The sequence below is a fragment of the Malania oleifera genome, chromosome 1, assembly GCF_029873635.1.
Source record: "Malania oleifera isolate guangnan ecotype guangnan chromosome 1, ASM2987363v1, whole genome shotgun sequence".
Taxonomy (NCBI): domain Eukaryota; kingdom Viridiplantae; phylum Streptophyta; class Magnoliopsida; order Santalales; family Ximeniaceae; genus Malania; species Malania oleifera.
In genome coordinates, this window is record NC_080417.1 from 152165016 (window position 1) to 152237104 (window position 72089).

A 72089-nucleotide genomic window follows, 5' to 3' on the forward strand; every position below is an offset into this window, starting at 1 on the left:
TTTCCTTCGTTATTGCTTTTTGAGTTCAGTTTTCTCTTTACCCCCTCCTTCTACTGTTGTGCAGTTGTGCAGCGTCAACATTTGCACAACTCCCTTCCAACGCCGAGGAGGTAAGAAGGTGCGCAACAACAGTGGAGAGTAATTCCTCTGGCTGTGAAGTGCGCAACTAGAGTACAGTGTTTTTCTTCCTTTCTTAAAAAGATCAAAACCAGTTGGCTTGGCTGTGTTATTCCTCTGGCCTTGTTCAGCGGCTCTTGATTTGGCTCTAAACTAAGGCTTTCTGGTTCACCTAGGACCTTTTTCTTCCCTTTCTCTAAGATCAGAACCAGTTGATCCTTCTCAATATCAGCTAGATTTCAACCCCCCATTCATCACTTATGCTCCGGACCCCAAAACCCTGCAATTGTTTATTTATTTATTTTTTTGGCTTAGTAAGTTAAGGTTCCAGTTTATGGGCAAGCTTCAATTTCCCGCTGAGGTGCGACAGCAGATGACTTGCTAGGGAAGTTTAGAGTGATGTAGTATTAGTATTCATCATTTTCATACGGGTCAAGGTTGATGTTCTGCAGGTTTATACTGATGTTGGGGGGGGGGGGGGGGGGGTGGGGGGGGGTGTGTTGGTTCGGTTTGAGCTGAATTTGGAAGCTATTGTTCAAGCGATGAAACAGTCATTGCGCCATGCAGTTTATGCTCATTGAATTTGATCTTTTACAACTTTATGCTCATTGTAGTTTCAAATTGATTATATTTACTGTATGCTCTTCTTGTGGTTTTTATCTTCTTGTTTAAAACTCGGATGATTTATAAGCAAAAATACTCAATCTTGGCCCAAACCCACCCCCCTTTAAAAAAAAAGGCCAATGCTATGTTCAGCCAATCCATCTTTCACAACCCTACCTGCAGATTTGGAATGCAATTCATATTGGGTTGGTGAAATGAGGAATCAAACCCAATTCCGTTTTGTGCTATACCACAACTACACATCCATTTCAAAGTTGGTACCTCAAATTGTGTTATGGTGTTGTGGCAAATGGTACAATTCTATAATTAATAATGTTTATTAAAATAGTTTTTAACTGTTTGCATACTCAATTATTTTTCCGGCGGTGGATCCAAGTTCAGTCCAGCCCATCATTGAATTTCGAAATACATTAGAATTAAGACCATAGTTCAACATTGTCCAAATTAGAAGCATGGACATTTCCTTATTGAGATTTTAAAATAACAAAATACTATGGAGTTGTTGATGGGGAGTGGGTAAGGTTTGATTAAACCAATAAAACTTTTTATTGAACTTGTAATTATAAAAAAGATTTACTCAGAATGTCTCCGAGGATGAAATAGTTGCCTTACGGGTTTCAAGTTAGTACTTTCACCTTAAATGCATTGAGCTTAATTAATTCTTTTGATCAAATCATGAAATTTTATATGTTTTCTGTAATAATTTTGGGAAATTATGCTTTACATATGTGCCTATGCTTCTTCTCTTTCCCTTAGGTGCGTGAGTGTGTAATTATTTGTTGGTCTATCAATTGTAACCAGCCATAACTAATGATTTCAGGCATTGATTGTCAATAAACTCAAAATCCATCGGGCTTCAACCTTAGGTTATTATGATAAGAGGCTGATTTGGCTTCCACATTGAAGCTTTAATTAAAATAGGTATATTTATTTTTTCAGCTATACTTCCTAGTTTTACCCTAACAAATTAGAATACTCTAAAGTATGGCTTGTAGCTACCAATTATATTTGCATTAGCCCAAGTAGTACAACAGTTAACAATAATATAAGCATTTTTTTTTATTCAGCTATAGAAGAAGTCATAACCTAAGATAGGCTGACTCGAACTTGTGGCCTTATAGAGTACCGAAAGAAATTAATAATGGGTCAACTTCTATCCTTATTATTTATGCTAAATTTGTTGAAAAAAATCCGTGAGTCTTTAATTTAATATGCCTATTTCCATACTTAATATGTACATTCCTTGTTACATATTCTTTTTCTTGCGACATAACAGGACATTGTATTATTTTTTCAATGCAAATTTTAAAATATATTCGGTTGAAGGATTCTTAAAAAATATTTTGAAGTTATTATATATATATAGTCATTCTATTTTTTGACTTTGGTGAACTTTTTATTAATTAATAATTAGGTAAATTTTCATTGACATTGTTGTCGCATAAGAAAAGAGTCAAGAGCACCAATCTCTTTTAACTTCCAAAATGAGCCTTGTGAGAGTCATTCTAATTGCCAAATAAAGTGTACCTCTCAATTCGACTTGGTACTGTTTGGAATGTAATAATTTGTAAAAATTACATTATTTTTTTTTAGAGTTTGTGTTTTTTTTAATTAAATTTTTGTTTGAAATGTAAATAAAATCTAAAAATTGCTGCAAAATTTATGTATATATATGTAATTTGTGACTCGCAAATTTGAGAAAAGGTTGAATTGAATTTGTTGAGGTAATAAAACACAGTTATTATCTCTAACAAATATAATTTTTTATTAAATAGGATTAGCTGAGTAGACTTTAGGCATGTACAAGTATTGCATATCATTTAAAATTTCAAAATTTATTAATTTTAGGTAATTATGAATGGTTTTAAATAGCTGGAACAACATATTTAAATATTGATTTGTTTTTCAAAAAAAAAATCATGCAACCTTCTTTTAAATATTTGTATTTGAATGTCAACATATGAAAGAGTTCCTTTAAATAAAGGTACAATAGAAAAATGACTAATTACTTTTTTTTTTCTTTAATCTCCATGCCTACTAAGAGAATTTAATAGAATTTATAGAAAATGTAGGACTTTTTCATTGATGTAAAGATGTCCTATAAGAACCCGATTAGAGAATTTTGGATTAAATAAATAAGAAAAGGGGAAGGGAAATTAAAAATGTGAAAATAGCAGGGCTCGTCGACAAGGCTCCTTCTCTCATTTATGAGGTCTCTTCTACAGCTTGGTGACAAAATTCAGAGGTTCGTCGACGAGTGAATATTGAAAGATTTTGGGAATTCTGAAATCTCAGGCTTGTCGACGAGGCCACTCCGTCATCGACAAATGTCCTTCTTCTACTCGTTGACGAGCGTTCCAATTCGTCGATGAGGCTGGCCAGGTTAGAGCTCTATAAGTTGAATTTCATTTGCTTAATGGTTAAGAAACATAAAAATCTTCTCTCTCTCTCTCTCTCTCTCTCTCTCTCACCACTCTCTCTCTCTTTAGGATTTTGGGTCATCTGTTACCCGAATCAACGATCCGACGTTGCTATATGGAGCAGGAGGAGAATCTCTACAATTATAGCGGATCAGATCTTGGTTTTGAGGATTTTCAGCTTTTGATCCAAAATCAAGGTAAGGGTCTGATTTCGTTTTCGGTTCGGTAGATTTGTAGTGGTTTGGATTATATTGAAGTATCGTTCTTCGGTTTTTAGGTTTTGGGGATCCCGTGGCGTTGTTTTGGACCGATTAAGTTCATGTTTCGATTTTTGGAATAAGGTAAGGGGTTTCTGTTTATATCAGTTATTTTTGTAATCTAAATCGATAAAACTATAGTTTACGATTCTACAGATGTTTTGGTTGCTTATTTAGGAAAATCTATCGAGTGAAATTATGGGATTTTCGGGATTATGATTTTTGGGAAAAATGGGAGTTTCGGGTAATATCTCTGTTTTTTGTTGGAAAATTTTATATTTGGTTAAACTGTAATATAGAGATTACCGTACATTTGATTATTTCAAACTGTATTTTCGGAATATCTGATATGAGATTATTTATTTACCCAAATAAGTGTGGAATGAGCTGATATATTGAATAATGTGTTTTGTGAAAAAGTGTGCCGATTAACTATCGTAGGTTGTGAGTTGTTGAAATGAGATATAGGAACATGAGTTCCAAATTGTTCCAGGTTTTGTGAAAATGCTGAGTCGGGATAATACCAAAGGCTTAGGACAATCTAAGTGTGCCGGTTAACTACCGAAGGCTGAGATATGAGGCATGCCGGAATAATACCGTAGGCGGCCAAGTCGGTTAACTATTGTAGGCTCAGATATCCGGCTTGAGGCTAAGGGTGTGAAATACCACCTATGATTATGGTTGGTCATTGAAGGGTGTGAGTTTCGCCATGTTTGCATCGATTGAACGTTGTCGGGCTTAGGCTACGCCAGGTTACCGGTAGCGCCGTATCGTGCAGCCAGCTTAGGCCAAAGAGTGTGATGACACTAGACCGAGGTGTTTTGTGAAATATACTGGAACTGTATTGTGAAAATACTAGAATTGTGAAATGTTTATGTTTTACTGTTGAAATAACATTCATGTGTTCACGCACTGATATAATCTGTTTCTCTCTTACTGAGAAGTGTTTCAACCCAATCATACAAATGTTTTTAGGTCCTTCAGGTAGCTGAAACTAGTGTTCTAGCGTTTTGGGAGCATGGTTGTTGGTTAGCATTATAGAAGTACTTGTGTAAGTACTGAACTGTAATCGGGTTGTCATTTTGGGTTATGTAGACACCTGGGGTTATGTTTTGGTATTTTGGAACTCATATTTTAGGTATTGGATAGACTCTGGTATGGTATGGTGGTATGGAATTGTAAATGCATAGGTTGAATTATTTTGCTGCGTATATGATGTATATTGTGTATGTGATTGTGTATAGGGTATACGTGAACCTTGCAAGATTGGACCCTTATATTGTGTAGTATCATGGATGGTTGTATGATACAGGGACATGTCAGGTTACTAAATCACACCCTAGGGTCCATTTTCGGGTTTGGGGCGTGACATGTTCTATATATAGGACTTGTACAAGATATATTTATTACACATTCAAAAATATTTAAATGCTCAATCAAAGAGATCATATGCTATCAAATACAAACAATTATTCAAGTAATACAACTGAAGAATCCCAGATCGCCGCAGACAATTGGATAGTAGCAAATCTTCAACTATTAGGATTCTTGGTAATTCAGCAACATGCATAATCGTCGGCGGTTTGCTCACAGAAAACATACTGTCTTAATTCGTCAAAGCAATCATCGAATGGTATATGGAAATCGTCGATGGTTTGCTAGAAAACTAAACAATTTCCTTAATATGCCCCCTCAAGATAGGCGTGCTGTGATGCCCCGATTTTCGTACAATTTTTTTTTTAAAAAATGATAAATAAATATTCACTTATCATCAACAACATTCATAAATCATCAACCACATCCATAAATCGGCCACATCAACAATCCTACTATTACTCATACGACCCGACCCACATTGGGTGTTGAGTAAAAAGTTATTTTATTTATATAACCTAACAGCGGAAGTTAATACATTTTTAACAACCAGAATACAATACCCATATCAACATACTTACAAATATATACACTATCATCACAACCTCAAAAACAACACGACACTAGGGAAACTACACCTCCCCTAGTCCAAAAACTCACATTGTGTGTTAGGGTCCCAGCTCCCTACTATCACTGAGTTCTATCACCCGGTCGGTCTTTATTCCCTGAAAAATTTAAATAATTTGGGTGAGACACATCTCAGTAAGAAGGAATAAATTATTTATAATGTATGGCCATATGAGTTCAGTTATAAGATGCTTTATTTTTTCAAAACAACATTTCATCTAAGAAAATACACCAATATTCACATTCTCATAATCATATAGATATACAACACAAGCGTTTATAAGCTTTAAAACTATTTCTCAAGTTTATTCATTTCCAACACATATAATTACCCGCGAAGTTCCTGAGAATAGGGAAGATTGTCCGCCCATAGAAGTAGCTTCCCTATGCCCTAACACGTTATGCTACCAGGAATGGCCACATTTGATACCTATCAGGGCACTCATCTTACTCACTAAACCCTCAGGCGGAGAGTTTCACTTCGCCTTAATTATTTATTTTATAAAACACACGCTCTTTTATTTCCCATTTTAACTCATTACATATCTATGTATACATAAATTCACATTTATGTACTTCACATAATATAATAGATCACATAATTCCAATTCTCAATACATTCACGACTTCCATACTAAGCATACCTCCCCAACGACATCAATAGGAACTTCACCACACAATTTCTATACTGAGCATACCTCCCCAACGGCATCAGTAGGAACTTTATACACACAATCTCCCTACTGAGCATACCTCCCCAACGACATTAGTAGGAACTTCACACACACACAATCTCCATACTGAGCATACCTCCCCAACGACATCAGTAGGAAAGGAATACCACCTACCCGCAATTATTGTTTGGTATTGGCATATCATCAATCATATTTTAGTATATCTTAATTCAATTCAATATAAATATTCTCATCATTTTCTTTACACTTTCCATCATCTCATAATAGTACATATCATATTTCATGTATTTCCACATTTCCCAAAATACTCATATCAGTAATTCGTATAATCTCATTTTTCATGCATATAATTTCTACTTGTATAAATATCACATTTTATTCTCATTTCAATATTTTCTCAGAAAATACACATCGTTGTATTTCACATTTTTCAACACATGTCATGTGCCACACAATTTTCATCTAATATTCATAATATGTTAATTTCACACTGCAAAGCATCACAATTTAATATTACTCAAATGCCACACAATTTATCTAATATTTATATCATAATAACTTTCAGGAAAAATATCATATGTTTATTTTCACATATTAATTCACACAATAATTCTAAAAATATTTTTATAATTTATTTCTCTTACCTGACTTACTAAAAGTCTCATTAACACCCAAATCCTACGCCCTTGGCGCCCGAAACTCAACTCCTGCAATTTACATTTTCCCCGGATTAATTAACTTATTTCCCCAAAATAATACCCATCTAACCTTCCCTATGCTCCATATACCTCAAATTAACATTTAAACCAATATTTGACACCCCCACTTAATTTTCTAAATTATGCTTGTGAGTCCCAAAATTACACCCACAGCGCTCACCTGGGTCATAAATTCCAAAAGTTTTACTTCAACTCTAGATGCTCAACATTTTAGCATTTCTAAATTAATCCTAATTAATTAAAAATAAGTCTCTTAATAATTTTCGTACCCTAAATTTGGGGCTTTGCCCACAACGACCCCACGAGAATTTCGTCCTGCTAGACTTGTAGAGAATCATCCCTAGATTCTCATGGTGGTGTCCGTTCGTCAATCGGACTTATAATTTACAAGAAATTAAAGAAAAATGGAAAATTGGCTTACCCTAGGAAATACACCTACACCGCTCCTACCACCAATTCGCTCCGGTAGAAATGATGGCAGCGAAAAATGGAGTCCAGCGGTATCTTCCAATTTTAGATCAAGCGAACATCCGCCACGAAACTGAGGAGAAAGGGAGAGAAAATGAGAGAGAGAGAGAGAGAGAGAGAGAGAGAGAGAGAGAGAGAGAGAGAGAGAGAGAGAGAGAGAGAGAGAGAGAGAGTTTAGAGAACCTGGGGGGCTCTGTTGCGTAGATGCCTCTTGAAATTTTTTTTTCTCTGATCCTTCCTTTAGGAAGGATCCTGAAGATGTATAATAATAATAATAATAATAAATAATATATTTTATTAATAAAAATAAAAATAAATTTTAATAATTATTTTTTTCTCTTTTTAAAAATAAATTTAACTTAATTAATTAATTAATTAATTTTTATTTTTTATTATTTTTTGGAAATCACTCAACTAATCTTGTATAACCATTTTGTTTTCGTTATTACACGTGCCATCAGTTAAGCCAATCTAGGAGCACAAAGAGTGAAATTTGTGACAGGATAGAGCCTTAGTTAAGAGGTTGGCAAGTTGATTTTGTGTGCTAACATGAGTGATTTGCAGCAACCCTTTGGTAACCATATCACAAACGAAATGAAGATCAATAACAGTATGCTTCATCTGTAAATGCATGGTGGATTAAGACTCAACTGGATAGCACCAATATTATCACAAAACATATGTGGGGGCTTAGTAATCGGAATAGCGAGTTCCTGAATAAAGAGAGAATCCAAACAAACTTGAACGTAGCTGAAGCAAGAGGCCGATATTCCGCCTCAGTGGAGGAACGAGCCACAACACGATGTTTGTGCATGCTCCATGAAATGGGACAATAACCTAGAAAAATAAGAAAGGTAGAGGTGGAGGATCTGGTATCCCTATCACCGGCCTAATCAACATCAGAAAACTCTTGAAAAGTGAGATTCCCAGTGCGTTTGAGGATGATGTCATGATGAAGAGTGCCCTTCAAGTACTGCAAAACACGTTTGGCAGCGGTCCAATGGAGCTGATATGGTTTATGCATGATCTAAACTAACTTATTGACTGAGAAGGCAATGTCGGGCTGATTTAGAGAGAGATATTGGAGAGATCCTATAATGCGACGGTATTCAGTCAGATCAGCAAGAAAAAAGTCATCTTGAAGCTGAAGAAGATCCTTTGTGGCTAGTGGAGTCATTATTGCCTTAGCACCATCCATCTTAGTGCGAGAAAGAAGATCTCGAATATACTTTTGTTGGGAGAGTAAGAGCCCACGAGTAACTGAAATCACCTCAACATCAAGAAAATAATGTAAGGGACCAAGATCCTTCAGAGAAAACTGATGACCGAGTTGCTGAACAACCTTAGAAATAACAGCAGAGTTACTCCCAGTGAGTAAGAGATTATCCACATATACCAAAAAATAGAGAGTAACATCAGCACTAGTGTAAATAAATAGAGAAGAATCAGATTTAGACTGTTGAAAACCGAGTTGAAGAAGACAAGCACTCAGTTTTTGATACTAACCACAAGGTGCTTGTTTCAAGTCATACAAAGATCACTTTAACCTGCAAACATGAAAAGACAGATTAGGATCGACAAAACCCGAAGATTGAACCATGAATGCATCCTACTGAAAGCGGCCATGGAGAAAAGCATTATTAACATCCAGCTGGCGAAGGGGCCAATTTTTTTGAATAGTAATGGAAAGGACGGGCCGAATAGCTATCGACTTCACAACAGGGTTGGATGTCTCATTATACTCAAAACCAAGCCATTGATGAAAACCTTTGGCCACTAATTAGGCTTTATAATGAAAAATACTACCATCAAGATTCCATTTGATACGAAAAACCCATTTGCAACCAATGGGTTTGATTGTAGAGTGCAGTGGAACCAGCTCCCATGTACCATGTTTAACCAACGTAGTGAACTCTTCGGACATAGCATGCCACCATTTAGGTTCTTTCAAGGCCTGAGACACACATGTGGGCTTAACATGTAACAACCCGAATAATAATGGAATTTAAATAATAAGAGGAAGGGAAATGGAAACGGTAACAGAAGGAGGAAGTCGACTTCGTCGACGAACACGAAGCATTCATCGACAACATTGCATTTTGGAAGGAAAAACCAAAGGGAGTCATCAAGACTACGTCGACAAATGCAGGAGATTCGTCGACGAGGGCTTAAGAGAATTCGTCGACGAAGAAATACTAAGAGAGTTTGAGTCGACTGAATTTCGTCAACGAAATTATTGAAGGATTCGTCGATGAATGACGTGGCTCGTCGACGAATCCAGTTCTATAAATAGAAAAATCTGGATTTTCTTTACTTCACAACTAAGCAAACCCCTCTCTCTCTCCTTCCTTCGGTGCTCTCTCTCTCTCTTACATCAATTTTGGGCCAGTTTTACGTTGGATCGACAATCCGAAGTCACCACGACGCTCCTGGGGAAGTTCTCTCCAAATCTGCCGGAGCGGATCATTGGTGAAAGCAAGTTGGAAATCATCCCTAAGTTGAGGTAAGGCTTTTTAAGCCAAATTTGGTCTTACGGTAGTTATAAGAAACGATGTACACATAGAACTACTAAAGTTTAGTACTATGAATTTTCAGTTTCAGGGTATTAATCAGGAAATCCTACGGGGGTTAGGCTAGGATATTTTAGGGGCTTTCTCAGTAGTCAGGTAAGGGAATAAACTAAAGCAGTTACTTTTCACGCAAATTATTATTATTTATGAGCAAATTGATTTCCTAAAAATACGTACGATGTTTGAATATTATGGAATTAATGCATATTTGAGAAAAATATTATTATTATGTTGAAACGTGTATATATGTATGAAATGCTTTTATACAGCAAATGTGTGGCATGAATATTATTTTACGTAGATAAATATTATGAAATGATAATGATATGAATGCAGTATTATTTGAGAAATTATGGAAGTGAACAGTATATTATGATTTTGATAAATGAATGATAAAATGACTATTTTCAGAATGACGTATTTATGTATGATCGGCACGAGGCCGTATTTATGTATGATCGGCACGAGACCGTATTTATGAAATGTTCGGCACGAGGCCGTATTTATGAAATTATGAAAGATGTTATATTATCATGTACTATATATTATCAGAACCCAGATGTTAGTTTAGTTCAGTTCAAGAGCTCGGTACCATAGCTATATAGATTAGATATCTATGTTCAGATTAGTGCTACCCACCCCACAAGGGGGTGGGAGATGGATAGTCGATGTGGCTTTCAATAGAGTGTGGACGTCCACCTGGTAGTCCAGACTAGGGTGTGGCGGGCTCATCGTACCTACAGACATATTTGATTCGGAAGTGGTCGGCCAGCCATTGTCGATTCCCGCCTTCGGACTGCACAACCCGTAATGGGGGATAATATATGACATTAGCTAGCTATTCATCCTGGGTATGTTTTAAGTATTATCATTTATAACAGATGTTTTATGTACGTTATGATTTATTAATAAATATGAAAGTGTATAAGAATTTAGTATGATATGATGAATGTTTACCGATATATGAAATATACTGTATATCTATAATTGCAATAAATATTCATGTTGCCACACAATTGTATTCAATTTATTTTCCCTTACTGAGATGTGTCTCACCCACAACATTAATTAATTTTTCAAGAGACCCTGAGTGACCAGCAGGTTGTGGCCGCCGTTGAGTCAGCAATATTACCCCGTTAAGAGGGTAAGATTTTGTACTAGGATCAGGAGTATTTTGTGTTTGATCCTAGAATTATTTTGATGTTTATGAGGATGTATATAAATACAGTATTATGATGTTGTAGTAAACTCTGGTATTATGCTTTATGAATGGATGACTTAGATTTTATGCTTGCTGCTGCTTAGGTTTCCACTGTGATTGATAGGTGTTCCCGTTACCCACGGGTTCAAGTCGACTTTTCCGTATATTATGTTACATTTTGTATTAAGAATTTGAGGTCGCTCCATTTGGTATCAGAGCAAAGGGGTAGTTACCCCCGATCCTCGAGAACTTTTACTTATGAATGATTGTGGTAAAATAAGACTCTCCGCCCAGGGGCTTACTGAATTGAGGGACGGTGATACGTAACGCCTCAATCTTAGTGAGTGCTCTGATAGGTACCCGTTGTTGCCACGAGCGCAAGGCCCATAAGGAAAATGACAATGCCCGAAAGAAGGATGCTACATTTGGTATCAAAGCCTACAATACTAGGTTCTGTAGACTCTAGAGTGGAGCAGTAATAATACCAGAGTATAGGATAAGGGGATTTGAGGTCTGGTTTTGTAGTTTAAATACATGACTTCCGTGGTGGTTTGTATGATTTTCCTGGGGTGACAATTTCAGGAAAGTCATTGTAAACTATCGTCGGGTTGGATATCTAGGTTGCAAGATTGAGCCTTGAATTGTGATCAGGAGTGACAAGTTAATTAGGAGAATGTACTATATGAGTTGAGTGATATGTGTAGTGAAGGGGTTTTGAGTCAAGTTACATGTTTTTCAGGGTGGACCTTGGTGGCAATAGTGCCCACGCCAGTAGGAGTGAGGGTGCTGGCCCCTCAAGCGATGCGGGTAGTGATTCAGATGCTGTTTTATGCAGCGTGACATGATAGGTTATGGCAGAAATTGCCAGGAGTTCAAGGGAACTGAGTGGTCCATCAGCAGGCCTTGATAGTTCGATTGAGAAGTTTATTAAGATGAGTCCTCCAGCTTTCTCAAGAGGGACAGATCCTGTAGTTGCTAAAAATTGGGTGTAGGAGACAAAGAAAATATTTGTAGTGCTGTAGTGTTCAGAGGAGCAGAAGGTGCTATTTGCCACCTATATACTGACTGGAGAGACCGAGAGATGGTGGTCAGCAGTGAGACTTTTAGAGCAGCAGAGGACTATACCTGTGGAGATGACGTGGGAGCGGTTTAAGGAAATATTCTTTGACAGGTATTTTCTAGCCTCTTCGAGGGAGGCTAAGATTGAGGAGTTCCTGAATCTGAAATAGGAACAGCTGTCAGTACAGCAGTACACGGCGAGATTCATCGAGTTATCCCGCTTCGCCTCGTAGATCATTTCAGATGAGGTAAAAAAGGTACGACAGTTTAAGAGAGGCCTGAGGAGAGAAATATACAACCAAGTAACGATTCTGAAGTTGCAAGATTTTGCGGAGTTGGTTGATAAGGCCACTATAGTAGAGATTTGTGAGCGGTTGGAAGTTGAGGAACAGAGACAGAAGAAGAGACTCGCACCTTTCGGTTCCTAGCAGGGAGTCGGTCGTGCTACGTGGAAGAGAGGTGGCTATTATAGAAACCAGAGATAGGAGACCAGGAATTGCAGTTTCCAGGGTGTGTAACCATCTCTAGCTTGCCCATCTTGTGGGAATAGACACCTGGGGGAGTGTCGTGCCGGGCGAGGTGTTTGCTACAAGTGCAGGGATCCAAGACATATGATGAGGGAGTGCCCGACACAGATTGGAGCTGCTCCTGCTCCTAGACCTGCACGAGGAGATTACTAGGGGCCACGAGGAGGCTAGTAGAGGAATATGGCCCCAGCTAGGGTTTTCACTTTGACGTCGGGCGATGCTGAGGCGGCCGGCGACGTGGTGACAGGTACTATTAATATGTTTTCATTTAAAGTTATTGCACTTTTTGATTCTGGCGTCATACACTTGTTTGTGTTCTTGAGATGTGTTAAATTATGTGGGGCGAAAACGTAATCATTAAATGTCGAATTATTAGTAATGACACCGACTGGGTCAGCGGTGAGATGTAGTAGAGTACTTCGTGGTTGTCCAGTTGATGTTCAGGGTAAGATTTTATTTGCTGATTTGGTAGTACTGGATATGCACGAGTTTGACGTTATCTTTGGCATGGATTGGCTAGCATCTAATTTTTCTTTTATAGACTGTTGTGCAAGGGAAGTGATATTCAAACCTCTAGGGAAACCATAATTTAGATTTACAGGGTCACGAGTGCAATCCATACCTTAGATGGTCTCAGCTGTTTAGACGAGGAGACTGATTCAGAATGGCTATCTGGGATTCGTGGCTTTTGTGAAAGAAATGTCAGAAAATGAATTGAATCTTATTAATATGCCTGTGGTGAAAGAATTTACAAACGTGTTCCCAGATGAATTACCAGGTTTGCCGCCTGATCGTGAAGTAGATTTTTCCATTGATCTACTTCCAAGTACAACGCCTATTTCTAAAGCACCATATAGAATGGCGCCTGCAAAATTGGCAGAATTGAAAGACTAGTTGTAGAATTTGCTTGATAAGGGCTTTATACGACTTAGTGTGTCACTGTGGAGAGCTCCAGTGCGGTTTGTGAGGAAGAAGGACGGGTCTATGAGGATGTGTATAGATTGCAGAGAAATTAATAAAGTGACCATCAAGAACAAGTATCCTCTATCCCGTATCGATGATTTATTTGACCAGCTCCAGGGTACACGAGTATACTCTAAGATCGATCTCAGGTCATACTATCATCAGGTAAAGGTGAGAGCAGGGGACGTATTGAAGACGGCTTTCAAGACCAGGTATGGGCATTATGAGTTTCTTGTTATGCCATTTGGCCTGACGAATGCTCCTGTGATATTTATGGACTTAATGAGTCGGATCTTCCATCCATATTTAGACCAATTTGTGGTTGTCTTTATTGATGACGTACTACTCTATTTGAGGAGCTATGAGGAGCACGAGATACATTTTAGGCAGGTTTTGCAAATGCTTAGGTAGAAGAAGTTGTATGTAAAGTTCAGCAAATGTGACTTTTGGCTCGAGGAAGTTGTGTTTCTAGGGCATGTAATCTCAGGAGTGAGAATTTCTGTAGATCCCAGTAAGATTGAGGCGGTGGTGAATTGGGCTAGACCAAGGGACGTACATGAGATTATGATTTTCTTGGGATTAGCCGGTTATTATCGTCGTTTTGTCAAGGGGTTCTCAGCTTTATCAGGGCCTCTAACACACCGACGAAGAAGAATGCTAGATTTGAATAGAACGACAGCTATGAGCAGAGTTTTCAGGAGTTGAAACAGAGGTTAGTCATAGCACCGGTATTGATAATCCCATCTAGGGGTGAGGGGTACACTATTTACAGTGATGCGTCCTTGAAGGGACTTGGTTGTGTGTTGATGCAGCATGGCAGGGTAGTGGTGTATGCGTCTAGGCAGTTGAAAGAGTACAAAAAGAACTACCCTACCCATGATCTTGAATTAGCTATAGTGATGCACGCATTGAAAATTTGGAGGCATTATCTGTACGGCGAGCAATGTGAGATTTTCTCTGACCACAAGAGCTTAAAGTATTTCTTCATCTAGAAGGAATTGAATATGAGACAGAGAAGGTGGTTAGAGTTGATTAAGGATTTTGATTGTACTATCAGTTACCACCTAGGGAAAGCAAACGTGGTAGCTGATGCGCTGATCAGGAAATCTAGGGTATCAGCGTTGGCAGTTATGGAGATCCAGCATCCGATTATGATGGATCTAAAGAGGCTTGGCATTGAATTGATAGAGAGTAAAACCCCAGTATGTATTGCCAGCCTAATGGTACAGCCTACTCTGCAGAAAATAATTAAAGTTGCCTAGAAAGAAGATCTAGAATTGGTAGAGGTGATGGACAGAGTGCAGAGTGGTTAGGGGGAGGAATTCTACATTTCAGATGACGGAGCTTTACGATTCCATTCCAGATTATGTGTTCCTACTGAGATTGACATCAGGAAGACTATTTTAGATGAAGCTCACAGATCTTTGTATATAATTCATCCCGACAATATGAAAATGTACAGGGATCTACGAAAGTTTTACTGGTGGAGTGGAATGAAGAGAGACATTGTCGAGTATGTAACCCAGTGCTTGACGTGCCAGCAAGTAAAAGCTGAGCACAAGAGGCTGGCAAGTCAGTTGCAGCCGCTATTTATCCCAGAGTGGAAGTGGGATCATATTTCCATGGATTTCGTTTTAGGGCTGCCATCGACATCGCATAGTCAGAATACGATTTGGGTGATAATAGATTGGTTGACTAAGTCTACCCATTTTCTTCCTATCAAGATTAGTTATTCCCTCAACCGATTGGCAGAGATTTACGTTCAGGAGATAGTTCGTTCTCATTGGGTGCCTGTATCTATTATATCAGATCGAGACCCTCGATTCACGTCATGATTTTGGAGGTGTTTTTAGGAGGCTCTAGGGTCTCAGTTATCGTTTAGTACGACATTCCATCCTCAATCGGATAGACAGACTGAGAGGACGATACAGACACTAGAAGATATGCTTCGTGCATGTGTATTAGATCTTGGGGGTAGCTGGACTTAGTTCATGCCGCTGATAGAGTTAGCATATAATAACAGTTACCAGTCCAGTATTGGCATGACACCATTCGAGGCACTGTACAATAGGAGATGTCGATCTCCTTTATATTGGGACGAGATAGGTAAGCGGCGAGTTGTGGGGCCAGAGTTGGTACAGCAGGCATACGATAAGGTACGACTCATCAGGGAAAGAATCGGCGTAGCTCAGAGCCTACAGAAGAGTTATGCTGACAATCACAGCAGGAATTTAGAGTTCGATGTGGGTGATTGCGTATTTTTGAATATAGCTCCATTGAAAGTAGTTATGAGGTTTGGTAGAAAGGGTCAACTTAGCCCTAGGTTTATCAGTCCATTTGAGATTTTAGAGAAAGTGGGACCGGTAGCTTACAGGCTAGTTATGCCACCCACACTATCCAGAATACATGATGTATTTCACGTGCCTATGTTGAGAAAATACGTCCCAGATCCTTCTCATATTATCAGTTATGGTGAGTTAGAGGTTAGTGATATGCTAGTGTATGAGGAGATACCAGTGTAGATTCTAGACAGGAAGGAACATGAACTACGTAGTAAGAGAATTCCTTTGGTAAAAGTTCTATGGAGGAATCATGCAATAAAAGAGGCTTCTTGGGAACTCAAGGAACATATCAGACAGAAATATCCGTAATTATTCCAAGAAGTTTAAATGTAATTAGAAAATGTGAGTAAATATGTAGTTTTCTTATGCAGGTACATGTAATGTTTTAGGTAGTATGAGATATTTAGTTGGAAGAATTTTTTTTTTAGTATATGTAATGTCCAAGAATTTGAGATATAACCACGATATTCCTCCGCCATAAGTGAAGGTAAGTAATAAAATAAGTAGACCATTTTGCCTAATAAGAGATGATGAATTATGTAAATAGTAAATTTCGAGAACAAAATTTTATAAGGGGGGAAGAATGTAACAACCCGAATAATAATGGAATTTAAATAATAATAGGAAGGTAAATGGAAACAGTAATAGAAGGAGGAAGTCGACTTCGTCGACGACATTGCATTTTGGAAGGAAAAACCAAAGGAGTCATCAGGACTTTGTTGACGAATACAGGGGATTCGTCGATGAGGGCTTAAGAGAATTCGTTGACGAAGAAATACCAAGAGAGTTTGAGCTGACTGAATTTCGTCGACGAAATTATTGAAGGATTCGTCGATGAATGATGTGGCTCGTCGACGAATCCAGTTCTATAAATAGAAAAATCCAGATTTTCTTTACTCCACAACTAAGTAAACCTCTCTCTCTCTCTCTCTCTCTCTCTCTCTCCTTCCTTCGGTGCTCTCTCTCTTTCTCTCTCATCAATTTTGGGTCAGTTTTATGCTGGATCGACAATCTGAAGTCACCACGACACTTGTGGGGAAGTTCTCTCCAAATCTGCCAGAGCGGATCATTGGTGAAAGTAAGTTGGAAATCATCCCTGAGTTGAGGTAAGGCTTTTTAAGCCAAATTTGGTCTTACGGTAGTTATAAGAAATGATGTACACATAAAACTACTGAAGTTTAGTACTATAAATTTTCAATTTCAGGGTATAAATCAGGAAATCCTACGGGGGTTAGGCTAGGATATTTTAGGGGCTTTCTCAGTAGTTAGGTAAGGAAATAAACTAAAGCAGTTACTTTTCACGCAAATTATTATTATTTATGAGCAAATTGATTTCCTAAAAATATGTACGATATTTGAATATTATGGAATTAATGCATGTTTGAGAAAAATATTATTATTATTATGTTGAAACGTGTATATATGTATGAGATGCCATAAATCATGATTTTCAGAATACGATGTATAGTTTTATACAGCAAATGTGTGGCATGAATATTATTTTACGTAGATAAATATTATGAAATGATAATGATAATGATATGAATGCAGTATGATTTGAGAAATTATGGAAGTGTACAGTACATTATGATTTTGATAAATGCATGATAAAATGATTATTTTTAGAATGACGTATTTATGTATGATCGGCACGAGGCCGTATTTATGAAATTATAAAAGATGCTATATTATCATGTACTGTATATTATCAAAACCTGTATGTTAGTTTAGTTCAGTTCAGGAGCTCGGTACCGTAGGTATATAGATGAGATATCTATGTTCTGATTAGTGCTAACCACCCCATGAGGGGGTGGGAGATGGATAGTCGATGTGGCTTTCAGTAGAGTGTGGACGTCCACCTGGCAGTCCGGACCAGGGTGTGGCGGGCTCATCGTACTTATAAACATATTTGATTCGGTAGTGGTCGGCCAACCATTGTCGGGTCTCGCCTTCGGGCTACACAACCCGTCATGGGAGGTAATACATGACATTAGTTAGTTATTCATCGTGGGTATGTTTTCAGTATTATCAGTTATAATAGATGTTTTATGTACGTTATGATTTATTAATAAATATGAAAGTATATGAGAATTTGGTATGATATGATGAATGTTTACTGATATATGAAATGTACTGTATATCTATAATTGTATTAAATGTTCATGTTGCCACACAGTTGTATTTAGTTTATTTTCCCTTACTGAGATGTGTCTCACCTCCAACATTAATTAATTTTTCAGGAGAACCTGAGTGACCGGCGGGTTGTGGCCGCCATTGAGTCAACAATATTTACCCCGTTAGGAGGGTAAGATTTTTTACTAGGATCAGGAGTATTTTGTGTTTGATCCTAGAATTATTTTGATGTTTATGAGGATGTATATAAATACAGTATTATGATGTTGTAGTAAACTCTAGTATTATGCTTTATGGATGGATGACTTAGATTTTATGCTTGCTGCTGCTTAGGTTTCCGCTATGATTGACAGGTGTCTCCGTTACCCACGGGTTCGAGTCGACTTTTCCATATATTATGTTACATTTTGTATTAAGAATTTGAGGTCGCTACATTTGGTATCAGAGCAAACGGGTAGTTACCCTTGATCCCCAGGAACTCTCGCTTATGAATGATTGTGGCGAAGTAAGACTTTCCGCACGGGGGCTCACTGAATTGAGGGACGGCGATACCTAACGCCTCAATCTCAGTGAGTGCTCTGATAGGTACCCGTTGTTGCAATGGGCACAAGGCCCATAAGGAAAGTGACAACGCTCGAAAGGGGGACACTACAGAACAGGTTGAGGAAGAGGGTGTCTAGTGGCAAGATAAAGTTGTTTGGGTTTATGGTCATTATTCATAGGCCAGGTAGTCATACCATGAGTACGGTTGGACCAGGCCAAAGATGCATGTATGGTGGATTAAGGGATTACCTTTGGCGGAGAATGTGCAAGGGAGGGTGAAAGAAGGATTTATAAATGAAACAATTTTTTTATGCATTTTTATTAAAAAATCAGAATCTGGATTTGTTATAATTGTTGTTTATATTGATGATTTGAATTTAGTTAGGACTCCTGAAGAGTTCACTAAAGCCACTAATTATTTAATGGTAGATTTTAAGATGAAAGATTTAGGAAAGATAAAATATGGTTTTAGTCTTCATATTGAACATGTAAATGGTGGAACACTTGTTCATCAATTTAAATATATCGAATAGATATTAAGGCAATTCTATATGGATTAAGTTTATCCTTTGGGATCTCCAATGACGGTGCGATTACTTGATGTTAAGAATAATTCATTTCAAGTTCATGATGAAGGGGAGGAATTACTTGGTTCTGAAGTATCATATTTAAGTGCTATTAGCTCTTTGATGTATTTGTCCAATTGTACAAGATCTGACATTGCATTTGCTGTAAATCTACTAGTAAGATATAACTTTACCCCTATTCGGCAACACTTGAAGGGAATTAAGCACATTCTACACTATTTGAGAGGTACATCCGATTTGGGTCTATTCTAATCATTTGATTCCAAGTTTCAACTAGTAGGATATGCAGATGCTGGATATCTATCTGATCCTCATAATGCTAAATCTCAAACTAGGTATGTATTTCTTTATAGAAAAATTGTTATTTCTTGGAAATCAATAAAGCAGACAATTCCAGCAACATCCTCCAATTATTCTGAAATACTAACTATCCATGAAACTAGTAGAGAATGTGTGTGGCTTAAATCAATGATTTCTCATATCCAAGAAAATTGTAGTCTTTAATCAATCAAGGGTATTCAAACAGTTTTATATGAAGACAATATTGCATGTGTAGTTCAACTAAGAGGATGATATATAAAAGATGATAGAACGAAGCATATCTACCCGAAATTCTTCTATGCACATGAATTCCAAAAAAATGGTGATACATATGTTCTGCAGATCCGATCAAATGATAATCTAGTAGATTTGTTTACCAAAACTTTGTCTACTATAACATTCAATGAATTGGTTAATCTCATTAAAATGAAACATCTTAAAAATCTTAGCAGAATGAGTTATTATATGGGTGACATCTAAATGGGAGTGTCATGAAAACAATAGAAATCAATGACTGTCACCCCTTCATTTGCCACCTGCATAAATTATGCCCATTCATTTTCCACTTCCATAAATTATCTCCATTCGTTTTCCACCACCATAAATTATGTGTTATCCTTATTGTCTTATAAATAGGCTCTCTCTCTCTCTCTCTCTCTCTCTCTCTCTCTCTCTCTCTCTCTCTCTCTCTCTCTCTCATTTTTGACATACACACATAAAGCTTAAAGTAAACATACGAATAGAAAGGATGAGTGAAGAGGAGAGATAGAAATAAGAGAAATAATTTGTATAAGGTCAGTTTCAAATCATCTTTTAATTCCTCTCGAGATATTGAATTTTTTTATTCCATCCATCCGTGAAGTTAAACCACGTAAAATTTCTATCTTGTCGTTATTTATTTTTTTGCATCTTTTACAACAATTCATAATATTTTTTTTAGCTAATCTATACAAAAAATAATAATGTGAAGAGACTTATATGCCCCATCACCTGAATTTTTCTCCTATTCTAACCCTGCTCATAGCCGTTCTCCTGGAGTTCTTTCCTGTTTTATTTTTATTTTTAAATAATATATTAAATAATACCGTATTTATAAAAATATTTTTTCAGAATAAATTTGACGTAATCACCGAGCTACGAGATTTATAAGGTTAGGACAGTTGAGATGCCAACACGTGGCAAGCAAATGTCGTTGTACCCTCCGCGAGATTTGCCTGAAAATAGAACTCCATCTGTCCACTTGCTCGCGGCAGCGCTGCTTCCTTCGTCCCCGCCCCCACTACTCCCATCGAATCCCAACGCAATACATCCCCTCCGAAGCTCACGTACGAGTGTTATAGCCATAAGGCCTTCGCCTCCTACCAGGCTCTCGGCGGACACAAGGCCAGCCACCGTAAACTAGCTGCCCTCGACGAACAATCCACCTCCACTGCCACCACCACCACCGCTAACTCCGCCAGCTCCCTCAGGACCCTCGAGTGCTCCATCTACCACAAGTCCTTCCCCACCGGTCAAGCCCTCGGTGGTCACAAGCGATGCCACTACAAAGGCATCGTTGGCGGCGGAACCACAGCCACGACCACCACCAGGTCCGACGTCACCTCCTCCGAAGACGTTGGCTCCTCCAACAGCCACCGAAAATTCGACCTCAACCTCCCCACCTTCCCAGACTTCTGGCTGAGAACCCACTTCTCTAGTGACGATGAAGTCGAGAGCCCCCTGCCCACTTCCCATTCCTTAATGGAGTATTCGGTTTTGCAGTCCTTGGTAGTTGTACCAAGTGCAATTTTAAATGAAGACAACACGTATCTACCCTAGATGCATGTAAATATATAATGAGAGTGCCCTGCAGTTTGTGCTTGCACTTTCCTTTGCAAGTTTGAAAACAAAACGAATGCAATGTAGGCAGTGTGTACGGAAAAAGCTGGCATAAATGATTATTTATACAAATGCAAACCATATCCAAATTGGGATATGGTTTTGGTTCTGTACAACCTTTGCTCAATGGTTGAAATTGTAAAAAATTTGTCTTTTGTATTCTCTTCCTTCTTTTTTTTTTTTTTTTTTTTTTTTCAGCTGTCTATCCTTTCTTATATATAAAAAACTTAACTTTACTATACAGTTTTTCATCTCCTAAACTCAAGCTAACCACACTGATTTATGGGATGTTACACATTTCAAATGCCTCAAATCTCTCTTGGTTGTATACAATGACAGCTCACGTCAACACTCCCCCTCAAGTTGATGCATAGAGGTCTCGTGATCTTTGGATTTCACAAACGAAAACCTAATTGTTTTTGCTTCAAGATTCTCTTTGATGAAGTGTCGATCTACCTCCACATGTTTAGTACGATCATGTTGAATGGGATTGTGAGAAATGGCAATTGCAGCTTTAATGTCACACAAGAGATCCATCTCAAAAGTGGGGGCAAACCTGATTTCAGTGAGTAGCTTTCTTAGCCAAAGGAGTTCACAAAGACCTTTAGCCATTCCCCTAAACTCAGTTTCAGCACTTGACAAAGCTACCACTTTTTGTTTCCTGCTTCTCCAGGTTACAAGATTTCCTCTAACAAATGTAAAATATCCTGATGTGGACTTTCTATCAGTGATATTACCTGCCCAATCCACATCCATATACCCATAAACCATCGGCTGACTGTTATGTTTTGAGAACATAAGTCCCTTGCCCGAGGATGACTTCAAGTATCAAAGTATTTGAATCACTGCTTCCATATGAATCGTACTTAGATTATGCATAAATTGACTTATGACACTTACAACATAGGCAATATTTGGGCGAGTATGGGATAGATAAATGAGTTTACTAACTAACCTTTGGTATCTTCCCTTATCTGTTGGTACTTGGTCTAGGTATTCTCCAAGCTTGTGATTCTAAACCATGGGGGTGTTTGCAGGCCTACACTCCAACATCCCTACTTCGGTTAGCAAATCTAATATGTATTTCCTTTGGGAGAGAAATATGCCTTTCTTAGACCTGGCAACTTCAATTCCCAAGAAGTACTTGAGTCCTCCCAGATTTTTCATCTCAAATTTAGTTGCTAATTGCTTTTGAAGCAAAGAGATTTCGTCTTCATCATCTCCTGTAATAATAATGTCATCTACATAGACTATCAAAGCAGTTACCTTACCTAACTGATGCTTTAAGAACAAAGAATGGTCAGAGTTACTTTGTTGGAAGCCATATTTCTTCATTGTCAAGCTAAACCTTCCAAACCACACTCGTGGTGATTGCTTCAGTCTATACAATGCTCGTTGCAATTTGCACACCACTCCATTCTTTGAAGATGCTGTATAACCAGGAGGAACATCCATATAAACCTCTTCTTGGAGATCACCGTTGAGAAAAGCATTCTTTACATCAAATTGATGCAAAGGTCAATCAAAATTTGCAGTAAGAGACAATAATACCCTAACTGTATTTAGCTTGGCTACAAGTGAGAAAGTCTCTTGATAATTGACACCATATGTCTGCGTATATCCCTTCACTACCAGTCGTGCTTTGTACCATTCAATAGATCCATCTGCTTTGTGTTTAATGGAGAACACCCATTTGCACCCCACAGTTCATTTTCCTTTAGGTAATGGAACAAGAGTCCATGTATCATTTTTTAGTAGTGCCTCTATTTCTTCCTCAATAGCTTGGGTCCATCTTGGATTTGCCAATGCCTCATGAACACTGGTAGGAATTTGACATATGGAGAATTCTTGTGCAAATTTCTTAAGAGGTTCAGAGAGTTCCTTAGTGGATACATAGTTAGCAATAGGATACCTCAACCTTCGTTCCTCAACATCTAAAGAGTATCTATTAGGTGACTTGCCACGATTGTACCTGTGAAGTAAAAATATAACCCACAGAAGCATCTATATCATCGGTATGTAAGGGTGTAATAACATTACCTACCTCAGGAGTATTCTCAGGAGATGATTCGACTGGCACTTCAGAGGGAGGGGATATAGGTTCAGTCTTAGATGTTGCATGCTCTGCAGTAGGGTATATCTCAGCTTCACAGTTTACAATGCCTAAGTTATCATTCGGTCCATCCTGCCCCTTATGTTCACGTGGGCCCTCATTTGGCGCCTCATATTGGAACCAATTCAACTCTTCATTATGTATCTCCCCCTGAAGAGGATAAGTAGGTGCCGAAGAGGAGAAAAACAAATCAGTCTCCAAGAATTGGACATCCATAGTCACATAGAGTCTACGGGTGGTAGGATCATAGCACCGGTACCCTTTCTTATGGACGCCATAGCCCAAAAACAAACACCGACATGCACACGGATCAAGTTTAGTGCACTGGTTCTTGTGGAGATACACATAGACAACACACCCAAAGACGCGAGGAGGAAGCATTAGTGCAGTAGGTAGTGACACATAAGTAGAAAGACATTGGAGTGGTGTCTTAAAGGATAAAACCTTGGAAGGCATTTGGTTAAGAAGATGGACAACAGTTGAGACGGCATCGGTCCAAAAACGTTTGGGCATATGAGTACCGAGAAGCAAAGCATGGGCAGTCTCAAGAACATGTCTATTCTTCCTCTCGGCAACACCGTTCTGTTGAGGTGTTTGTGAGCATGAAGTTTCATGAATTAAACCATGTTGAGTAAAGTATGCTTTAAGGTACTTATTAACATATTCACCACCATTATTAGAGCGAAGAACCTTCATGGTGGCACCGTACTGAGTACCAACCATAGCATGGAAAGTTTCAAACACACTAAGAACCTCATCTTTGTGTTTCATCAAGTAAAGTCATGTCATATGAGTACAGTCACCCACAAAAATCACAAACCAACGAAAGCTGGACATATTAGTAACAGGTGAGGGCCCCCATACATCAGAGTGAATTAACGTAAATGGTGTGTCACTTTTATTCATGCTTAAAGGATAAGTAGTGCAATGACTCTTAGCCAAAATACAAGTGTCACATTTCAAATCAGGAGTCTGTAAATGCTTAAACAAATCAAGAAAAACATGCTTCAAATAAGGAAAAGATGGGTGTCCCAAGCGTCGATGCCACAACCAAAGTAGTGTCTCTTTATCGGCATGCAGATGGTTCATGTGATTGGCCTGGCCGATACTGATGTCTTCCACATAATATAATCCCTCCCTTTTAGTACCACGTTCAATTATCTCCTTGGTGAGAATATCCTGAATAAGACATAAATTGGGATAAATAAGCACAACACACCCAAGGTCTACAGTAAGCTGACTTATAGACAACAATTTATGGGATAAAGACGGAACAAGTAAAGTATTAGACAAATGCAGGGATGGAGAAAAGTCACAGAACCGGCGCCAGTGACTGGTGAGATAACACCATTTGCATTGGCTATGCTGGTGCGTCACGGAAGAGAGGTATGAGAGAAGTCCGAGGCAGCAAAAGTCATATGGTCAGTGGCCCCTGAGTCAAGAAGCCATGCACTATAGTTTGCATCTCGGTGGGAGGTAGGAAGAGCAAGACCAGGGATACCTGAGTTCAAATTAGGAGGAGCATCCGTGGACATTACAGCTGGTTGTATTAAGGAGAGATGAGGCTCTGTAGTAGCAACAACAGCTGTGCCTGAATTTCCATTCTTTCCGATTCCAATAGGATGTTTACGGGCTTGAAGGTCATGCAACCAATCAGGGCACCCATGCAATTTGAAACAGGTTTCACATGTGTGCTTCTGGTTTCCATAATGAGAACATTTTTTCAAATCAGTGGAATTTCGAGGCTTGGAAGATTTACCAAGGGCAGAGGTGCTTAAAGTAAGTGATTTTGAGGCCAAGACAGCCCCTTGGAGCCCATCGGGGTCATGGGTAGTCATAACCTGTTGTCGAATAGCCTCCCGTCTAACACGTGCATACGCTTGTTCGATAGTAGGAAATTGTTTCATCTGCAAAACATTAGCCCGTATTTTGTCTAGCTAATCATCAAGACCATCCAAAAACACATAAACACGGTCTTCTTGGATGATCCGATTATAGTGCTGAATATCAACAGAGCATTCCATATGATTTGGCTGGCGGAAATCAATTTCACGCCATAAACCCTGCAACTCAGTATAATGTTTTTCCAGCGGGCCAGCGGCTTGCTTTAGCCGTGTCACACTGTGTCAAAGATCATACACTTGTGATGTATCACTACCATCAAAGAAGGTAGTGGCAATGGAATCCCAAACCGCCTTTACCGTAGGAAATCGAATAAAATTGCCAATCAAGGATGAATCCATGGAAGAAATTAACCAACCTTTAACAATGGCGTTATTAGTGCGCCACTTGCGAAAGGAGGGATCAATGGATAACCGCTGGGGAAAGTCGCCATTAATGTACCCCAATTTATCCTTGCCAGAGATATATATCTCAACAAACTGGGACCATAGTGCATAGTTGGAACCATCCAAATTAATGCTGATCGGAGTAGCGGATGTTTCAATGGTGATGGTCAGGGTCCGAGTGTTGTTCAAAACCTTGATCATCCTTGTAGTCAATTCAAGGATAGAATCAGAGAGATTGAACGTGTCGTCAGAAGAGTTCGCCATGAATAGAGGTATGGTTAGGATGTAATACAGGAAGCCAGAACTCCTTTGGCTCTGACACCATGTAAAAAATCTGTCTTTTGTATTTTCCTCTTTTTTTTTTTTTATTTTTCAGCCATCTATCCTTTCTTATATACAAAAAACTTAATTTTGCTATACAGTTTTTCATCTCCTAGACTCAAGCTAACCACCCTGATTTATGGGATGTTACAAATTTCAAATGCCTCAAATCTCTTTTGGTTGTTTACAATGACAGCTCACGCCAACAGAAATGTCGTCTCCATTGCAGTTCTTGCAGTTGAGAGAGTTGTCTACAACACTTGCTCCATCCACCAAACTGAGAATGAATTAGAAAAAGAAACATAGACTACTAGAGGAGAAAACAGAGAACCAAAAAAAAAAATCAGAGTCCCTTAGTTAATCCAAAGAAAATCACTCGGACACAATCTAAATTAATAGAGTGCTTAGAAGAGAAAACAATAGAAAAAGAAAAAGAAAAACCCCACGTGTCAAAAACAGAGACTTCAATTCATCAAAAGCCTCATTGTAATCAGGCTCGTTGCTGGGAAGCTTTGGCAAGAAATACCCATTGTTGACATCATCAATAGCTCCTGCGCCGCGTGGACTGTGAAATGCTTAAACACCGATCGGCCACAGGTATTGGTACTGCGAATATTGCAGTTGCCACGTGCCAAGGTTGGCGTGCGTTGAGTTGGATGGGACTTAGCTCCGTCCTATTTTCACGCAAATCCTGTTGGAGTTTCTGCGAGATTTGCTTGCCATGAGAACTCAACTGGTCTGATCCTTTAAATTTCATTGGATCAAGTAGTAAAATTACTCAAAATTTTTTTTAAGAGTATATTATTTAATATAATATTTTAAAATAAAGATAAAACCGAAAAATACTCCTTTCTCCTTCGGCCTCGTAAATCCTTCATTTGACCATCTGTTGCCTCTGAGTTGACCTTCTCCATCTCTCTCTCTTTCTCTCTCTCTCTCTCCGTAGGGCTTTTCTGTGACTCAATTTTGCTGTTCTTCAGTTTGTTCCTTCTCAAATGGCCACAATGGACACAATCTCCGCCGCCCTGAAACTTGCCGACGCCAAGAAATCCAGCCTCCGCAAAGCCTTCGACGACCTTCAAGCCGTTGCTCCCTCTCTATCCTCCTTCAACCTCTCCTGGTCCGACATCGACGCCCACTTCACCCAAATCCAGACCCACCTCTTCCAAAGATTCAAAGAGCTCGAAAGCCTGGCTGCCCAGTTGCCTCTAAAGTCCTCTGCCGTGGACCCATCTCCTTCTTCGGCCCGGCCGGCGAAAATCACATCCGCGGTTGCGCCGGTGCCACGGCCGGAGCTGAAGGCCCTCTGCGTGGCCATGAACGGGGTGCAATTGATGAAGTTCCTCTGCGGGCTTCGAAAAGAGCGACAAAGTATTCGGTCGGAGATTCCGGAGGCGCTCCGGTGCGCTTCGGACCCTGCCGCCCTAGTTTTGGATACCATGGGTGGGTTTTACCCGACCAATTCGAAGGGGGATAAGGACCCGGAACTGAGTACTATGAGGAGGACATGCATTCTGTTGTTGGAGGAATTGGTGGCGATGAAGCTGGAGATTGGACCCGAGGTGAGGGAGAAGGCGAAGGAGTTGGCAGCGGAGTGGAAAGGGAAGGTGACTAGGGGAGGGGAGAACCCTTTGGAGGCTTTAGGGTTTTTGAACCTCTTGATGACTTATGGGTTGGGTTCTGAATTCGACGTGGAGGAGTTTCTTGAGTTCTTCGTCATCACTAGTCGGTACGGCAGGGCTGTTCAGTTGTGTCGGGTGCTTCTCACCATGGAGAAAATGCCCAGTATGTCTCTTAATCTACCTTGGATTTTGAAAATTGTGGGGATTTGATTAAAATGCAAAACAAAGTTGTATTGGGCTTTTGCAAAATTTCTCATAAATTCAAATTCAAGGTTTGCATTTCATGGCCCCAAACACAACGTTAAGGTTTCTGACTCAATGCAGATTTTTCCCCTGTTTTTGTTGTTGTTGTTGTTGATTTCAATCTATGTTGTTTTGTGTATGCATTTATGTTTGTATTTTTTTCTTTGGTAATTATTAGTTATTGGATAAATTGGAAGGCATCTAGCGGATGATGGACCTTAGCTGTAGCGTCAAATTTTTATGGCTGAACTTATTCTTGAACACTTGATTGATATATGCTTGTAGCTTTCAAATGGTTGGCTCAAGCTGTATGGTATTGAGAAATGCAAAATCCATCGTGTGCAATATCTGTTATTGAATGTAAAGCCTTTGCTTGACACTGTGATGGCACCAAGTCTCACTTGATTAAGACAATAACACGCAATTAAATTTGTTGGTTAGTCTTGCAAGTCTGTAAAGGGTGTATGATATACACAAGGCAACAAAGTTTGCTGGAGCAACACCTCCCAATCTTTATTCTTATTCAGGATTACACACTCGAGACAGGTGCAGGAACACCATCCACGAATTCCCTCTAATGTTCCATGCCACCCCACATGCCATGTTTCTACTATTAATGCCCCCAACTATCTAGGGTTGGGCTGCATTGTCCTTCCCTCGAACCCACGGTTAGGACTACAATGATCATTTCCTGAATGGGTTTTGCTTTCGAATTCACAACTTTGATCCTACTTGAATTCTAATTGAGTTTAAGGCCAAACTTCGTCACTTTCTTCTTTACAACAAAGTTACACATGACTCTTGAGTCCACCATCATATCAATTTCTTAGAAATGGGCTTTCCAGCAATGATAGCATTCAACTACTATCGTGGGTTGACATGCGATGGCCCATTTCATCCAACTCACTATCTTTCAAATTTGAGGCTACCAAAGCATTCAATTTCTCTTGTTTTGGACAGTATGGGTTCAATGAGGGCCATTATTGTTGTAACAACCTGATTTTTGAGGATTTTGGGAAGTATCCTTCCCCTAATTTCGATTGCTACCTTTACCCTTTAATTTATCCTGCGTATCCTTTTTCTTACCCTTCTCTTTCTTAGCCTTGCCTTTGTCTTTGTATTTCTTTGGCTTGGCTTTTGAAACCTTGGTCTTCGCGTTGATTCTGAAATCAACTAAACCATCCGCTATTGCTAGGCTGCAGGGAGATCTTTCATCCTTTGTCTCTGCAATTCCATTTGTGCCCAAATTGTAAACTGGACTGAAAGATGAACAACTTATCTTCCTTTGACATGTTTTTGATGTCCAACATCAAGGAATCCAACTCCTTGACGTAATCCCCGTACAATTCTTGTTAGCTTCAATAATTTAAGGACATCTCTTGCAACCCAAGCAGGGTGATAAGAAAGGAATTGATTTTTCAATTCCTTTCTTTAGGAAAATCAATTCCTTCTTTAGGGTCTGCAAAGTCTCGATTCTAGGTCTTCTTATATTTGCATCATCCTCCATTCGAGTGCACCGCCATAGTTTGGCATTGCCCAACAAGTACATCAAAATTATGACAACTCTCTCATTCTTTGGAATGTGGACAGCCTTCAAGTACTGCTCCATATCCTAAAAGAGATTTTCAAGGTTCTTCGCACTATGACTTCCTTCAAAAGGCTTTGGTTCAGGGACTCAAATTTTATGGGAGGTCTCACCCACACTAGAACTTTAGGAGATGGCTCTTCTCACAAGAGTGATGTCATCATCAATAGAACCAAGTCTGCCATTCACAGTTTCAGTGAAGGTCGTCATGTCGCTCAATAAGGTCAACATTTTGGCTTCTGCTGCGAGATATCCTTTAGACAAGCGTGCATGTCAGCCCTTACGAGGAAAACTGTTATTGCCTTGTTTGGTCAACACGTCAACACTGCATTCTTTGTTATTGAGACTGCCCTTAGCTTGCAGGTCAACTCATTGTGTCATGCACAAGCGTAACCAACTATTGTAGCAAATTTCTTGAAAACCATGACCCTAACCATGTCCATCTCTAGCCGCATTGAGTGTGTCCTTAGCTTCTATGTGCTCCCTCCTTAGCAACATATAATGTCAATCCATTGAATCCTACAAGATAACTCATGACAAGCCATCTTCCTTTTTTGCCTTGGCACACGAGTTGACAACACCACATGCCTTAGTGTCACGGTCCGACTATTTTCACACCGTTGTGAAGGGCCGTGCGGTGCTAGCTAAAGCACCCTTGCTTAACTAGTTAGCCTATCGTTTTCCAACATTCATCCATGAAGCACTTTTATTAACATTCATTCAGATAGCAGCGGAAACAATAATCAATTCATGAAAGTCGTGGCAAGCAAGTAGTAAACATTGAAGCAAACGTAATTCATTAACAAATCCTTTGTTGACATGTTGTACTTAGCGAAGAAGGCAAGTAGGCTAAGCACGTTGACAATTGCTAGTGAGTTTTACAATGACTGATTAACACTCACCCTCCCCTAAAGGGCTTTCTGGGCTATTCTCACTCTGGCACTAGGAAACATCAAAGTGACTGAGGAGTCATACTGCCGTATTTGGCTTACAATGAAATAAATACTGGAAAATAATCGTACACTAGTATTTACATGATGGAAACCCATCCCAAACACACGAGATAAGCAGTCACAGGCAAGCATAATGCCCTGAACAAGCTTAGCTCGTGACAGTCTCCCCCACTTATGTAGTCGACGTCCTTGTAGACTTTGATGCTAGGTACTCTTCGACTTCGTCTACGAACGGTTGCATATCTTCCGCAGAAACCCAACTAATTTTTTCGTCACCAAGGCCTTTCCACTTTACTAAGAATTCCTGCTGCTTCTTCCTTGAGGATTTGAACTCTCTATCTATAAGGATATCTTCAACTTTACGTTTGTCAGGTTGCACTGTACTCACTTCTGCTCTGGCTGACTGATTTCTACTCAGATCATCAGTGTCGGTGTTGTACGGCTTGAGGCAGCTGACGTGAAACACAGGATGCACTTTCATCCAAGTCGGAGGGTCGATTTTGTAGGAGACCTTGCCGACTTTGGCCAAGATGGGGACTGGTCCTTCATATTTACGAAGTAGTCTCCTATCTCGTCCTCGTAGTGACCTAACCTGTTCAGAATTGAGCTTAACAAGCACCAAGTCACGTATGTTGAAGTGTTGCGGTCTTCTCCCTTGATCTGCCCACTTCTTCATCCGTTTAGTAGCTTTCTCTAGGTAGGCTCGGGCAATTTCAGCATTCTGTCTCCATTCTTTGGTAAAGGCGTGTGCCCTGGGACTCTTTCCTCTGTACGGCTCATCCACTGTGTGAGGTAACAGCGGTTGTTGGCCTGTAACAAGCTCAAAAGGACTTTTGTTGGTTATGGAGCACTTTTGGGCATTGAAACAGAACTGAGCCACATCAAGTAGTTGCACCCAATTCTTCTGGTTGGCATTGACAAAGTGGCGCAAGTACTCTTCAAGTAGCCCATTGAATCTCTCCGTCTGTCCATCTGTCTGTGGGTGATAACTCGAAGAGATTTCCAGTTGTGAACCGAGGATTCTAAAAAGTTCTGTCCAGAAGTTGCCGGTGAATCTTGAGTCTTGATCACTAACAATGTCGTGGGGAACATCACAATATTTCACAATATTCTTAAAAAACAACTATGCTGTCTCCTCTGCCAAACAGTATTTCGGTGCGGCTATGAATGTACCATACTTCGAAAACCTATCTATAATAACAAGTATAGACCTTGTGTCTCCCACTCTGGGCAGGTTGGTGATGAAGTCCAGTGAGACACTTTCCCACGGTTTGGATGGTACTGGTAGGGGCTCCAACAACCTAGCTATTTTCCTCCGCTCCACCTTGTCTTGTTGGCAAGTGAGACAAGTTCGGGTATAATCAACCACATCATCATGCATGTGTAGCCAATAGTACCCCCGCTTCAGTAAGGCTAAAGTGTGCTGCCATCCTAGATGTCCGGCCCACATGGTATCATGACATTCCTTCAGCAATGTCTTCTTCAGATCATCTGCTCATGGCACAAAGAGCCGGTTACCATGGGTCATCAGTAACCCATCTTCCATCCAGAACTGTCGTGCCTTCCCTTCTTCGGTAAGTTTCATTAAGTTCTGCGCAACTGGATCTTTGGGTAAGGTCTCTTTGATGCGCTTCCACATTGTTGTGGTAACAGTACTTAAAGTTAGATTTGTCACCATTTGTAAGGCCGCCAGTTTGGCCTTTCTACTCAGTGCATCCGCGACTTGGTTCAATCGCCCCGCCTTGTGCTCAAATGAGAAATCAAATTCTGCCAAGAATTCTTGCCATCGGCCCTGCTTGGATGTCAGCTTTGGCTGTGTGAAGAAATGGTTAACACCTGAGTTATCTATTTTCACCACAAACCTTGACCCAAGTAAGTAATGCCTCCACACACGGAGACAATGTATCACCGCTAGCATCTCCTTCTGTTGAGCTGTGTACTTTCGCTCTGCTTCACTAAGCTTACGGCTTTCGTACGCAACAGGGTGCCCCTCCTATACCAAGACTCCTCCAAGGGCGAAGTCTGATGCATCTGTCTGTACCTCGAAGGGTTTCATGACATCCTGAAGCTCCAGCACCGGATCTCTCATCATGGCATCCTTCAAGTCATCAAAGGCTTCTTGACACTTCTCTGTCCAATTCCACCCATGACCCTTCTTTAGTAGTTCTGTCATAAGGGCCGTCCTCCGTGAATACCCCTCTACGAACTTCCTGTAGTAGCTGGCAAGGCCAAGAAAGGAACGCAACTCTTTCACTGTTGTTGGGATCTTCCATTCTTGAATTGCTCTTACCTTCTCCATATTTATTCTAATATGACCTTGGTCAATCACATAACCAAGGAATTTGATGCTCTTTTGAGCGAAAGAGCACTTCTCTTTCTTCACATATAGACTGTTCCCCTTCAGCCTATTGAACACCTTCTGCAGATGCTCTTTATGTTCCTCCAGAGTGGAACTGTAGACAACAATATCATCTAGGTACACCACGACAAATTTGTCAAGGTACTCACGGAAAACTTGGTTCATCAAGGTACAGAATGTTGCAGGCGCATTCGTCAACCCGAATGGCATCACCAAGAATTCATATGCCTCATACCGTGTCACACAAGTAGTCTTCGGCTCATCTCCATCAGCAATTCTCACCTGATAGTAGCCCAACCTCAAGTCAAGTTTAGTGAAGTACTTGGCGTGACTCAATTGATCCAATAAATTAGCAATCAACAGAATAGGATACTTGTTGCGCACTGTCACCTTGTTGAGCACGCGTTAGTCTACACACATCCGTAGGCTCCCATCATGTTTCTTCTGAAATAGCACCGGTGCTCCAAATGGTGCTTTGAAAGGGCAAATATATCCCGCTTCCAATAATTTATCAAGTTGCTTCCTCAATTCTGCTAACTGTAGAGGCACCATCTAATATGGCCCTTTTGCAGGTGGTTTCACTCCTGGAAACAACTCGATCTCATGCTCCACACCCCGTAGTGGAGGTAATTCGTGAGGCAACTTATCCGGCATCACTCCTTATACTCATCCAACACCGCTTGGATGGTTGTAGGCACCAACTCTTTGCCTACTTCTTTATCTACCACCACCGTGGCTAGATATGTCTGCTCTCCCTTCCTCAAACCTTTCTTGAGTTACATGTCTGAAAGGAACTTCCCATCGTCTCCTTTCGTTGCAACAGCTTGCACCATGCACGGGTTATCTCCCATTAGACATAGGGAACCAGCTGAAGGCATCAACACTGCCTTTGTTCCCCTTAGGAACTCCATTCCCAAAATGACTGGAAAGTCATCCAATGGCACTGCTGTGAAATTCACATGACCTTCCCACTGCCCAAGCTTCACAGTAACTTGCTTGGCTACTCCCAGAGTAGGCTGGACTACATAATTAACTGTTTTCATGCGTCCTGTATCCTTCTCTAAGGATAAGTTGAGTCTCCAAGCTTCTGGTTGCGAAACAAAGTTATGGGTAGCCCCGGTATCCACCATAGTGCGGGTGCTCTTCCCATTGATTCTCAAGTCCACAAACATTAGCCCTTTGGCTCGTGTAACATTTGGAGCTTTCGCCTGCTTTTCCAATGCGCTCACCTGCCGCATTGCACCATCCTTGGGGTCTCATCTTCTTCCCCATCATCTTCCAGTGCTTGTTCGGAAATGGAAGCCTGTAAAGCATTAAGTGATGCCTTGTGAGGGCACTCATAAACTCTATGAGGACCTCAACACAGGAAACACTCAAGTTTACCCTTTCCCTTGGGTGTGTTGAACCCTTGAGACGACGAAACTTCCTTTGAGGTTGATGCTTTATAGTCGGCTCCCCCACTCTTGGGTTTGCCTTTCTTGAAAGACTTTCCACTGTTTCCCTCTTCGCCAGATCCTTTGGATGAAGTAGTATTCTCCCCAGCGTAGTCAGTCAAGCGTTCTGCAGCAGTTTGTCTGGTAGACAAGTCTTGAACTCTTTGTCTATGAAGTTCAGTCCTTGCCCATGGTTTCATCCCCTCTAGAAAATAGAACAACTTGTCCTTCTTCGACATATCTCGGATATCCAACATCAAAGCAGAAAATTGTTTCACATATTCCCTGATTGACCCCGTATGCTTGAGATCTCTCAGTTTTTTCCTTGCATTGTACTCAACATTTTCAAGAAAGAATTGGACCTTGAGCTCTCTCTTCAAGTCAGCCCAACTATCAATTACACAGTTTCCATTTTCAATCTCATTGTACTTAGCACGCCATCACAGTTTGGCGTCACCCACCAAGTACATGGTTGTAGTATCCACTTTCACCTATTCTGAGGCCATCCGCACAGCGCGAAAATATTGTTCCATATCAAATAAGAAGTTCTCTAACTTTTTAGCATCATGGGCACCCCTATACGTCCTGGGTTCAGGTACCTTTGTCTTACTAACTCCTGGAGTGTTGGAGTTCCCCATAGCAAGAACCATCAGATTCACCTTTGCATCCAGATCAGCCATCCGGGCCTGCAAAGTTTCCAGTGTGGTGAAAGTCCTCTGACATTTCACTTGTCAAACTTGCTTGATGTTGCTGTGATCCCATCACTTCATCAACAAGTCCCCTTAGTTGGGCCATCTCGTTGGCCATATTGTTGGTTGTCTCTTCAACCTGTGCTTCCAGTGCACTAAGTCTTTCAACATTGTTTGGCACCATGGTCAATTACCAAAGCTTCCAAAGTCCCACAACGAAGGTAACTGAATTCTCGTAGCAACTGAGCCTTGGCTTTGATACCAAATGTCACGGTCTGACTATTTTCACACCGTTGTGAAGGGCCGTGCAGCGCTAGTTAAAGCACTCTTGCTTAACTAGCCAGCCTATCATTTACCAACATTCTTCCACGAAGCACTTTCGTTAACATTCATTCAGATAGTAGCAGAAACAATAATCAATTCATGAAAGCCGTGGCAAGCAAGCAGTAAACATTGAAGCAAACGTAATTCATTAACAAATACTCCGTTGACATGTTGTACTTAGCGAGGGAGGCAAGTAGGCTAAGCACGTTGACAATTGCTAGTGAGTTTTACAATGACTGATGAATACTCACCCTCCCCTAAAGAGCTTTATGGGCTATTCTCACTCTGACACTAGGAAACATCAAAGTGACTGAGGAGTCATACTGCCTTATTTGGCTTACAATGAAATAAATACTGGAAAATAACCCTACACTAGTATTTACATGATGGAAACCCATCCCAAGCACACGAGATAAGCAGTCATAGGCAAGCATAATGCCTTGAACAAGCTTAGCTCATGACACTTAGCTTGTCAAGGTAATCAAGCGTCTAATAGCAGGCAACAACTATAGGCCAAAACTATAGCTTATTACATGTTGTTGTACTTTTACTTGAAGAGAGGAAGAAAATTTCTATCAACTCTATGTAAGTTTTAAGTTTTCTTATTTCATAACTTTTCAATTTCCAAACCACGTTTAAGCCACATATATTCCTTTGACTGAAAATCCTTTCATCATAGGTTGGGAATTATGAATTTAGAGCTGAGGATTTTTAGTTTTATGGGTTGCGCGAATTCCATGTTCCCAAATATAACATTATTGACATTTGAATTTTTTTTAACTATAATTTATAGGAGAATTTCTAATTTTCCTTAGCCACTGGAAGTTCTTATTTGATGAGAGAGAGAGAGAGAGAGAGAGAGATTGAGTACATGGTATGATGGTCAAAAGGGTAAATCCTTAACCTATTGATCAAAATCATTTTTTTCCCTTCTGGATGCACTGGCCCCCAGGGTGGAGTGGTGGGTTGTTGTCAACTTGTCACCCAATAGTTTGCAGAGTAAGGTTCAACATCCCAAGCTTCAATGCTGTTTGTTGAGGCACATTATGCTTGCAATTACTTCGTTCTCTTTTGGTTTTTTTGCTTTCTTCTAGTCAGCATCTAATTGATATTAATTACCGTATTTGTTTCTTTTGTTGCAGATCTGATTGAGAAACTCATCAGTGATGGAAAAAAACTTTTGGCTGTCAAATTTATTTTTGAATTTCAGCTGACTGACAAGTTTCCACCAGTGCCTCTATTGAAATCCTATGTTGCAGACACCAAGAAGGTTGCTAGAAAAGTTTGTAAGGATGGCAATAATTCTCTTCAGTCACTGGTAGCTATTCTCCTCCTTGTATGATTCTTTGGATAGCTTTGTGATTACATAATCTAGCAGTTGCTTATTTCATCTACTTTTTGGTGCAGAATGAGGCCACTGCCAAGGAAACTGCTGCCCTGAAACAAGTAATTAAATACATTGAAGACCACAATCTTGAATCTGAATACCCGAAAGATAAACTTGAAAAACGTGTTGAGCATCTTGAGAAGCAGAAGGCAAGAAGAAAACGTCCAGCAGCTGCAGCCGCCTTCAAACTACTGCAGCAGCGGCCAAAATCACTGCAGCAGAATGGAAACAAGCGCCCTCGGACAACAGCACCAACCGTTCCAATGAATCTTTCTGGTGCCAACTCAACTGTACCCCATTTCCAACAACCTCAGTTACAATCTGCAGGTTTGTTGCCAACTCGTCCTGCCCCATACTTGACTCCATCAGCTGGGCCATATGGCTTGGTTGGCTCAGCTCCTAGTGCTGCCCCATATGCAAGCTCATCAGCTGGGCTGCATGGCTTAGCAGGCACCTCTATGGGTTTGCCAGGGAACCTAAGTCCTACTAGATCCCATCTTTATTCTTCAGGATCGCATGTGCTATCTGGTTATTACGATATGCCACCTGCATATGGTGGATATGGTTCTCAATACCATCCATCCTACTATCCTCAGTAGTTCTTCACACTGTTTCTCTTTGTGATTGCATTGCTTTGGATAGTATCAGCTAACTTTGATGCACTGATATTTGGAAAGCAGACTGTGCTACCCTGATCACTATGATCATAGTACAGCAACTAGATCTGGTTATGAAGTTCTCTTGATGTTTATCCAGCTGTTTAACTTAATTAAATTTTTGTGCACTCATTAACAAAAAGAATGCTGTGCTTTTTTGGATTGTCCAGCTTGAAGCTCAGCCACTTGGCTGGTATGTTGGATTTGCGTAGGCAGTTTCACTATTTATTATTCTTTTTTGATGTTCTGAAGGTTCTTAGGTTGTTCAATATTTCTTCTCTCTATCATTTTCTTTTCTTTTAGAATTTATTAGTAGTGGCCCTGTTATAGTCTTATGTCCTAGGATTTTTATTCTGGAGCTTTTGTTGAATTTGTTTTTCCCTGGTTTCCTTCGCAAGATTTGAAATGATTTTACGGTTTCTAAAGGGGACACTATGGTGTATATGAAAAGGGATGCCCTTACAACTGTATCTAGAACAGGAAAAATGGTTTTAGACTTTTAATTGACTTATTCTTCATATCTTTTGTTCAATTTTATTTGTAAAGATGCCTTTGTACCTTCCGATACTACTGAGGGACAAAATGGAATTACCACTTGGATTCCCATATTGCCTGCCCTTTTTAAAAATAAGGTCCTGTTCACTTGTGGAAACCAATTTTATTTTCCACTTCTAATTTTTCAAGCAATTACACCAGTGCTGCCTTATTTTCCTGTTTCCTGTTTACTAAATTTGTGCAAGAAAATTGGTCGACATCAGTTTGTTGTGTTCTAAATTCTAGATTTTCTATATAAATCTTGGAAAACCTTAAGGTTAGATGGCATTTTTGAAATTATTTGAAATTTTGAAATTTTAAATTTTTTTTTTTTTTCACAACTAATCAAGTCCTAAGTTTCTGATTTTGAGGCTTTAAATTTATTCACATGTTTATTGTAGATTTCTGAGATGCTTCTGCTCCTAGATATTCTACTTTGGACCACTAACTATAGGTGTTCATTGGAACTTCTCTTGCAGCCCATGAGATTCAATCTTCAAGAGCCGCTGTGTTTATTTGTGTCGCCCACTATCTTTTTGCAATCATGTTTGACTCATAACAGAGACCCCTTCTTTATGCACATTTCAAAACATGTTTTTTGTTTCTGAAAAACTGATAACACAGAAATGTCATTGGCAGTGCATTGGGTAAATTGCACCAATGATCCCTAAACTTATTTCTGAGTTTCAGGCAATATTTGAACTCTGAAATGTCAGAATGAAGTACCCTAACTCCAATTTTATTTTCATTGTAGTCCATCCATCAAAATTTGTTAGAATATTGTTCATTAAAAGATGATGTTGCAGTCACATAGGTTGTTCTTTAGTTGCTTTGTGCTGTCTTGCCAGTGCCACCTGGAAATCATGTCAGGTCTTTGATGGTGGGACCATGTTGATGCAAACTAAAGTTAGTGCATTAATTTCTTCCATTTCTTGTCTTCACTTCTCTCCACTTCCTTCTCTTCAGTCCACTTTATGCAAACCAAAGGAGAGAAGTAGAGGGAATCCAGTTCTTCTCTTTTCTCCTCTCCACTTCTCTCCAACCAAATAGAGCATTATTTATGCTGTGGTGTGCAACACTTAATTTTGTTGCCATAAATAATGCACTTAACTTCAATTTATGTTTCATCATAATCCTACCAGGGGACCTAGCATGACTACCACGTGTGGAAGGCAGTTGGTAACTATATGGCAACCTGTGTGACTGCCATGCCAACCGTCTGTCATTATCTTTGGTGGATCTTAATAGATGGACTACATTGAAACAAAATCAAACTTCAGGTAGTGAATTGTGGCAAGTTGAAGTCCAAAGAAATCAGTAATAAGTTCAGGGACAACTGGTGCATTTACCGAGATGCATTTGTCGTGTCAATATCTTTTAAAAAATGCTTTAAATTTTGAGGAATAAGGAACTGAGATCATAAACACAATGAAGAAAAGAATTTAGAAAAAAACATTAGAGTTCAAGGAATTCTTCCAAACGTACATGTTTGAATGTTGATTTGGAGTTCTATTTTTAGTGGGAAATAGTTTTTCATTGATTGTTGTGTTTGGTTTAATTCGTAGGAACACTCTCCATTGGCTCATGATTGCATGAGTATTCTGTAGGGATCTGCTAGTCTTAGATTGAGCACATGACATCCATGATCTGACACCTTGGCAGAGTTGGATCTTCTATGGGGCTTTTACACCAGTATAATCCCTGTGAAACTGTTGTATGTGTTGTTTTCTTGTCAACTTTACTGCCAGATCAATATTTGCGACATTATTATGGTTATGAAGCTAGTGGCCATGATGATCAATGTTGTTAAAGTCTTGATCTGGATATTAAAATCTTCTAATCCTACAATCCATACCATATAATCCAGAGCCCTCTAATGACCATGATTGTTGAATTTTTTGTTTGGCCTTGCTTTGATAGCTCTTATTTAGATCAATACCACTTGACTGGACAAAAATTAAAACTGAGCATGTACCCTGAAAATAAAATAAAATAAATTGTTTTGATCAAATCTTGAACTCTTAATCTTGTGATGGAAAGATTCTTCACAGCTTCATTGTGGTCCAAGTGCCCTTCCTAGGTCCAAATTTCCGCTATTTTATAGATCGACTCTCTTAATCCATTAATATCAGTTTCTCTTGGATGAGAGCTTGGTATGTTTTTAAATCTTAATTGTTCATCCTTTTGATTACATATTATGAAGAGTGGCTTTGTTATTTTGATTCAATAGGAACAAAACAACAATGCTTGTCCCATTATTTGGGGCATATGAATTATTTTTTCACCTCAATTTGGTTTCTGGCTCATAAAAATACAGGAATGCATGTAAATATCATCACCTCAATGTGGTACTAAAAGAGGCAGGTATGCACCTAAATTAACTTGGAATTAGGTCGTGAGGAAGGATTTAACAGCTCTTAAGTTAGTCGAGGGTGTTTGTGTGAATTGGTGGAAAATGATTCATATAGTTTACCTCGCATAGTGGGACCTAAGGCTGGTTGTTGTTGTGAAGTAAATATCGTCATGAAAAGAAATTTTAACCCCCCATCACCCGTCACTGGGTAGCTCAAGAGTTCTGTGATCAGCGAACTCCATAGGTAGCGCAGTGATAAGAATTACTGTGATCAGTGAACTCAAGAGTGATTTGAGTCCCGTGGAATCAATCATGTCTTTATAGTTTATAGTGACACTTGTGAATTGGTTTTTTTATTTTTGGTGTCGTGTGGTTTTGTAGGTGGGCAGTGAATTTCTAGTTGGGCCCTCCATTATGGAAAAATATAATTTACATTCCTAACATTGACTCCGTTTTAGGCTTTTGCCTAATTGCCTAAAATCCTTAAAAGTGCCAGATTGATGCCTTCTAAATGTTTATGTTTTGCCATCATCTGATCCTGAAAACCTTTTAGCAGTTCATGGTAGGGTTTTGTATTTCACAACATTGATGATGGTACATTTCCTGAGTTGTGTTTTTATGTGGTTTTGCCATGGAAATAATTACCAGAAGTATGTACAACAGTCCAATCATGAAGAAATGATTGGCTTCATCAACAATAAATGCTCTATGTACATGTTCTATGTACAACAGTCCATTGTGTTTTTCTGTGGTTTGGCCATGGAAATAATATCCAGAAGTGTGTACAACAGTCCAATCATGTAGAAATGATTGCCTTTGTCTAAGATGTTTATGTTTTGGCATCATCCAATCCTGAAAACCTCCTAGCTGTTCATGGTGGTGGTTTGAATTTAATGGCATTGACGATGGTACTGAGTTGATTCTTTCCTTTGTGGTTTCACCATGGAAATAGCAGAAGTATGCAGGACAGTCCAATCATTAAGAAATGATTGGCTTCATCTACTGAATTGTTGTTTTTCTCTGAATCTCTATAGAATGAGGGGAGGCAAGGTTGGTTTGGAAATCATTGCCTGTTTCCTTCGTTATTGCTTTTTGAGTTCAGTTTTCTCTTTACCCCCTTCTTCCGCTGTTGTTGTGCAGTGTTAACAATTGCACAACTCCCTTCGAACCCTGAGGAGGGAAGAAGGTGCACAACAACAGTGGAGAGTAATTCCTCTGGCTGTGAAGTGCGCAACTAGAGTGCAGTGTTTTTCTTCCTATCTTAAAAAGATCAAAACCAGTTGGCTTGGCTGTGTTATTCCTCTGACCTTGTTCTGCAGCTCTTGATTTGGCTTTAAACCAGTTGATCCTTCTCAATATCAGCTAGATTTCATCCCCACATTCGTCATTTATGCTCTCTCCTGACCCCAAAATCCTGGCCTCTTCTTTCTTTCTTTATTTATTTTTTTTTTTCTGGCTGGTTCAGTAAAGAGTTGGAGTTTTCCCTCGTTATGGTTCACATTTATGGGCAAGCTTCAATTTCCAGCTGAGATGCGACAGCAGATGACTTGCTAGGGAAGTTTAGAATGATGTAGTATTAGTATTCATCATTTTCATATGGGTCAAGGTTGATGTTCTGTAGGTTTATACTGATGTGGGGGTTGAGCTGATTTTGGAAGCTATTGTTCAAGGGATGAAACAGTCATTGAGGCATGCAGTTTATGCTCATTGAATTTGATCTTTTACGACTTTATGCTCACTGTAGTTTCAAATTGATTATATTTACTGTATGCTCTTCTTGTGGTTTTTATTTTCTTGTTTAAAACTTGGATGATTTATCAGCAAAAATAGACTCAATCTTGGCCAATCCCTTAAAAAAAGGGCCAATGCTATGTTCAGCCAATCATCATTCACAGCCCTAACTGCAGATTTGGAATGCAATTCATATTGGGTTGGTGAAATGAGGAATCAAACCCAATTCCGTTTTGTGCTTTACCATAACTACGCATCCATTTCAAAGTTGGTACCCCAAATTGTGTTATGGTGTTGTGGCAAATGGTACAATTCTATAATTAATAATGTTTATTAAATAGTGTTCAACATTTTTCATAGTCAATTTTTTTCGGTGGTAGTTCCAAGTTCAGTCCAGCCTATAATTGAATTTCAAAAAACATTAGAATTTATACCATAGTTCGATGTTGTCCAAATTAAAAGCATAGACATTTTCTTACTGAGATTTTAAAATAACAACACTATGGAGTTGTTGATGGAGAGTGGATAAGGTTTGATTAAACCAATAAAACTTTATTTACCTTTGTTGGTTGTTTCTGGATTTAAGATATAGATTTATATGACTTGAATAAAATATAATACAAAATTATATTAAGTGTTTGTCCAAGCTTGTACAAATTAGAAAATAATGAGTAAAAATTTGACTATTTGATTAGTTAAGTTGTACTCTAATTAATTGTTTGGGTGAATATCTAATGGGTAATTAAATTGAACCAATTAGTTAAAATATATATTTTACTACTAAAAAATTATAGATTTAAAAGAAAATTGAGCTTGCTGACTTTTTTTTTGAAAAAAAATATTATATATTTATAAATTGTCCAATTGTGATTTATTTTATTTTATCTTTGCCTCACGAGCATTGATCACATTGGGACAATTAAATAACCTAATCCAACTTTCTTCTCCAACCAGAGTTCTCGATGTCTAAAAAATTTGAAAAAAATAAAATTATAACTTTTTTACTGAACTTGTAATTATAAAAAAGAATTCTTCGGAATGTCTTCAAGGATGAAATCTTTACCTGACGGGTTTCAAGTTAGTACTTTCGCCTTAAATGCCTCGAGTTTAAACGTTAGGTGAGAGTTGCAAATTAATTCTTTTAATCAAATGATGAAATTTTATATGTTTTCTGTAATAATTTTGGAAAATTATGCTTTGCATGAACCTATGCTTCTTCTCTTTCCCTTAGGTGCGTGTGGGTGTAATTATTTGTTGGTCTATCAATTGTAACCAGCCATAACTAATGATTTCAGGCATTGATTGTCAATAAACTCCAAAGCAATTGGGCTTCAACCTTAGGTTATTATGATAAGAGGCTGATTTGGCTTCCACATTGAAGCTTTAATTAAAATGGGTATTTTTTTGTTTTTCAGCTACACTTCCTAGTTTTACCCTAACAAATTAGAATACTCTAAGCATGGCTTGTAGCTACCAATTATATTTGCATTAGCCCAATTGGTACCATAGTGAACAATAATATAAGCATTTTTTTTTTTTTTTTTGAGTTATAGAAGAAGTCATAGCCTACGATGGGCTGACTTGAACTTGTGGCCTTATAGAGTACTGAAACAAATTAATAACAGGTCAAATTCTATCCTTATTATTTGTGCTAAATTTGTTGAAAAACATTCATGAATCTTTAATTTAATTTGCCTATGTCCATGCTTATTGTTGTGTATGGTAGCTCATTTCTTGGAATGACTAAGTTACACAAAGGAAGAAGAATATACTATAGGTTTCTAGGAGAAAAACGTCGATGGTTTTTTGAGGCCTTGCTGAAACCGTCAATGGTTTTGTTGAAAATCTCAAACATCTCAAAACTTGCTTTCGGTATCTCAAATCGTTGAGAGTTTTAGACGATCTTAGAAAATCGTCGACGATTTCGTTCCTAGGTTGCGAGACAAAAATTCAAATTTTGAATTTAAATGTTAAGTTGGTTTTTGGGTGGAAACCTCTAAAGGAGAGTTTATATATGCCTTTTTTGAGTGTATTGTGAGACAAGAGAGATCATTTTGAGAAGTGTATTGTGTACTCTATAATTTCTTAGTGAAATTGTTGTACCGATTGCTTCTGTGGATATAAGCATTGCCAAATCATTAAATTCTTGTATTGTTACTGTTCTTGTTATTTCTCATATACGTATTGTGTCACTTTTTGCATTTTAATTATTCCGCTATGTTTGTGCTTCTTATATTCGATATCTTATCATTATCACAACAATTGGTATCAGAGCGATTGTTGTTATGACATTGGCTCATCTTCTGCAAGATTTGGCATAGTCAAATTTGATGGAATCATGAATTTTGGTTTATGGCAAAGGATGGTGAAGGATATTCTTGTGCAACAAGGAATGTGAAAGGCTTTACTTGGCATTCAACCAGATGGAATGGATCTACAATATGCTTGTTTGGCTGACGAAGTACTCTATCGGGTGATGGAGGAGGATTCTCTAGTAGATATATGGCCAAAGTTAGAGAACCGGTACATGTCTAAATCTCTCAATAATAAAATTTTTCTTAAGCAACGTTTATATTAACTTAAGGTGGTTGAAGGATCAAACTTAGATCAACATATTAATGCCTTCAATCAAATCATTAGTGATTTGATGAGGATGATAAAGTTTTGATGTTACTGAATTCTTTGCCATCAACCCATACCTATGAAAATCTTGTGACCACACTTACATGGGGAAAAAAGACTCTTGATCTAGAAGAGGTAACAAGTGTCTTGCTGAATTTTCATCAAAGAATGAAAATATATGATGAAGGAGAAGGACTTGTGGTGAAAGGAAAGAATGAGCGTGGCAAAGGAAAGTTCAAAAGTGGTTCAAGTCAGAAATCCCACAATCAATCCAAGAAGAAGAAATAAATTCAGTGTTATAAATGCGGTAAAAAGGGACATGTGAAACCGGAGTGTCCAAATTGGAAGAAGGGAAAATCTGAGGAACATGAAGGTACTTCAAAATCTGTGAATGTTGTTTAAGAAGGAGATTCGGCGTGTAGTAATGGTGATATTCTATTAGTTTCAGCGGGGTCGGATAATGTAACGGACTCTTGGATACTTGACTCGGCATGTTCTTATCATATGACTCCAAACAAGGAGTGGTTCAACACTTACAGGTTAGTGAATTCTAGTTCAGGTCTTATGGGTAATGATGCTTCTTGTAAGATTATTGACATAGGAAATCTAAAGAAAAAAATGTTTGATGATACTGTGAGAACATTGTGTAATGTAAGACATATACTAGAGTTGGGGAAGAGTTTGATATCACTCAATATTTTGGATTGTAATGACTTTAATTACAAGTCCAAAGGTGGAGTTTTGACGATATGTGTAGGAACCCGAACCCGAAAAATAAAAGAAAATAAATAAAATTCAAGAGAGATAAAGGAAAAGAAAGGAAAAAGAAGAAATTGGTTTGGTTGGATCCCAAACCGTCGACGGTTTCACTAAGCTGGAGAAAAACCATCGACGGTTTCAATTAGCTGGGGACAGTCAATTGCCAAACCGTCGACGATTTTGTTAGGGCAGGGAAAACCATTGACGGTTTTCCTGCGGGTCTGCTTACATAAGGGCTAAGCAACACATATTTTTTATAACTCATAAAATTTCCTCTCTCTCTCTCTCTCTCTCTCTCTCTCTCAAAGTGGCTCTTTGGATTCTCTCTCTCTACTCTCACTCTCTTATGACTCTTTCTCTCCCGTAGGCTAACCCAGAGCCCGTGATTACTCTCCAATCATCTCTCCCTTCTCTCTTAGCTTGTTGATTCGTTTTCGGCGATGGATCAGAAAGCTAAGATTTTGGGTTTTCGAAATGTTAGCGGTCTATTTTTTTAGGAACTAGTAAAGGAATTAAGTTAAGTCAGGACTTTATTGAATTGAACCAATTAAACTACTTCGTATGTATGTATATTTATGGTTTCAGTTGTTATTTCAAAATCCAACCGTTCGAAAATGATCTTTATAATATAAGTATATTATATAGTATTTTGAATGAAATGAATGATGGAAAGCTTGGTTTTATAATGTAAAACTAATCATACTACGAGATATTTTTTGATTGTTTATTGGACTGTTCAAATACTGAAATCGTGTGGCAAGTGAATAATCCATATGGTTTGTTGTATAACTGAATCTAAGTATGGTTGTGAAAATATGTCATAAAATGGTGATTTACACTGGTTGTGAAAATACTGAATTGTTTGTGAAAAATATTGGATTTGCTGGTGTGAAATACTAGGTTTTATTTGACGGCTATAGGTCAAGTTATATTTGAAGGCTGAGAGTTGGGTTTTATTTGACGACCGAGGGCCGGGCTTTGATATGATGGCTATATGTCGGGTTTTTATATGACGGTTGTATGCCGAGATTATGAAATGGTAGGTTTTTATAGGAAATGAGATTTTACTACCTTTTCCATTACTTAAATTGCATGATATGGTTTTAGAACCCTGAGAACCAATTGTATTGTGAGCACAGAACCATTGCTAGTGAGATATTTGGCCAAGTGCGCCCACACTGTAGTAGAAGTGTAGGGTGGTTGCAGTCAATTGACCTGCGTAGAGTTGTTGTACCTTCCCTGGGTTCCGGATCAGGAAGTGGAAGGCAATCGGACCTACAACTGGGTTGCGGATGCCTGCAGACGTACTTGCAGATGGCTACTTTGAGTTAGTCTGGGTTGATCCCCCAAGCTAAGTCCAGCCTTCGGACCGCACAACCCGTCATGGGGGTTAAGCATGTCGTTAGTCCTAGGGAGTGTCTTTTACTCATATATGTTAATTTATGTAAATGGTGTTATTTATTTATTGAACTGGTTTATACTGTGAAAGTAAATGCATATTTTCAACCGTGTAGGGCGAGTATAATGTATAAATGCTATTTTTGGTTAAATAGAGAATGAGATGTTTTCTGTATACACTAAAACTCATGTTGGCCACACGTTGATATTAACTTAATCCGTTTTACTGAGAAGTGTCTCACCCCGATATACAAATCATCTATTTCAGGACCATCTCGAGATCGAGCTTAGCAAGCTCCGGGGCAGGGTGATAGCTAGTTTGTGTGAGTGTTTGTAAGAACTCTGATGTATTTAAGTTATGTCTGAAGTCCCTCGATACATAATATAGTTCAATGGACTGAGTTAGTTTTCCTTCTTTTGTTGGGTTGTAATAATGGGTATTTGGAGATCTTTATGTACAAAGGTAGTTTAAAACTCTGGTAATGTTTTGGTCGATGGTTATTTTATGTCCACTGCTTTTATATGATAATTATGGTATCAGGAATACTGATGTTACTACAGTAGCACCCCGGGCCTCCCATGACGAGTTGAGGTGTTACAGGTGCTATTAGAGCCCAGGTTTGCTAGGTTCTGCAGAATTTGATAGTTGATGATTACTAGAGCATAGGTTGAAATAAGATAAGGATAGGAGTAGGTAGATTAGGCTAGTTTGGTCTGGAAGCTTAGAAGTTGAGATCCTTTAACGATTTTCTGTATTTTTCTTGGAATGACGGTTTCAGGAAAATCACGGTAAATCCATCGATGGTTTTCATTTCTGGGTTGAGAGACTGGAACTTGGAAATTTAAGTTGCAATGTTAGGTTGGGTGAGTATGTGTTCGTCCCAGTGTTGTGATTAGAGGTTGATACTTTAATTTGATTGAGTTTATACGAGCAACAAAGGGTAGTATGGTTTGCAGGAGGCAAACCGTCGATGGTTTCCTAGGGTAATTATAAAACTGTCGACAGTTTTCTTCAAAAGAGGCCCTCTGTAATTAAGGTTTTTCGTCGATGATTTTGGGACCCTCTATAAAACTGTCGACGGTTTTGTGGCAGGACTATGTGAATGATTTTTTTTTCCTAAGAACTCCTATGTATATTAACTTCTTTGTTCAATACTTGCATCAAACATGATAAATGTAGAGTTTCTAAGTCGGTTTCTATCCTATCTTCAGGATGGATTCCAGGGGAAAAGACATTGTTGCTGGAGGGGATAATCACGTGGAGACTTCCAGTGAGGAGGATGTTGACGCCTCAACAGTGTTGCAAGGTATTGCACGACACGTTAGGAAGGAGATCCAGAGGGACTCCAGAGAGCAAGATTAGCCACTTGTTAATCAAGGCTGCGCTTTTCAGAAGTTTACCCAAACGAGTCCGCCGACATTTGTAGGAGGAGCGAACCCAATCACAGCTAAAGATTGGGTTTAGGAGATAGAAGAACTCTTGGGTGTGTTGCAGTGCACGAAGGAGCAGAAGGTGTGGTATACTACTTATAAATTAGTGGGGCAAGCGAACAGGTGGTGGAGAGTAGTAAAGTCGGTGGAGGAACAGCAACCAGGACCTACGACTTTTACCTGGAGTCATTTTAGGGAGATTTTCTTCGACAGGTACTTCCTTGCTGCTACCCAGGAGGCCAAGGCAGAGGAGTTCTTGAATCTGACTCAGGGGCATGATTACGCGCCTAAATTGTGTAATTAGGTGGTTTAATTCATGCATTGAGGCTTATATTTTTAATTAAATACCTAATTACTCTCAATATTTTAACACGGTGTCCTATTTATAATATTTGGATTTTATTGAGTAATTTATGAATTTTTGGTATTTCTTATCATAGGAAAATTATTGGAAGCTAAAATCGGTACATTTTCGTAATTTGTGCATAATTTTTTCATCCGAGTTCCGATCGAGGCGATTTGATATTCTGGAGAACGTTAAGAAAGTACTCTACGACTTTCATGTTTTGAGCTTCGAGAGATACAGACTCTAGGATGGTCAAAATCACCATTGTTCGCTGAGAAATAAAAAGAAGAAGAAAGAAGAAATAGAAAAAAAATAAAAATAAATATTTACCTGATTTGACCCAACCATACAGCCGGGTCCAGGTCCTTTATGCACTAGGTGTAGGGCATTGGCTTCCCCCTCTCTTCCATTATTTATTTCTTCCTTTCTCCTTCTCTAGAGAACAACACCCGCTCCCTAATCTCTTCTCTCCCCTTTCCTCCTCTCTTACTTTCTCTTCACAGCTCTTCTCTCTCGGTCTCTCTTTTTCTCCCTCTCTTCCCTGCCCCTCGGTATCCCTTCTCTTTCTCTCCCTTATTCTCTCCCTATCCTTCTCTCCCTCTCCTTCTGACTTACCTGCATTGCTGCTGTTGTCCTAGCCGAGAGACCTCCCTGTTGTAGTTGTTACCTACAGTTGCTCAAGAACCTCCCACACCCAAAGGCCATTGCTTTCAAGCTACTACTTTCCACAGCTCCTGCAAGCCCAAGAACCCGAGAGGCTCCCTCTTGCTTCAGCACACGACCAGCTAGCTATCCTCTCTCAACTACAACTTCTCTTTTTATTATTATTTATTTATTCTTCCTTTTTATTATTTGGTTGAATATTGTTAGTTCCATTAGACTTTCTTTTAAAGTTTTAATTTTAAACCTGACAAATGCTCTTGCGATATTTATGGATTTGATGAATAGGATTTTCCATCCATATCTAGATCAGTTTGATGTTATTTTTATTGATGATGTACTAGTCTATTCGAGGAGCTATGAAGAGCACGAGATACATTTGAGGTAGGTTTTGTAGATGCTCAGGGAGAAGAAGTTGTATGCCAAGTTCAGTAAATGTAACTTCTGACTTAAGAAAGTTGTGTTTTTGGGGCATGTTATCTTAGAAGACGGAATTTCTGTGGATCCTAGTAAGATTGAGGCGATAGTGAATTAGACTAGACTGAGGAATGTTCAAGAGATCAGCAGTTTCTTGGGGTTAGCTGGTTATTACCGTAGTTCCGTTGAGGGATTCTCAGCTTTATTAGGGCCTCTAACACAACTAACTAAGAAGAATACCATATTTGAATGGGACGACAACTGTGAGTAAAGTTTTCAGGAATTGAAGCAAAGACTAGTCACAACACTAGTATTGATCATCCCGTCAGGGGGTGAGGGTTATGTCATTTACAATGATGCGTCATTGAAGGAACTTGGTTGTGTATTGATGCAGCATGGCAGGGTGGTGGCGTATGCGTTCAAACAATTGAAAGAGTATGAGAAGAACTACCCTACCCATGATCTTGAGTTAGTTACAGTGGTACATACATTGAAGATTTGGAGGCATTACGTGTATGGCGAGCAGTGTGAGATTTTCTCCGACCACAAGAGTTTGAAGTACTTTTTCACTTAAAAGGAATTGAATATGAGACAAAGAAGATGGTTGGTTGGAGTTAATTAAGGATTTTGATTGTACTATCAGTCACCACCTAGGGAAAACAAATGTGGTAGCTGAAGCACTAAGCAAGAAGTTTAGGGAATCAACGTTGGCGGCTATGGAGATCCAGCATCCGATCATGATGGATCTGGAGAGACTCGGCATAGAATTGATAAAGAGTGATCCTCCAGTATGTATCGCCAGTTTAGTGGTACAACCTACTTTGCATGTGAGAATTAAAGCTGCTCAGAAGGAAGATCCAGATTTAGTAGAGGTGATAGATAGAGTGTAGATTGGTCAGAAAGAGGAATTCTGCATTTCAGATGACGGGGCTTTACGGTTTTGTTCTAGACTGTGTGTTCTTGCTGATGCTGAGATCAGGAAGATTATTTTGGAGGAGGATCACAAATCTTTGTATACAGTTCATCCCAGTAGTACGAAAATGTATAGGGATCTGTGAAAGTTTTATTGGTGGAGTGGTATGAAGAAGGAAATCACCGAATATGTAGCCTAGTGTTTGACGTTCCAGTAGGTAAAAGTTGAGCACCAGAGGCCGGCAGGACAGTTGTAGCCGCTATTTATCCCAGAGTGGAAGTGGGATCATATATCTATGGATTTTTTCTCAGGGTTGCCGTCGACATGGCATGGTCAGAATGCGATTTGGGTGATTGTAGATCGGTTGACTAAGACCGCCCATTTCTTCCCTATCAAGTTAAGCTATTCCCTCAACCGTTTGGCGAAGATTTACATTCAGGAGATAGTCCATTCTCACAGAATGCCTGTGTCTATAGTGTCAGATCGAGACCCGTGTTTCACGTCACGGTTCTGGAGAAGCTTGTAGGAAGCTTTAGGGTCTCAGTTATTCTTTAGCATAGCATTCCATCCTCAGTTAGATGGGCAGACTGAGAGGACAATACAGATACTAGAAGATATGCTCCAAGCATGTGTATTAGATTTTGGGGGTGGCTGGACTCAATTCATGCCACTGGTGGAATTCGCGTATAATAATAGTTACCAGTCTAGTATTGGCATGACACCGTTTGAGGTTTTATATGGTAGGAGATGTCGATCTCCTTTGTATTGGGACGAGATGGGTGAGCGGCGAGTTATGGGACCAGAGCTTGTACAGCAGACGTATGATAAAGTTCGGCTTATAAGGGATAGAATTAGTGCAGCTTAGAGCCGACAGAAGAGTTATGTCGCTAATCGTCATAGAAAGTTAGAATTTGATATTGGTGATCATGTATTTTAAAGATAGCTCCATTAAAAGGAGTTATGAAGTTTGGAAGGAAGGGTAAACGTAGCCCTAAGTTCATCGGTTCGTTTGAGATTTTTGAGAAAGTGGGACCGATTGCCTACATGTTAGCTTTACTGCCTATGTTATCTAGGATGCATGACGTATTCCACATTTCTATGTTGAGTAAATACGTCTCAGACCCTTCTTATATTATCAGTTATGGTGAATTAGAGTTTAGTGATTCACTAGTCTATGAGGAGGTGTCAGTATAGATTCTGGATAGGAAAGTACAGGAGTTACGTAATAAGAAAATTCCTCTGGTAAAGGTTCTATGATGGAATCATGCGATAAAAGTACCCACAATTATTCCAAAAAGTTCAGATGTAATTAGGAAATATAAGTAAATATGTAGTATTTCTTTTATAGGTACTTGTAATACTTTAGTTAGTAAGTGACATTTTAGTTTTAGGGGAAATTTTCTTTTGGCATATGTAATCTCCAAGGACTTGGGATGTAACCACGGTATTCCTCCGCCATAAGGGAGGGTAAGTTGTAACGACCTGCTATTTAAATGGGTTTATATATATATATAATGACATTTAACATACTCTGATATCATATTGGATTAAACTCAATCATCAACCTAAGCAGCGAGAAGAAGAAATCAAATAAATATAACCATATGTAATTATATACAATACCAGAGTGCTAAATTATTTTCCAAAATATACATATATAATTGTTCCCTAGAAATATCTTCAACTAGTTAGGGTTATACAAAAATACTCTCAAAATACTCACTTTAATATCAGGGGAATGCTGAGGTCTCTCTATCTGCGAGCCTAATCTGCTCGCCTACCTGGATCACCTGAAAAATGTTAAAGTAATTGGGATGAGCCAATGTTTAGTAAGACGAATTATGCTATTGCTAGTGTGTGGCAAATGAAATACAGTACTATGAAAATATGTTTCTATATAATCATGTATAACTGGATTTGTAAATACAGTACAAGTAATAGAAACCACTACCATTTCCATGTTGCTTAACATATCTGTATTTTTAGGTTTCTACTCAAAATACTTCTAATGTACATATGTATATTTTCTGTCCCTGTTAATCTGTATATACTTAATAGTAACTGAAAACTACCCTGTGGATAACTGTGTCATGATTTAACCTCTCATGACAAGGTTGTGAGGCCCGTAGGCAGGATCTAACCTGGATGGCCGATTAGGGTAAATCACTATACTCCCTCAATCAGATCGGCCACTTCTCAACCCATATCTGATGGGGAGCTTGTCCACGTCTGGGCACGATCGACCTTGTTAGAATTGGTGTATTCCCAAGAGAGGGGGTGAATTGGAATTTAAAACTTTTTCACATAGGTTAATTTATCCAATAATAGTATATATACAACCTAGGGTCAGTCTATACAATTTCCAAATGCGTAGATAAGTATAATGTGGAAATTAAGTCAAACACATCACTCACCCATAACATACATGTGTGGTAAGTATAAACTGCAGAACTATAAACAAACACACGATATGTTTTCGGGGTTTGGCCAACTATGCCTACGTCCCCGCCTCTAGCTCGCAAGTTAGAGGATTCCACTAATAGCTCACTTAAGGGTGAAGCGGCACCGTTTACAACCAGGTCAAATTAACACAGGGCTGACCTCAATCTTAACCAGGTCAATTAGTGGGGCTAACCTCAACCTACACACCTTAACAAGATAACGCACCTAGCTTTCCTAACCAGGTCTAAGCCAATCCGGGACTATTCCAGGGCTAGTCTCCCTCTTCAGGACCATGCCTGGAAATACAACAGATGTGTATTATAATCAAATGATACAGTGATTGTGCTTTCGTGTAAAACAGATATGTACCCAAATGCGCACAGTTACATACACTACAAATGATATAATATGTAAGCTCAATGTGGTCTAATATTTCAACTCTCAGATATATATATTTACTATCAGTGTAATGAGTGCGTGAGAGTATCAATCAAACAATCTTTGCATCACAAGATATTCATGTAAGATATTCACACAAAGATACTAGCCAAACAATATATATGTATATTTCAATGAGCGGGTTTTCTCAATCGTAAGATGCTCTAATAATGTATATGTTTGGTTTGCAAAAGGATATTCAATCTCTGTATTCAGCAAAGGATATATGAGTTAATGAATATTGCAACAAAGATTTTATCACATAAACAAATATCTCTTCAAATATTTTTCAAAATAAAAACACAATAGATATTTGAAAATGTTTTTGCAACCAAAATACAAATACAAACTTCTCGAGATATTGCAATGAATATACAACCTCAAAAGATCAAATGAAAGTCTTCTTAGGAGAGACTTATTAACGAAGTCCCCTAAGAGTACTTAGGTTTTGCTTTCAATAAAATCGTATCAACCAAGCAAGATAAGGAGAGCTAACCTATTGAAACAAACACTTAATCAACTTAGAAATGGTGTAGGCAATAATAGAAGGCACGTATGAGTGATTTGAGTAAGAAAATGAGTAGTATAGGATTTTGAATTTTCAAAGAAGGCTTCCTAATCAAATATGCTAATCCATGTCAAATTATCCCAAATGAGGGGGTATATAGACTCCCCTTGAAATATAATTGTCGGGGACCTAGTGGGAATAATTAGGAAAGTTTAATGGCCTTTCAAATATTTTAACCATGTTTAAAGAATGTTTAACCGCAGTAAAAATCAGGGCAACCCGAGAGGTCCGGTCGACCAGAACAAGTTCGGTCGACCAAGTCTCATATGGTTTGGTCGACCAGGGGAATTTTGAACCCGAGAGGTCCGGTCGACCAAGTCTAATATGGTTTGGTCGACTAGGGAAATTTTGAACTGAGGGCTTGGTCGACCAGGAGAGGGCGATTTCTCAATTTTTTGAGGTTCGGTCGACCAGGCCATTTTGAACTGGCTGGTTCGGTCGACCAGACCGTTGGGATTTCTCCCGAAGACCCTTGGTCGACCAGGTAGTTGGAGTACAAAACTGGCTCGGTCGACCCGATGGTCAAAATGTTGACCGAGGGAGGTTTCGGTCGACCGAGGTTTTTTAAACTACCTGGCTCGATCGACCAGGGCCTTGGTCAACTGTTGACCCAGGCCTGGTTCAGTCGACCAGGGCAGAATAAACTGCCTGGTTCGATCGACCGAAAGTGCACCAAGTGTGCATTTCAGTCCCGTTTTAATACACACAAATCCTATTCAAGTGCCTAGTACATGCAAGTGCAAATGTGTGTATCCTAGGGTTATTTAAGTCCAAAATTAAGACACCGAAAAAGTCCGGTGTTGGTCGACTAAAGCGAGAAAACCCTAAGGTCATTTTTCACTTACGATTTGTTTGAGCTTACGTATTATCATACATGTGATGTGTGCGAACTCATTACAAACAAGAGCCCTAGTTACTATTACAAACCAATTTTCACAAATGAAATATAATACAATTGAAAATAATAGTTGGTCTTCAGGCTTTACTTGCTTTGTACACATCTTGATCTTAACACTCTTAGTTCCTACACAAAAACTCAAACACTCATTAGATACAATGAGTATTTGTCATAATCAAAACCGGGTGTGACCAATAAAGTCAACAGACCTACTACCACGTATTATTTAAATAGGTGGTTGCACTCTGAACTGAAATATCTGTAGCTACGGTACTGTGCTCTGTAACTGTATGGTCCAATAGTGTCTGATACTATATAATACATCTCTATATACAACTATCTGATTTGCCATGATTCTGAAATAACTGTATTAATCATGACACTAAAATAAACTGTAACTGTGTCAACTATATTTCTGAACTAAACTGTAATTTGTAAGTCATGGTACTGGAAACTGTATAATCATGGTATTGAAAATTACATAATCATGGTATTCTATAATTACTATAAAACATATCTACTGAAAATACTGTAAAACATACTTCTGTACTATTTTCATATTCTCAAACCACACAATAATTTAATACATAATATTCATAATTAATAAACTGTATAATGTCTTACTGTGAATAATAAACTGGTAAAAATATAAATTTCATACTGTAAATCATTTTAAAACTACCTAGCATAGCATATTTCCCTTACCTAAATTCTGCTAAAATCCCCCTACTATAATGGGTCCAACACCCGCAGGGTTCTCCACTCAACACCCTGAAAATCATAAATCTCAGAACAAAACTTTACTATTTTTACGTCTATTACATTTCTTACAATTGTTGGAAACTCAAATTTTGAATAAAATACCTTACCCTAGATTTGGAATGAATTCCAACTTCGTCCCACCGATGATCCGCTCTGGTAGACTTGAAGAGAACTCCGCCAGGAACATCATGGTGGCTTTAGATTGTTGATTCGGAGACTGATGGAGCCAGAATCGAAGAGAGAAAAGGGAGAGGCCGTAGGAGAGAGAGAGAGAAAGAAGAGGGTTTGCGGCCGAATTTATGCGATTAAAATCAGTTTAGGGCTATTTATACTGCGAGATTCGTTGACGAGCCATGTCACCTCATCGACAAGTCCTTCAATAATTTCATCAACGAACTTCCTCCCTCATCGACGAATTTCAGTCTATCCCAAAAACCCTTCTCGGTATCTTCTCATCGACGAGGCGTAGCTTTGTCGACGAGGTCCCTTTATGCACTCATCGACGAACTCCCTATGTTCGTCGACGAGACCCTATGGAAACTCTTTCGGGGTATTCCATCCAAAATGCAATGTCGTCGACGAACGTGTTTGATACTGCTTCCATTTCTCTGCCTCATTATTATTTAAATACTATTATTCTTCGAGTCACTATATTCTCCCCTCCTTATAAAATTTTGTTCTCAAAATTTACTATCTGTATTTCCTTCTATCATCCCATAAAGGCAACTGGACTACTTATTTTATTACTTGTCCTCACTTATGGCGGAGGAATACCGTGGTTACATGGATAGTTCTGGGAGATTACAACCATAAAAGAAAATTCTCCCAAAACCAAAATACTACCTATCCTATACTCTATATTACAGTTACACTGTACCGAACAAAAGAAAATTACTATCCTAATACATACATTATCATTATAACTTCTCAAAGCATGTGGGGATACTTTCGTTTGATCTCATCTTCAAGCTCCCACGAGGCTTCCTCAACCGTGTGATTTCTCCACGAGACTTTTACTAACAGTATCTTTTTATTGCGCAATTCCTGATCTTTTATGTCTAAGATCTGAACTGGAGCTTTCTCATATGCTAGATCACCCCTAAGTTCCAAGTCTGCATAGCTGATGATATGGGAAGGATCGGGGATGTATTTCCTTAACATAGAAACATGAAACACGTCATGAATCCTAAATAGAGATGGTGGTAAAGCCAGCCGATAGGCCACTAACCCAATCTTCTCGAGTATCTCAAATGGACCAATGAACTTAGGGCTCAACTTACCCTTCTTCTTAAATCTCATGATCCCCTTTAATGGTGCTATTTTCAAGAAAACATGCTCACCCACTTCAAATTCCAGTTCCCAGCAACAAGTATTTGTGTCGCTTTTCTATCGACTCTATGCTGCACTGATTCTGTCTCGAATAAGTCAGACTTTATCACACGCTTGCTGAATTATCTCTGGTCCCAAAACTTGTCTTTCACCTACTTCATCCTAGAAAAGAGGAGATCGACATCTCCTACCATATAATGCCTCGTAGGGTGCCATGTCGATGCTATTTTAATAACTGTTATTATAAGCAAATTCAACTAGCGATAAGAATTGAATCCAGCTACATCCAAAGTCTAGCACACAGGCACGAAGCATATCTTCTAATACCTGGATTGTTCTTTCATTCTGACCATCGGTCTGAGGGTGGAAAGCGGTGCTAAATGCTAGTTGAGTCCCCAATGCCTCCTGCAAACTCCTCTAGAACCGTGATGTAAAACGTAGATCACGGTCCAAGACTATGGATACCGGCACTCCATGGGGTCGCACAACCTCCTGTATGTAAATTTTTGCTAACCTGTTCATAGGGTAGCTAATCTTAACGAGAAGAAAGTGCGTTGTCTTCATTAACCTATCAACTATTACCCAGATGGCATTCTGACCATGCGGCGCCGGCGGTAGCCCTGTAACAAAATCCATGGATACGTGGTCCCACTTCCATTCAAGAATGAAAAGTGGCTACAACTGCCCTGCCGGCCTCTGGTGCTCAACCTTAACCTACTGACACGTCAAACACTGCAGTACAAATTTTGCTATCTCCTTTTTCATACCACTTCACCATAAATACTCCCGCAGATCCCTATACATTTTCGTGCTACCAGGATGGACAGTGTATAGAGATCTATGTGCCTCTTCTAGAATAGTCCTTCTGATACTGTCATCTGCAAGCACACATAGTCTTCTGGTGCAAAATCTCAGAGCCCCATCGTCAGAAATGCTGAATTCTTCCCCCTGACCATCTTGTATTCTGGCTATCACTTCTGCCAATTCTGGATCATCCCTCTGAGCAGCTTTAATTTTCTCATAAAGTGTAGGTTGTATGACCAAACTAGAAATAAGCATATGAGGATCATCTTCCACTAATTCCACATTGAGTCTTTCCAAGTTCATCCGAATTGGGTTCTGAACTACTGCTGCTAATTGTGATGTGTCTCCTGAATTACGACTTAGTACATGAGCTACCACATTTGCTTTACCTGGGTGGTAACTGATGGTGCAGTCGTAATCCTTAATAAGTTCTAACCATCTCCTCTGGCGCATATTCAGCTCTTTCTGTGTAAAGAAGTACTTTAGGCTCTTATGATCTGAAAATATTTCACATTTCTCAACATATAAGTAATGTCTCCATATCTTCAGTGCATGCACAACCGCAACCAATTCCAGCTCGTGAGTAAGGTAGTTCTTTTCATACTCTTTCAATTGTATGGACGCATACACCACCACCCTACCATGCTGCATCAGCACACAACCGAGTCCTTTTAATGACGCATCACTGTAGATAACATAACCATCACCTCCTAAGAAAATCGTCAGAATTGGTGCAGTGATGAGCCGCTGCTTTAATTCCTGGTAACTCTGCTCGCATTCTTCATCCTACGCAAATCTGGCATTTTTCCTAGTCAACTGCGTGAGAGGTCTTGATAAAGCCGAAAACCCCTCAACAAAGCGACAGTAATAACTTACCAGTCCTAAGAAACTCCTAACTTCCTGCACATTCCTCGGCCTGGCCCAAATTACCACCACATCGATCTTGCTAGGATCCACTGATATACCGTCTCCTGAGATCACGTGACCTAAAAATGCAACTTTCTCAAGCCAGAACTCACACTTACTAAACTTGGCGTAAAGCTTCTCCTCTCTGAGTGTCTACAGCACAAGCCTCAAATGCATCTCATGATCCTTAAAAATCCTCGAGTACACCAGTATATTGTAAATGAAAACTACTACAAACTGAACTAAATATTGGTGAAAAACTTTATTCATCAAGTCCATGAACACAGCTGGCGCATTCGTCAGACCAAACGGCATAACGAGGAACTCGTAGTGCCCATACCTGGTCCTGAAGGTTGTCTTTGCGACGTCCTCTACTTTTACTCTCACTTGATGATACCCAGACCTGAGGTCGATCTTGGAATATACCCGTGTACCCTAGAGCTGATCAAACAAATCGTCTATACGGGGTAGAAGATATTTATTCTTAATAGTAACCTTGTTGATTTTTCTGTAATCGATACACATCCTCATAGACCCGTCATTCTTCTTTACAAACAACACTGAAGCTCCCTACGACAATACACTGGATCATATAAACCTCTTATCCAACAAGCCTTGCAACTGTTCCTTTAATTCTCCCAATTCGACTGGAGCCATATGGTAAGGAACCTTAGAAATATGCGCGGTCCCTGGAGATAAATCTATAGGAAAATCCACCTTGCGCACAGGAGGCAATCTAGGTAACTCCTTTGGAAAAACATCTGGAAATTCTCATACTACTGGAGTGCTGTCAATCTTCAATTCATTTTCAGATACTTATTTCACAAATTCTATAAACCTCTTACCTCTGTCCAAGAGTAATCTACTCGCCTGCACGGCTAACACTAGCTGCGACGGAGCACGCACCCGCTAACCAACGAATCTGAATTCTTGCTCTCTAGGGGGTCCGAAAATTACTTCTTTCTGATGACAGTCAATACTGGCGTGACTGGCAGCCAACCAGTCTATACCCAATATTATATTAAACCCACACATATCAAACTCAATAAGATCTGCTGGTAGTAATCTCCCCTGAATTTCTATCGAATAGCCCCTAAGTACCCTCTAACATCTGATCTCTGATTCTGATGGTGTAGCTACTGACAGCGCTACATCTAATAACTGGGTCTCACTCTTAGATAATTTAACATAGGATGCAGAAATGAAAGAATGAGTAGCACCCGAGTCAAAAAGAACAATAAATGGATATGATAAAACAGTAAATGTACCTGTCATCACATCCGTAGTAGCCTCTACATCACCTGGCGTCAAAGCGTACACTCGCGCTGGGGCCACATTCCTCTGCTGGCCACCATAAGGCGCCTGGTATTCTCCCCGAGCTGCCTGATATCCTCCCCAACAAGGCCTAGGAGCTAGGTCCTAATCTAACTGACCTGGGCATTCACGTACCATGTGGTCGGGTCTCCCACAACGATAACATACACCTCTGCCTAAAATGATGTCTGCCACACGTCTGACATACCGGGTAAGTCGGCGTATCCTGATTCCCACGAGGTCCTATCAACTGCCTCTGATCTCCCCTATCACGACCTCCTCTCCATATACCCCTACTGGAGCCAGCCTTAAAACTCTGAGGTGTCGGCTTCTTCCTTTGACTCTGAACTGCTAAACCCCTCTGAATACCACTCTTAATGATCGCAGCTCTATCTACAACCTCTGTGAATGTCTGAGCCCTGAAACTAATCACCTGCTCAAACAAGTTTTGCGTCAGTCCCTCTTCAAACTTCCTTACTTTTTCTCTTCATCAGGTGCTAGATGCGGAGCAAAACGTGACAACTCGATAAATTGAGTCGTGTATTGGGATACGGTCATCTGCCCCTGTGCCAGATGCATAAATTCTGTTGCTTTCGCACTCTAAACCATAGCAGAGAAATACTGTTCGAAGAACGGCTCCTTAATCGATCCCACGTCACTAGAACTGGAACCGGCCTTTGCTCCTCTATCAGACACACTGATCTCCACCAGTGCTTCGCCTCCCCTGTCAACTTAAATGTTGCAAATACTACATTCTGCTCATCCGTACATGGAAGCACATCCATTGTCTCTTCGATATCTTGGACCCAATTTTCAGCTACGATCGGGTCATCTCCTCTAGAAAAGGATGGGGATTCCATCCGCGTAAACTGCTCAATCGAACAGTTACGCTCCCTAGAGTTCCTAGCCATCTCAGCCATCACCTGCTGAATGACGCTACGCAGTACAGCATCTGTATCTCCTCCACCTATGCTGGAAGGTCCTGACCTATCCTCCCCAACATTCGTGCCACTGATTCCTAGGTCCATCCTGAAAACAAGAAACACACTTAAGTACCTCATTTCCTACACTGACCTATCCTATACCAATTCAAAATTAACTGCCTACCCTGACCTTAACTCAATATCCAGTTTTGTCACCTAGACACACGACTCGACAATAGTTTACTATGGTTTTCTTGAAATCGTCACCCCAGGAAAAACACAGAAACCACCCCGATAATCCTGTACCCAGACCATAGAACAAACCTCAAATTCTTTCCTATACTCTAGCATTGCTTCCGCTGCACTCTAAAGTCTACAGAACCTAGTAACCTAAGCTTTGATACCAAACTATAACGACCTGCTATTTAAATGGGTTATATATATTGTTGACCTGATTGGTCACACCCAGTTTTGATTATGACAAATACTCTTGGTACTAATGGTTGTACTTAGAATTGCATACAGGTCCACATTGTGCACGCTTTAAGACTAAAAGACTTATCATGATGGCGTGTGGTGTTCGTGCCGATGAATGAAGAATCTTGTGCTGCATTTGTATTTATTATTCAGTTTCTTCATTCTGGAATGTAATTTTATTATGGACTGTACACTCATATGGCTTGTAATAATTTGCATTATGCATGATAGGTAGGTATGCTCAAATTGACCTTAGTTGGACTTTAGGTACCTACACAGACCATAGAAAGACCTTAGGAAACACCGGTCGACCGACACCGGACTTTTTTCGTGTCCTCAAAATTGGACCCCAAGTGACCTTAAGACACACACATTTACACATTTGTTTGTTAGGCACTTAAATAGGGCTTTATTGTGTTAATACGGGAACGAAATGCACACTTGGTACACTTTCGGTCGATCGGCCAAATCAGTTCATTCTTGGCCTGGTCGACCGAACCATCCCTGGGTCAACCGTTGACCTAGGTCCCGGTCGACCGAACCACCTAGAAGTCAACATTTTGACCTCCCGGTCGACCGACCAATTTTGTACTCCAACTACCTGGTCGATAAGGGTCCTCGGGAGAATTCCCAGCGGTCTGGTCGATCGAACCAGCCAGTTCAAAATGGTCTGGTCAACCAAAACCCAAAAAATTGGGAAATCGCCCTCTCCTAGTCGACCGTGCCCTTAGTTCAATATTTCTTGGTCGACCGAACCATTTGAGACTTGGTCGACCGAAACATTTTTGGTCGACCGGACCTCTCAGGTTGCCCTGATTTTTACAGCGGTTAAACATATTTTAAACAGGGTTAATTATTTTAAAATGATTTAAAACTTTCTTAATAATGCCCAATAGGTCCCCAACTATCAAAAATACCTCATTGCCTATATATACCCATTCATTTATCATTATTAGTAAGGATTAGCAAACTTGATTAGGGCAAAACTCTCTCAACTCTCAAAACCCTATATTAGCCAAAAACTTATTGCAAACACTCACATACTCTTCAATCTTTATTTCTCTAAGCATTGTGAGTATTTCTATAAGGCTATAGTGTGTATTCTCTCTAGCTAATACTCTCTTTTGGTATAAAGTTTGATTGATTTTATTTGAGAGTATAGTCTAAAGTTCTTCCATGGATTTCATTTGATAAATCTTGTGTGGGAAGACTTTGAGGGTTGTGGTTCTTGCATTGTTGTTGCAAGATACCTAAACTTAGATTTTGTGTGCAAAAATCCTTTTGTGAAAAGCTAATCTTTCAAACAACTCCATTGTGCTTTAGACATTGAAATATCGTATTGAGTTTGTTTGATCTATCTTGCTTAGCGTATTTGAAACCCTAATCTGATTTTGTGATATTCGAATATTGTGTTACAAATCTTGCTTAGATACACACTCTAGATCTTGATTGATTATCATACTTGATTGAGTGTTTAGCACACATTAGAGCACTGAGCATATCTACATATCATTCGTGCTTGCTTTATTGATTGAGCTGCATTGGTGCACACATCTGCTTTTCTAGAAGCATATTTTCGTGTACAAATTTTATACACATTTGTTGTATTTCCAGGCAAGGGCTTGAAGAGGGAGACTAGCCCTGAAATAGTCCCGGATTGGCTTAGACCCGGTTAGGAAAGCTAGGTGTGTCGTCCTGTTAAGGCGTGTAGGTTGAGGTCAGCCCCGCTAATTGACCTAGTTAAGGTTGAGGTCAGCCCTGTGTTAATTTGACCTGGTTGTAAACGGTGCCGCTCTACCCTTAAGTGAGCTATTAGTGGAATCCTCTAGCTTGTGAGCTAGAGGCGAGGACGTAGGCACTGTTGGCCGAACCTCGATAACATATCGTGCGTGTTCATTTACATTTCCGCAATTTACTTATTGCACGTGTATGTTATTTCATAAACAACCCTAGTAAGTAATATTTGTTTATCTAGTTTAATTTAGGCGATAAATTTTAAATATCCAATTCACCCCCCCTCTTGGGATTGCACCAAAGATAACATATATATATATATATATATATATATATATATTCTGTGACATTTAACATGCTCTGATACCATACTAGATTAAACCTAATCATCAACCTAAGCAGCGAGAAGTAGAAATCAAATAAACATAACCATATGCAATTATATACAATACCAAAGTGTTAAATTGTTTTCCAAAATATACATATATAATTGTTCCTCAGAAATATCCTCAACTAGCTAGAGCTATACAAAAATACTCTCAAAATACTCACTCTAATATCAGGACAATGCTGAGGCCCCTCTATCTGCGAGTCTGATCTGCTCGCCTACCTGGATCACCTGAAAAATGTTAAAGTAATTGGGATGAGCTAACGATTAGTAAGACGAAATATGCTATTGCTAGTGTGTGGCAAATGAGTTACAATACTATGAAAATATGTATCTATATAATCATGTATAATTGGATCTGTAAATACAGTACAAATAATAGAAACCACTACCATTTCCACGTTACTTAACATATCTGTATTTTTAGGTTTCTACTCAAAATACTTCTAATGTACATATGTATATTCTTTGTCCTTGTAAATCTGTATATACATAATAGTAACTGAAAACTTCCCTGTGGATAACTGTGTGTCATGATTTAACCCCTCATGACAGGGTTGTGTGGCCTGTAGGCGAGATCTAACCTGGCTGGCCGACTAGGGTAAATCACTATACTCCCTCAGTCAGATCGGCCACTCCTCAACCCATATTTGATGGGGAGCCTGTCCACGTCTGGGCACGATCGACCTATTACTACATATTATCTAAATAGGTGGTTGCACTTCGAACTGAAATATCTGTAGCTACGCTACCATGCTCTATAACTGCATGGTCCAACAGGGTATGATACTATATAATACATCTCTATATACAACTATCTGATTTACCATGATTCTGAAATAACTGTATTAACCATGACACTGAAATAAACTGTAACTGTGTCAACTGTATTTCTAAACTAAACTGTAATTTGTAAGTCATGCTACTGGAAATTGTATAATCATGGTACTGAAAATTACATAATCATGGTATTCTATAATTACTATAAAACATATCTACTGAAAATACTGTAAAACATACCTATGTACTATTTTCATATTCTCAAACCACACATACATAATATTCATAATTAATAAAATGTATAATGTCTTGCTGTGAATAACAAACTGGTAAAAATATACATTTCATACTGTAAATCATTTTAAAACTACCTAGCATAGCATATTTCCCTTACCTGATTTCTGCTAAAATCCCCCTACTGTAATGGGTCCAACACCCGCAGGGTTCTCCACTCAACACCCCGAAAACCATAAATCTCATAACAAAACTTTACTATTTTTACGTCTATTACATTTCTTACAACTGTTGGAAACTCAAATTCCGAATAAATGACCTTACCTTGGATTTGGGATGAATTCCAACTTCATCCCACCGACGATCTGCTCCGGCAGACTTGAAGAGAACTCTGCCAGGAACGTCGTGGTGGCCTTAGATCGTCGATCCGGTGACTGATTGGGCCAGAATCGAAGAGAGAAGAGGGAGAGGCCGTAGGAGAGAGAGAGAAGAGGGTTTGCGGCCGAATTTCTGCGATTAAAATCAGTTTATGGCTATTTATACTGCGGGATTCATCGACGAGCCACGTCACCTCATCAACGAGTCCTTCAATAATTTCGTCGATGAACTTCCTCCCTTGTCGACGAAATTCAATCTGTCTCAAAAACCCTTCCGGGTATCTTCTCGTCAACGAGGTTCTCCTATGCACTCGTCGACGAACTCCCTGTGTTCGTCGACGAGGCCCTGTGGAAACTCTTTCGGGGTATTCCATCGAAAATGCAATGTCATCGACAAACGCGTTTGATACTGCTTCCATTTCTCTCCCTCGTTATTATTTAAATACTATTATTTTTCGGGTCACTACATAAGTAATAAAATAAGTAGATCATTTTGCCTTTAAGGGATGATGAATTGTATGAATAGTAAATTTCGAGGACGAAATTTTATAAGGAAGGGAGAATGTAATAACCCAATAAAATTAATTAGGGTCTCGTCGACGAACACGGGAGATTCATCGACGAGGGTGCAAGTAGATCTCGTTGACAAAGGTGTGTTTCGTCAATGAGAAGATACCGAGAGGATTTTTGGGCAACTCTGAATTTCATTGACAAAGGGGAGAGTTCGTCGATGAATTGCCTATTGACCTCGTCGATGAGATGACGTGGCTCGTCGACAAAGCCACTAGTATAAGCAGTGTAAAATCCAAGTTTAAATGCAGAAAATTGAGAAAATCACTCACTCTCTCTCCTCCCTACGATTTCTCTCTCCTCTATCTTCAATTTTGGTTCCGTTGTTCGCCAGCTCAACGATCTGAGGCCACCACGACGCTCTTGGGGAAGTTCTCTCCAAATCTGCCGAAGTAGATCGTTGGTGGGGCTGAGTTGAAAGTCATCCCACATTTAGGGTAAGACTTTAATTTGGTTTTTGGTCTTCCTTATAGTTGTAGAAAATGTAGTATGCATAGAAATACTAAAGTTTAATTCTGGAAGTTATCATTTTCAGAGTGTTGATTGGGGAATCCTGCGGGTGAAGGACGAGTATACTCTTAGAGAGTTTCTTCTCAGTGTCAGGTAAGGAAATAAACTAAAACAGTTATTTTCCACACAAATTACTATTATTTGTCAGCAAATTAATTTTCAGAAAAACATGTATTATATCTGAATATTATTGAGTAAATGTATATTTGGAAAAATACTGTTGTTATACAGGAATTACGATTTTAGATTGAAATGTTTGATTTTATTCAGTATTGTGTAGCATGAATATTATTTTTACATGATATGTATTATATTATGGCAATTTTATGAATAAGCATGTTTTCAGGAATTATGAAATAATGTAGTATATGATGATTTTGAAATACATGATAAATGACTTATTTACTCACAATGATATGTATGAGATTTTCGGCGCAAGACCGTGATTGATAGCCGGTGCAAGGCCGTGTATGTTATATGTTTCATTGCAAGGCCATATTTACGAAATGTTCGGCGCAAGGGCGTATTTATGAAAGTATAAAAATGCTATCAATCCATTTATGTTAAACGCTATATTATCATGTACTATATGTGACAACCCGAATAATAATGGTATTTAAATAAAGAGGTAGGGAAACGGAAATAGTAACAAAAGGAATAACCGAGTGAAATTACTAGGGCCTCGTCGATGAACACAGAGGATTCGTCAACGAGGGTATAAGATTACCTTGTCGATGAAAACAAGATTTGTCGACGAGGAAATACCGAGAGAGGTTTTGGGCAGTCTGAATTTCGTCGACGAGGAGTGGGTTTTGTCGACGAAATTATTAAAGGACTCGTCGATGAGATGACGTGTCTCATCGACGAATCCAGGTCGACGAGTCCAATCCTATAAATATCAAAAACCTGGATTTAAATGTCAAAATTTACAAAAATCTCACTCTCTCCCTTAGGCTCCCTCCTCTTCTTCCTTCGATTTTGGGCCGGATTTCCGCCGATTTGAGGATCTGAAGCCATCACGACACTCCTGGAGAAGTTCTCTGCATATTTACAAGAGCGGATCATCGGTGGAACTCTGTTGAAAATCATCCCTGAGTTGAGGTAAGGCCAAATCATCTTGTAAACCCTCCCAAAATAGTGAAATTTTTTATTCCATCCGCCTATAGAGTAGGCATAACTGAACCACATAAAATTTTTGTCTCGTCTCTATTTATTTTTTTGCATCTTTTACAACAATTCATAATATTTTCTTTTTAGATAATCTATAAAAAAAGATTATGTGAAGAGACTTATATGCCCCGGGCACCTAAATTTTTCTCCTATTCTAACCCTACTCATAGCGTTTCCCCATCGACCTTGTCAAATCCTTCATTTGACCACCTGTTACCTCTGAGTTGACCTCTCCATCTCTTTCTCCGTGATGCCCCAATTTTCGTATAATTTTTTATAAACAATAATAAATAAATATTCACTTGTCATCAACAACATTCACAAACCGGTCACGTCAACAACCCTATTACCACTCATATGACCCTACCAGCATTGGGTACCGGGTAAAAAGTTATCTCATTTGTACAACCTAACAGTGGAAGACGATATATATATATAACAATCAGAATACAATACTTAGAGTATCAACATACATATATAAATATATTACCCCCACATACCCAAAAAACAACTCAACTCTAGGGGAATTACATCCCTCCTTAGTCCAAGAACTCACCCTGTGTGTCAGGGTCTCTGTAACGACCTGCTATTTAACTATTTTTTTTATACATACATACTATAAAATTCATAATGCTCTGATACCTACTAAAATAAACCAAACCATCAACCTAGACAGCGGGAAGCGGAATTTATATAACACAATCTAGAAAATATACAATATCAGAGTGTCTAAATATTCCATAAATATTACATATATGACTATTTCCCCAAAATATCCTCAACTGGCTAGGGCCATACAAAAATACTCCCAAAATACTCACTCTACAGTCAGGGCAAAACTGAGGTCCCTCTATCTGCGAGCCTGGTCTGCCTGTCTACCTAGATCACCAGAAAAATGTTAAAGTAATGGGATGAGCTAACACTCAGTAAGACGAAATATGCTATTACCAGTGTGTGGCAATGAGTTACAAAACTGTGAAAATCTATTACTATATAATCATGTGTCACTGAATCTATAAAATACAATTCCAGTAATATAAACCATCACCTTTTCTCAGTTGCTTAACATATCTGTACTTTAAGTTTCTACTCAAAACACTTCTAATACATATAAGTATATTTTTATTCTCTGTAAGTCTGTATATACATAATAATAACTGAAAATTTCTCTGTGGATAACTGTGTGTCATGATTTAACCCCTCATGAAAGAGTTGTGTGACCCGTAGACGGGATCTACCCTGACTGGCCAACCAGAGTAAATCACTATACTCCCTTAGTTAGATCGGTCACTCCTCAACCCATATCTGATGGGGAGCCTGTCCACGTCTGGGCACGATCGACTTACTACCACGTATTATCTAAATAGGTAGTTACACTCTGAACTGAATATCTGTAGCTATGGTACTGTGCTCTATAACTGTATGATCCAACAGGTACATCTTTATATACAACTATCTGATTTACCATGATTCTGAAATAACTGTATTAACCATGATACTGAAATAAATTGTAACTGTGTCAACTGTATTTCTAAACTGAACTGTAATCTGTAAGTCATGGTACTAAAACTGTATAATCATGGTACTGAAAACTGTACAATCATGGCATTCTGTAATTACTATAAAACATAACCACTGGTTGTATATTCTGTAAAACATACCCTAAAAATACTGTAAAACATGTTTCTGTACTATATTTGTATTCTCAAACCACACAATAATTTAATGCATAATATTCATAATTAATAAACTGTATAAAATCCTGATATGAATAATATCCTGGTAAAAATATACATTTCATTCTGGAAATCATTTTAAAACTCCTTAGCATAGCATATTTCCCTTACCTGACTATTAAAAGCCTTTAGCGTATACTGGTCCTACCCCTGCAGGGCTTCCCACTCGACATCCTGGAAACAACATTCACCATAACAGAATATCATTATTTATTTGCCTACATCATTTCCTACAACTGCCAGGAGGTCAAAAATTGACTAAAAGGCCTTACCCTGAATCTGGGAAGAAATTTGACTCGATTCCACCGACGATTCACCCCAGCAAACTTGAAAAAAACTCCGCCAGAAGTGTCGTGGTGGCCTCAAATCGTCAATATGGTGACTGACAGGGCTGAAATCGATGAAAGAAGGGTGAGGGACCGTAGGAGAGAGAAAGAGAGTTTTTCGGCTAAAATTTCTGCGTAAAATTCGAGTTTAAGCACTATTTATACTGCGGGATTCGTCGAAAAATTTCAGACTTCCCAAAAATCCTCTCTCGATATCTTTTCGTCGACAAGGTCCCATTTTGTCGAAGAGATCCTAAAGAACCCTCGTCGACGAAACCCTGTGTTCGTTGACGAGGTCTAGGAAATTTCTTGAAAATTTTCACCTCCAAAATGCAATGTCGTTGGCGAAGTCGGTTGATTCCTTCTGTTACTGTTTCCATTTTCCTTCCTCTTTATTATTTAAATATCATTATTCTTCAGGTTGTTATAGTCTCAACTCCTTATGGTCTCGGAGTTCTATCACCTGGCCTATTCCTACTTCCTAAAAAATTTAGATAATTTGGGTGAGACACATCTCAGTAAGAAGGAATAAATTATTTACAGTGTGTGGCAATATGAGTTCAATTACAACACACTTTACTTTTTAAATTAACATTTCATCTGAGAAAAGTACACTGATAAACATATTCTTAATCATATAGATATACAACACAAGCTTTTATAAACTTTAAAATTATTTCTCAAATTCAATCATTTCCAACGCATATTTATCCGCGAAGTTCCTAAGAATAGGGAAGATTACCCGCTTATATAGGTAGCTTCCCTCTACCTTAACACGTTATGCAGTCAAGTATAACCATATATGATACCTATCAGGGCACTCACCTTACTCAGCAAGCCATCAGGCGGAGAGTTTCATTTCGCCCCAATTATCTATGCCATTAACTCACATGGATCCATTTCTCAATTTTATCATTCTTTATTTCTCAATTTCCATTATTTCTTTCATTTCTCATTTTAGCTCATTTTATCATTCTTTCACTTTCCGTTTCTATTTCACTATCCGGCTCATGAGTATCCTTGGTACCTAGTACCAAGACAGGCATTTGTATTTCATGGCTACCCTGAGGATCTTTCTTTCCATGTCATGCTTCCCCCCATGGTCAAGGTTGTGTGGCCCGAAGGCTAGATCTAACCGCAGTTGGCCGACCTGATTAGATTAAAATATCATATCACATATCTCGCGTTTGTAGTACGGCTGGCCGACCTATAGCCCTAATCCAAATTTAGGGGGCACAACAACTCTGCTAAACAGCTCAATCGACTGTCAGCCACACGCTCCAAGAGTCCACATAGTTGTACTACACCACTAGCAACGGTACCGTGCTCAATATCACAACCCATCATTAGGGTTTCCATAACCATCTATCAGGGTTATCATTACCACATACCCACAATCATTATGCGGTATTGACATTTCATCAATCACATTTCAATGATCCCATTGCAGCTCTCGCACTTTGCAATGTTCACATTTCCCCAGTATTCACAGTTAGTACACTCAATTCAATCATCACATTTCAATTTTCATATTATAGTATACACGTTGCATTATTCTCGTTTTCTAATTCTCAACTCAATATTCACAATGCCATATTTTCATTTTAGTATACTTATTTCAATATTCATGTTTCAACTATTCATATTGCAGCATTTACATTACGATATTCATATTTCCCATTTTTAACATTTCAGTATTTACCTTGCAGAATTCTCAATACAATTTTTACATTTCCAATATTAATAATTTCAAAATTTACCATCTCAATATACACATTTTATTCTCATAACAATATATATCACCCATTTCGTGAATTTTCACACTTTCATTAATACAAATCATATTCTCATATTTCCCCATTTATTATAGACAATCTTTCTATAATCATATTTCATATTCCAAAATATCATAATTTAATATTACTCAAATGACACACAATTTATCTGATATTTATATCATAATAATTTTCAGACAAAATACCATATGTTTATTTTCACATATCAATTCAAACAGTAACTTTAAAAATACTACTATAATTTATTCCCTTTACCTGATTTACTAAGAGTCTCGTTAAAACCCAAATCCTACGCCCTTGGCACCCGAAACCCAAATCCTAGAATTTGCATTTTTCCCAGATTAATTAACTCATTTTTCAAAATAATACCCATATAACCTTCCATAGGCTTCATATATCCCAAATTAACATTTAACTAATATTTAACACTCTCACTCGGTTTTTTGAACTATGCTTGCGGGATCTCGAAATTACACCCGTGGTGCTCACCCGAGCCCTAAATTCTAAAAATCCTACTTCAACCTCAAAATGCCTAATATTCTAGCATTTCTAAATCAACACAAATTAAATAACAATTAGCCCCTTAATATTCTAGCATTATCCCAAATTTGGGGTTATGCTTACGACTACCTCACGAGAAATCCGCTCCGTTAGACTTGTAGAGAATTATTCATAAATTCTCGTGGTGGTGTCTGATCGTCAATTGGATTTAAAATTCGCAAGAAATTGAGGTAAAAGCGAAAATTTAACTTACCCTAGGAGATACGCCTATGCCGCTCCTACCACCAATCCGCTACTGTAGAAATGACGGCAGCGGAAAATGGAGTTCAGTGGTATCTTTTGATTTTCAATTGGGTGAGCATTCGTCTAGAAAATGAGAAGAGAGGGAGAGAGAACGAGGAGAGAGAGAGACAGAGAGAGACTGTGGGGGGTGGTCTTGCGCAGCTTTGGCCTTCCTAAAGGATTTCAAATCCTTTAGGAAGGTATAATAATAATAATAATAATAATATATTTTATTAATAAAAATAAAAATAAATTTTAATTT

At 38.9% G+C, this 72089-nt stretch overlaps 2 protein-coding genes across 2 annotated transcripts; one reads left to right on the plus strand and one right to left on the minus strand.

Moving 5' to 3' along the window:
• Nucleotides 1-20945: 20945 nt before the first annotated feature.
• Nucleotides 20946-21281, minus strand: LOC131149873 (glycine-rich cell wall structural protein 1.0-like). Its single transcript, XM_058100665.1, has one exon. The coding sequence runs from the start codon at nucleotides 21279-21281 to the stop codon at nucleotides 20946-20948; it is 336 nt and encodes a 111-aa protein (XP_057956648.1).
• Nucleotides 21282-27006: 5725 nt separating this feature from the next.
• LOC131156603 (truncated FRIGIDA-like protein 1) lies at nucleotides 27007-37540 on the plus strand. The gene is made up of 3 exons (XM_058110420.1): nucleotides 27007-27932; nucleotides 36498-36673; nucleotides 36763-37540. Exons 1-3 carry the CDS (start codon nucleotides 27143-27145, stop codon nucleotides 37339-37341), a joined length of 1545 nt encoding a protein of 514 aa, XP_057966403.1. The 5' UTR covers nucleotides 27007-27142; the 3' UTR covers nucleotides 37342-37540.
• The last annotated feature ends 34549 nt before the right edge of the window (nucleotides 37541-72089 follow it).

Excerpts from the sequence above, each read along its gene's own strand:
- LOC131149873 (XM_058100665.1), bottom strand. The coding sequence starts at position 21,281 with ATGGGAAGTGGGCAGGGGGCTCTCGACTTCATCGTCACTAGAGAAGTG.
- LOC131156603 (XM_058110420.1), top strand. The coding sequence starts at position 27,143 with ATGGCCACAATGGACACAATCTCCGCCGCCCTGAAACTTGCCGACGCC. Across the intron at positions 27,933-36,497 it reads CACCATGGAGAAAATGCCCA|ATCTGATTGAGAAACTCATC; the intron begins GTATGTCTCTTA and ends CTTTTGTTGCAG. Across the intron at positions 36,674-36,762 it reads ATAATTCTCTTCAGTCACTG|AATGAGGCCACTGCCAAGGA; the intron begins GTAGCTATTCTC and ends TTTTTGGTGCAG.